The following is a 72089-nucleotide window of genomic DNA, read 5'->3' as shown; positions in this document are numbered from 1 at the left end:
TGGTGGACGGCCATTCACGACGCACAGCACGTCACTGGGAGAGTCATGGGCTGGTGAGGGTGGCCGTGGGCTGGTGAGGGAGGCCGTGGGTCGGCGAGCATGGCCCGTGGGTTGGTGAAGGGTCGTCATGGGCTGGTGAGGGTGGCCGTGGGTCGGCAGGCATGGCCGTGGGTTGGTGAAGGGTCGTCATGGGCTGGTGAGGGTGCCCGTGGGCTGGTGAGGGTGGCCGTGGTTCGGCAGGCATGGCCCGTGGGTTGGTGAAGGGTCGTCATGGGCTGGTGAGGGAGGCCGTGGGTTGGTGAAGGGTCGTCATGGGCTGGTTGAGGGAGGGCATCATAACACGTATCATCAGTCTGGTGTAACATACTGTCTACTCAGCTCTGGTTCCTCAACCTACATTCATATTCAAAACTCAGTCTTGCCCAAAGTGATTTGATAATGAATAATGCCGGTGTCCCCGAACCCCCCTAATATCATCTCCCGATGTTGGTAACGTACGCCAGGAAAGTTATTCGTTGTTAAGAGTACGTTCAAATATGTGTGTATAACGGTAACGTCCAACGGCTTCTAACAGAGATTACTGGTCGTCCGTCGCTCGAGAAGGAGGCGCAGTACATTTCCGAGACCATCATTGGCGTTTATGACATAAGAATGATGAAAATGAGGCTCGTGTGTGTGTGTGTGTGTGTGTGTGTGTGTGTGTGTGTGTGTGTGTGTGTGAGGAGGTTAGTGACTGCTTGCCGGAACGCCGCAGTCTCTCTCTCTCTCTCTCTCTCTCTCTCTCTCTCTCTCTCTCTCTCTCTCTCTCTCTCTCTCTCTCTCTCTCTCTCTCTCTCTCTCTCTCTCTCTATTGTCACGTTCGACTGAGCGAAGTGACCTTTACCGAGGCGCCTGGCTGCCGGCCGGGAGAGTGTGGCTTGTCATCCCTCCTCCTCCTCCTGCAGATGTAGAATGTGGTGGATCGTCGTCCCCTCACTACAACCTCTTGTGTCGTTAGTTACACCACAGCAAAAACATGCGCCGTCTTATTCTAACTCGTCCGTTCTAATCTCCTGGCCAAACACCAGTTGTAGATGTAGGACGGTCATTTGCGAGTATGGTGACGCAAGCTCTCCGGTGTTAAAAGTTAATGCCAACAGAAAAGACCGAGAATATCATAAGAGATAAGATAAGATAAGATAAGATGTCTATATTATCAAATTGCATACATGATAGAGCCAGATTTCCTGGTTAGGTTATCAAACAGGCTTTCGCACCTGTGTAGCGATGGTGCTCGTCCTATTACGCTCTTGGTTGGTCGTGTCTGATGGATTGATTTTGTGTAGGTTATGTGTTGTGGAAAATGTAAAGTTTCCTGCTGTCTGCACGACCCACACACAAGCCCTGTGTCCCAAACTACCGTAAGTTGACCTGACTTGACCTGGTCTGGCTATTCCAGACCTCACCTAACCTCACTTGACTTTGCTGATCCTGTCACCTGAGACAGATCTACTTAACCTCACGCGACCTCAGCTGTCCTAGCTAGCTTTCGTGTATGGTGGCCAAGCGACGCCCGATCTTAGCTTTCTTGGGCTTGGTGACGCTTGCAAAGTCTTGATTTCACTTGATTTAGCTTTCGGTGTCTTAACTTAGCTCAAACCTTACGTAATATTAACTGATTTGGCTGTATCTAACTTCACTTAACCCTCATATACCCTGACCTGACTTCACCTGACCTCACCGGACCCATGTTTGCTTCACCTAACCTTACCTTATCTACCGATATCACTAGCGTTATCTGAGGTAACGGAGGCTCACCTGACCTCACTAAGGTCGGCTTATGTGGTAACTTTCAACTGCAATTATCTATCGTCACTTTGCCTTAATTTAGAAGTAGCCTAGAATCAGTTAATGACTCGATTCTTGATTTGCCTCCAACTAACACAACCTCGCTCTGCCAGGCTGTGCTAATTTCTCTCGATGCTGACCTATTGTGCAAGAGAGATCATTACCCCAAGCCTCCCTCTGTGTGTGTGTGTGTGTGTGTGTGTGTGTGTGTGTGTGTGTGTGTGTGTGTGTGTGTGTGTGTGTGTGAGTGAGTGAGTGAGTGAGTGAGTGAGTGAGTGTGTGTGTGTGTGTGTGTGTGTGTGTGTGTGTGTGTGTGTGTAGAGTTACCGTACATAGCTTTTAGTGCTGTGTGGGCACAAGGATTTAGTGTTGCGAAGCTATACAGCCTAAGTGCTGGGTCATGTGGATGTAAGATACACAAAGGAAGTGAGAGAGAGAGAGAGAGAGAGAGAGAGAGAGAGAGAGAGAGAGAGAGAGAGAGAGAGAGAGAGAGAGAGAATCATAATATATGGTATTAGAGAATGTCTAAGAAAGGTATTGCACATAAAATAAGAAATGGGGAATATGATGAATAAAGAGAAGGATTATATATATATATATATATATATATATATATATATATATATATATATATATATATATATATATATATATATATATATATATATATATATATATTTTTTTTTTTTTTTTTTTTTTTTTTTTTTGCTTTGTCGCTGTCTCCCGAGTTTGCAAGGTAGCGCAAGGAAACAGACGAAAGAAATGGCCCAACCCACCCCCATACACATGCCTTGATTCAATCCACTGACAGCACGTCAACCCCGGTATACCACATCGCTCCAATTCACTCTATTCTTTGCCCTCCTTTCACCCTCCTGCATGTTCAGGCCCCGATCACACAAATCGTTTTCACTCCATCTTTCCACCTCCAATTTGGTCTCCCTCTTCTCCTCGTTCCCTCCACCTCCGACACATATATCCTCTTGGTCAATCTTTCCTCACTCATTCTCTCCATGTGACCAAACCATTTCAAAACACCCTCTTCTGCTCTCTCAACCACGCTCTTTTTATTTCCACACATCTCTCTTACCCTTACGTTACTTACTCGATCAAACCACCTCACACCACACATTGTCCTCAAACATCTCATTTCCAGCACATCCATCCTCCTGCGCACAACTCTATCCATAGCCCACGCCTCGCAACCATACAACATTGTTGGAACCACTATTCCTTCAAACATACCCATTTTTGCTTTCCGAGATAATGTTCTCGACTTCCACACATTCTTCAAGGCTCCCAGAATTTTCGCCCCCTCCCCCACCCTATGATCCACTTCCGCTTCCATGGTTCCATCCGCTGCCAGATCCACTCCCAGATATCTAAAACACTTTACTTCCTCCAGTTTTTCTCCATTCAAACTCACCTCCCAATTGAATTGACCCTCAACCCTACTGTACCTAATAACCTTGCTCTTATTCACATTTACTCTTAACTTTCTTCTTTCACACACTTTACCAAACTCAGTCACCAGCTTCTGCAGTTTCTCACATGAATCAGCCACCAGCGCTGTATCATCAGCGAACAACAACTGACTCACTTCCCAAGCTCTCTCATCCCCAACAGACTTCATACTTGCCCCTCTTTCCAAAACTCTTGCATTCACCTCCCTAACAACCCCATCCATAAACAAATTAAACAACCATGGAGACATCACACACCCCTGCCGCAAACCTACATTCACTGAGAACCAATCACTTTCCTCTCTTCCTACACGTACACATGCCTTACATCCTCGATAAAAACTTTTCACTGCTTCTAACAACTTGCCTCCCACACCATATATTCTTAATACCTTCCACAGAGCATCTCTATCAACTCTATCATATGCCTTCTCCAGATCCATAAATGCTACATACAAATCCATTTGCTTTTCTAAGTATTTCTCACATACATTCTTCAAAACAAACACCTGATCCACACATCCTCTACCACTTCTGAAACCACACTGCTCTTCCCCAATCTGATGCTCTGTACATGCCTTCACCCTCTCAATCAATACCCTCCCATATAATTTGCCAGGAATACTCAACAAACTTATACCTCTGTAATTTGAGCACTCACTCTTATCCCCTTTGCCTTTGTACAATGGCACTATGCACGCATTCCGCCAATCCTCAGGCACCTCACCATGAGTCATACATACATTAAATAACCTTACCAACCAGTCAACAATACAGTCACCCCCTTTTTTAATAAATTCCACTGCAATACCATCCAAACCTGCTGCCTTGCCGGCTTTCATCTTCCGCAAAGCTTTTACTACCTCTTCTCTGTTTACCAACTCATTTTCCCTAACCCTCGCACTTTGCACACCACCTCGACCAAAACACCCTATATCTGCCACTCTATCATCAAACACATTCAACAAACCTTCAAAATACTCACTCCATCTCCTTCTCACATCACCACTACTTGTTATCACCTCCCCATTTGCGCCCTTCACTGAAGTTTCCATTTGCTCCCTTGTCTTACGCACTTTATTTACCTCCTTCCAGAACATCTTTTTATTCTCCCTATATATATATATATATATATATATATATATATATATATATATATATATATATATATATATATATTGTTTATTTTGCGTTGTCGCTGTCTCCCGCGTTAGCGAGGTAGCGCAAGGAAACAGACGAAAGAATGGCCCAACCCGCCCTCATACACATGTATATACATACACGTCCACACACGCAAATATACATACCTATACACCTCAATGTACACATATATATATACACACACAGACATATACATATATACACATGTACATAATTCATACTGTCGGCCTTAATTTGTTCCCATCGCCACCTCCCCACACATGGAATAACAACCCCTTCCCCCCGCATGTGCGCGAGGTAGCGCTAGGAAAAGACAACAAAGGCCCCATTCGTTCACACTAAGTCTCTAGCTGTCATGTATAATGCACCGAAACCACAGCTCCCTTTCTACATTCAGGCTCCACAAAACTTTCCATGGTTTACCCCAGACGCTTCACATGCCCTGGTTCAATCCACTGACAGCACGTCGACCCCGGTATACCATATCGTTCCAATTCACTCTATTCCTTGCACACCTTTCACCCTCTTGCATGTTCAGGTCCCGATCACTCAAAATCTTTTTCACTCCATCTTTCCACCTCCAATTTGGTCTCCCACTTCTCGTTCCCTCCACCTCTGACACATATATCCTCTTTGTCAATCTTTCCTCCCTCATTCTCTCCATGTGACCAAACCATTTCAAAACACCCTCATCTGCTCTCTCAACCACATTCATTCTATTACCACACGTCTCTCTTACCCTTTCATTACTTACTCGATCAAACCACCTCACACCACATATTGTACTCAGACATCTCATTTCCAGCACACCCACCCTCCTCCGCACAACTCTATCTATAGCCCATGCGTCGCAACCATATATCATTGTTGGAACCACTATTACTTCAAACATACCCATTTTTGCTTTCCAAGATAGCGTTCTCGACTTCCACACATTCTTCAAGGCTCCCAGAACTTTCGCCCCCTCCCCCACCCTATGATTCACTTCCGCTTCCATGGTTCCATCCGCTGCCAAATCCACTCCCAGATATCTAAAACACTTCACTTCCTCCAGTTTTTCTCTGTTCAAACTTACCTCCCAGTTGACTTGTCTCTCAACCCTACTGTACCTAATAACCTTGCTCTTATTCACTTTTACTCTCAGCTTTCTTCTTTCACACACTTTACCAAACTCAGTCACCAGCTTCTGCAGTTTCCTACCCGAATCAGCCACCAGCGCTGTATCATCAGCGAACAACAACTGACTCACTTCCCAAGCCCTCTCATCCACAACAGACTTCATACTTGCCCCTCTTTCCAAAACTCTTGCATTCACCTCCCTAACAACCCCATCCATAAACAAATTAAACAACCATGGAGACATCACACACCCCTGCCGCAAACCTACATTCACTGAGAACCAATCACTTTCCTCTCTTCCTACATGTACACATGCCTTACATCCTCGATAAAAACTTTTCACTGCTTCTAACAACGTACCTCCCACACCATATATTCTTGATACCTCCCACAGAGCATCTCTATCAACTCTATCTTATGCCCCTCCAGATCCATAAATGCTACATACAGATCCATTTGCTTTTCTAAGTATTTCTCATATATATTTTTTCAAAGCAAACACCTGATCCACACGTCCTCTACCACTTCTGAAACCACACTGCTATTCCCCAATCTGATGCTCTGTACATACCTTCACCCTCGCAGTCAATACCCTCCCATATAATTTATCAAGAATACTCAACAAACTTATACCTCTGTAATTTGAGCACTCACTCTTATCCCCTTTGCCTTTGTACAATGGCACTATGCACGCATTCCGCCAATCCTCAGGCACCTCACCATGAGTCATACATACATTAAATAACCTTACCAACCAGTCAACAATACAGTCACCCCCTTTTTTAATAAATTCCACTGCAATACCATCCAAACCTGCTGCCTTGCCGGCTTTCATCTTCCGCAAAGCTTTTACTACCTCTTCTCTGTTTACCAAATCATTTTCCCTAACCCTCTCACTTTGCACACCACCTCGACCAAAACACCCTATATCTGCCACTCTATCATCAAACACATTCAACAAATCTTCAAAATACTCACTCCATCTCCTTCTCACATCACCACTACTTGTTATCACCTCCCCATTTGGCCCTTCACTGAAGTTTCCATTTGCTCCCTTGTCTTACGCACTTTATTTACCTCCTTCCAGAACATCTTTTTATTCTCCCTATATATATATATATATATATATATATATATATATATAATATATATATATATATATATATATATATTTAATTTTATTTTGCGTTGTCGCTGTCTCCCGCGTTAGCGAGGTAGCGCAAGGAAACAGACGAAAGAATGGCCCAACCCGCCCTCATACACATGTATATACATACACGTCCACACACGCAAATATACATACCTATACACCTCAATGTACACATATATATACACACACAGACATATACATATATACACATGTACATAATTCATACTGTCTGCCTTAATTTGTTCCCATCGCCACCTCCCCACACATGGAATAACAACCCCTTCCCCCCGCATGTGCGCGAGGTAGCGCTAGGAAAAGACAACAAAGGCCCCATTCGTTCACACTAAGTCTCTAGCTGTCATGTATAATGCACCGAAACCACAGCTCCCTTTCTACATTCAGGCTCCACAAAACTTTCCATGGTTTACCCCAGACGCTTCACATGCCCTGGTTCAATCCATTGACAGCACGTCGACCCCGGTATACCATATCGTTCCAATTCACTCTATTCCTTGCACACCTTTCACCCTCTTGCATGTTCAGGTCCCGATCACTCAAAATCTTTTTCACTCCATCTTTCCACCTCCAATTTGGTCTCCCACTTCTCGTTCCCTCCACCTCTGACACATATATCCTCTTTGTCAATCTTTCCTCCCTCATTCTCTCCATGTGACCAAACCATTTCAAAACACCCTCATCTGCTCTCTCAACCACATTCATTCTATTACCACACATCTCTCTTACCCTTTCATTACTTACTCGATCAAACCACCTCACACCACATATTGTCCTCAGACATCTCATTTCCAGCACACCCACCCTCCTCCGCACAACTCTATCTATAGCCCATGCGTCGCAACCATATATCATTGTTGGAACCACTATTACTTCAAACATACCCATTTTTGCTTTCCAAGATAGCGTTCTCGACTTCCACACATTCTTCAAGGCTCCCAGAACTTTCGCCCCCTCCCCCACCCTATGATTCACTTCCGCTTCCATGGTTCCATCCGCTGCCAAATCCACTCCCAGATATCTAAAACACTTCACTTCTCCAGTTTTTCTCCGTTCAAACTTACCTCCCAGTTGACTTGTCTCTCAACCCTACTGTACCTAATAACCTTGCTCTTATTCACATTTACTCTCAGCTTTCTTCTTTCACACACTTTACCAAACTCAGTCACCAGCTTCTGCAGTTTCCTACCCGAATCAGCCACCAGCGCTGTATCATCAGCGAACAACAACTGACTCACTTCCCAAGCCCTCTCATCCACAACAGACTTCATACTTGCCCCTCTTTCCAAAACTCTTGCATTCACCTCCCTAACAACCCCATCCATAAACAAATTAAACAACCATGGAGACATCACACACCCCTGCCGCAAACCAACATTCACTGAGAACCAATCACTTTCCTCTCTTCCTACACGTACACATGCCTTACATCCTCGATAAAAACTTTTCACTGCTTCTAACAACTTGCCTCCCACACCATATATTCTTGATACCTCCCACAGAGCATCTCTATCAACTCTATCTTATGCCCCTCCAGATCCATAAATGCTACATACAGATCCATTTGCTTTTCTAAGTATTTCTCATATATATTTTTACAAAGCAAACACCTGATCCACACGTCCTCTACCACTTCTGAAACACACTGCTATTCCCCAATCTGATGCTCTGTACATACCTTCACCCTCTCAGTCAATACCCTCCCATATAATTTACCAGGAATACTCAACAAACTTATACCTCTGTAATTTGAGCACTCACTCTTATCCCCTTTGCCTTTGTACAATGGCACTATGCAAGCATTCCGCCAGTCCTCAGGCATCTCACCATGAGTCATACATACATTAAATAGCCTTACCAACCAGTCAACAATACAGTCACCCCCATTTTTTATAAATTCCACTGCAATACCATCCAGACCCGCTGCTTTGCCGGCTTTCATCTTCCGCAAAGCTTTTACTACCTCTTCTCTGTTTACCAAATCATTCTCCCTAACACTCTCACTTTGCACACCACCTCGGCCAAAACACCCCATATCTGCCACTCTATCATCAAACACATCCAACAAACCTTCAAAATACTCACTCCATCTCCTTCTCACATCACCACTACTTGTTATCACCTCCCCATTAGCCCCCTTCACTGATGTTCCCATTTGCTCCCTCTGTCTTACGCTCTTTATTTACCTTCTTCCAAGACTTCTTTTTATTCTCCCCAAAATTTAATGATACTCTCTCACCCCAACTCTCATTTGCCCTGTTTTTCACCTCTTGCACCTTTTTCTTGACCTCCTGCTTCTTTCTTTTATACATCTCCCAGTCATTTGCATTATTTCCCTACAAAAATCGCCCAAATGCCTCTCTCTTCTCTTTCACTAATAATAATAATAATAATATATATATATATATATATATATATATATATATATATATATATATATATATATATATATATATATATTTACTACTTCTGGATGATGACGTGTGAAGACAGACCAAGTTGAAACCCACGGAAGATAATGTTAACAGGAAGAGATCATGAGAGGGACGGAAGGTACTGCATGATGAAAGTAACCCACGGTGAGTGAGGAGCAGGAAGGGTTCACCAGTAGGTCAGGGGGAAAGACGGTGGAGAGGCAGTCGTGGCAGGGACGTGAGCAGAACGTGTTGCAGACGGCGGAAAGAGAAGGTCCAAGGATGAAATGCGGAAATGTGAGAGGGGATTTGAGATGAAGGAAGAGAGAGAGAGAGAGGAGAGAGAGAGAGAGAGAGAGAGAGAGAGAGAGAGAGAGAGAGAGAGGATGATAATAAGGAATGACTCTCCAAAATAACAAATGCTTATCAAGACACAGATGCGGCCAGGATGCTGAAGGATGATGAAAGTGAGCCAGGAGGACTGGAAACTACTGGAGGACTTCTCTGTGGCCAGACTGATGCCTTGTCACAGAACAGTACAGCTGGCCAGGAGGAAGAAGGAAGTGAACAGTTGTTCTGAGTCTGTTTTTGTGTGGTGTGCTGCAGGGTCTGTCAGGAACTTGCTGCTTGCCAGGGAACACTGTGGCCAGGATGACTGTTTAGCTTTATGAATAGGACGGATGATAGTGTACCTTGAGGGGATACTTCGCTAAATTCACTCTGAAGAGTTGTGTACTCCACAACAGATAGTGAGGCTGGGAGGGAAAGGGTTCCGTGTACGTTGACACAAGTAATACCTGCGTCATGATCACTTGATTTCGCCAGTCCTCCCTCAGACACACCTACCATAACCCAAGAGGACCAAAGCCTAGGTACACACATCCCGTAAACGAGAGCTTCCACCTTGTGTACTGAGGTGCTGGCTGGCTGGGGCGAGTCACGCTACCCGTTGCTGTGGGAGGCTTCAGGTCGGCTCAAGATATGGCAGTGGATGCTGTTGACCTCAGCCAGCCACAGCCCCCCAGTGCTGGGAGCTGGGTCACCAACCCCCACCCTACCTGCCGCATTCACCACCTCTACTCATACACATATTACGTTATTCTGCCTTCATGATTAGCAGCAGCTGTCCTGTATTCATTAAAGATTCTGTCCCTAGTGAAAACACAGGACCAAACTGTATTCCTAACGATACAAACTACACTTATCTGGTATAGCGAGACACAGACTGTGTGTGTGTGTGTGTGTGTGTGTGTGTGTGTGTGTGTGTGTGTGTGAGTACCACACAAAGATGTGAGTGGCAGGTGGAGATTAGAGAGTAGCATATGCGACGACTTCCCTCCCTCATCCCACGTCACCTCCACACTGGACTCAATCGGCCGAATAGTAGGACTATCAGAAAACCCAGGCAATGTGTCGTATAGAACAATGATCTGGATCACGACGGCTCAGACTCTCATATGGTGGAGAGAGAGAGAGAGAGAGAGAGAGAGAGAGAGAGAGAGAGAGAGAGAGAGAGTTTGAGAGGAGTGTCTTGGTTTTAGTCATAATTTAGCGATGGATTTGCCGAAAGGAAAATGAAATAAGAACACGAGAGGAAAGTTTGCCTGGGAGCGCTGATGACATATCTCGTTGTGCAAGTCGGTACCGAAGAAACAAAATGCAAACTCACTCGTAAAAAGATGGAGTGGCCCGGAAGAGATGAGAGGTGACATGAAATAAAAGTGGATGTCTTCATCAGTCTTTTTCAGACATCTCTGCAACACCTCCTTGAGTTATCAAACATCCTGGTTCACTGAACGATCCTCAGTTACGTTCCCAGAGTCTCAATCAATAAAAAAAAAAGATGGCGACCCGTTAAAGGTGATGAGACTTGCCCCTCTGGATCACATGATTCAGACAAAGACATTCTCCCATGTCACAGTTGCGTGTGATCAACTCACAGCTGTAACCATGTCACTGGTAAACCCTGACACGGCGAAGCTTAAACCCTAGAGCATTATTCTTAAGACACGAAACACGACACTTCGTGAAGAACGTTTGTTCTACGAAGTTCCCATATGTGTACGACCAAGAGGGTCCCTCTACCTTCAGTTCTTGTTCAGACATCGCTTAGGGAGGGAGAGTCACACTGTACTCCTATGTATTGTAATTGAATGAGGGATAGATAATCTAGGAATACTAAATGTCTTACAAATGTCTTACAGTTAAGCTCTCCATCTGTCTGTATGAAGCCAATGGTCTGGAGAATGTCTGTTTCTGATATTGAGTCCTTATGATGTATAGTTCTTAGCATGTTGATAGAAATAATAAATCTTTTGTAGGCGTTATTTACATTAATGTTTTTATAGATATCGTAATTTGGTAAATGAAAGCTTAAAGTTCATGTACAGTTTTTGTTTTCTATAAACTGCAATTAGAACTATTTCCCTCGCCCCCCCCCCCCCCCCCCCCCCGCGTCGGCTTCGTTGAACACAAGGACAGTGAGATTATTGTAACACATGACGTTAATGTCATCGAGTTGAGGTGACGTGTAGCGGTGTCTGATTTCTATTTGTAATGACTATTTGTATGTTACGGAGCGAGATTTTTGCACTTAGCGTATGCCAGGTGGCTGTGTGTGTGTGTGTGTGTGTGTGTGTGTGTGTGTGTGTGTGTGTGTGTGTGTGTGTGTAATTCAGTCAACTTTCAACTTGCACCTAACTGTCGATACTCAGTAGTCTCAATCCTCTATTTTCCTCTTCTCGTGTTCAACTGTTTCAACTCTACACAAAGGAATCAAATGGAATTCAAACGGCAACAGACCAGTGGGTTCTTTCGGAGAGGTTTGTGATAGTGAAACATATCTGAAATTCGCAGATTAGTGAAGTAAAAGCCAGATGGTATACAGATAATTAAAAGAGAATAACCTGCAAACTGTCATTGTTACTAAGGAGGCGCAAATGACGTAAGTCGTGAACTTGAAGCGAAGTAGTTATGAAATCTGTTCCCAAGCGTATCTATAGCACTGTTTTCAACCGCTCATTCTGGTTAAGACGTTTTTCTACGAGATTGTATCCATTATTGCGAGTAAGATCAGACGTATCAAGTCTTACGTAACTTGATAAATCAAGATTATCAAAGCCCTTGATCATTTTGAATACTTGTATTAGATCGCTTCTTAACCTTCTCTTTTCTAAGCTAAATAGATTCATGTCATTTAGTCTGTTCTTGTAGGATTTGTTTCCCAGTCTGGGATTAATCTTTGTAGCTCAACGCTATACTTGCTCCATTCAGTCTATGTCTTCTTTTTAGGTAAGGTGACCAAAACTGAACAGACTGAACACAACATTCAAGATGTTAACTAACAGTAAAGAGTAAGGGTGATTTACCTGGATTTAAAGTCGAGGCCTTATCAGTGAATTGAAGAGTTTTATTCTCTTTCTTTTCATTGCTTCTGTGCACTGCTTACTGGATTTTAGGTCACTAGAAGTTATTACACCTAAGTCTATTTCCTCACTTACCTTTTGTAGTTCATGAGAAATCATGCTGTAGTTTGCCTTTATGTTTTTGGTACCGATATGTAAAACTTTGCATTTATCGATTTCAAAACTCATTGGCCACCTGTGAACCCAGTCCATCAGTTTCTCTCTGTTAGTTTGAAGCTGAAGACGTTCAAGTTCATTTCCAGATTCATTTCCCAGCTTTACATCATCAGCGGATTTTGATATCTTGCAGCGTAGCTCATTATCAATATCAATAATATTTCTAAGAAAGAGAACCGGTCCCAAGACTGATCCTTGTGGCACTCCACTTCTTGCGTCTAACCAATCTGAGGCTTTACTGTTTACTTCCAGTCAACCAATTTCTTATCCATTGAAGTACAACACAACACTATTATGTAACTTAGATTTTGCTAGCATCCTTTGATGTGGGACCTTATTGAAAGCTTTTAGAAAATCTAAATAGATGATATCAACAGCTTTACTTTCGTCGTACTTGTTGATAATATAATGAAATAAATCAAGCTGATTTTTTAGACATAAGCAGAGAATTGTATATCAAGTTGTGGTTCCCTTAATTCCTGACAATTCCCTCTTGAATGATGGTTTCCATAAGTTTGCCAGCTACAGACGTTAGGTTAATAGGACGATTATTTCCGGACAGTGACTTATTACCTTTTATTGAGTATCGGTGATATATTGACAAACTTCCATTCATCTGGAACTCTTCCCGTAACAAGTGACTTATTGAAAATGCCAGTCAAGGGTTTAACTATCTCATTTTTCGCCTTTTTCATTGTTCTCGGATAAACCTTATCAGGGCCTGCCGTTTTATATACTTTCATTACGTTTATAACTGAAAGCATTTCTTCTTTTATGTCAATTTGTTGAAGAACGTTCCCCTCTCTTGTCAATGAAACTGGATTCGGGACATGGGTTGTGTTTTCGATCGTAAATACAGATGCAAAAAAGTCATTTGATATTTCTGCCATGCTTCGTTGTCTCGAACCAATTCACGGTTTTCAGTAATTAATGAACCTATTGACTGGGCAATGACTCTCTTGCTTCCAACTTAACTGTGGAACTTCTTAGGGTTTCTTTTGCCATCTTCTGGAGTATACGCTTCATATCAACGTTTACTTTGTCGTATGACTGTCTCACTTTACGCAAACTTACATACCTTACTGTATCATATTGGTTACTGAATTCTCTGAGTTTTGTATGTGCTACTTTCTTAGCCAAAAGGCATTTTTTAATTCAACCTTCCACCACCTTAGCTTCGTTTGCGAAACAGACCGTCTACTACGCACTGGCACATATGTTCCCTCTACTGCTTTGAAGGTTTTACATCAGCTTTTCTAACCTACGTTCATGTCATTTCCAATGACCGTATCATCCCATGTTTGCCTGATAAGAGCAATGTGCAGATCATGAAAATCTGCACGTTCAAAATCGGGCATTTTTTCGTGACTCTCAAGTGGACCAACATTACATTTAGTGTTGAAAGTGACCTCAAGAGTAATTTGTTGGTGATCACTTGTTCCAAACTTTTCTCCACCTTCGGTATGATGAACGAGATCCTCATTTGAAGTTAGAACTGAATCTTAACATATTCTCGTCGTCAGTAGGTTTCTTCACTAGCTGCATTACGTCATTATCAAGCACAATTCAGGTGTAGTCCACGCCCGGAGCCAATGGAAAGGGGATTCTCCCCATTTAGATACCTGTATGTTAAAATTTCCTACTATGATAGAATCTTCTTTCAAAGTATCTGTTAACTAATCATAAAATCTTTCGTCCACCTCTGGTGTCTATGCAGAAGCCGATAAACTAGTTTCATTGCTCTTTTCTGACGTAATTTATATTTAATTTCTACAAAAATGAACTCGACGTTCTTATCGGCTACAAGATTTTTTTTTCTACTGCGGTTTGAATGAGTAACAAAGAGCAAGACAACGCTCTCGCCTCCTTCAACCCTCCTGAAGTAGGCGATCAACCCGTGTAGTGACTTCACCACACCACAGGGCGCCACCTCCACACTGTAGCTTCTGTCTTTCCTCAGTGTCTTCCTGTACTGCTCCAGCTCCCTGACCTTTCTATGATGCACTTCCTCGTTCACCTCTCCCAGTTTTCAGACTCTGTTCCCCTGTGAATGTCTCCCACTCTCTCAAGTCATATCTAGTCACGCCTCACAGGACTCCCTACACCCGTCTTCAGTCAAGATTAAGCTCAAAAGTTCCTTAAACATCTAGCTCGTATCACTATTTCTCGCTATGTGTTGATCTCTTTCTTTTCCCCTCTTTCACACTCGAACCTTTAACATCTTTTCCTTCTCGTGTGTAGAGTGGATTATGGTCGTTCATCTCTTCTGACCCGATTAAACTGGTCCGTTTTTTAATCGTTCCCCCTGTCCTCTTTGTCTTCATCTACTACAGTTTCGTTATGCATCAGATGACCTTTCTTGCATCTTCCTCGCTTCTGCACGCCTTTTTCTTTTCTTTGCAGATCGATATGGCGACGGGCAAGACAGGCCCCAGCCGTGGGACATATCGCGTGAAAAGATAACAGAACGTGAGATAAAAAGAAAATGAAGACATTGATCAGGTCTTCTCATGTGTCTGTAGACTTGACTCGTGGAACGGTTGAGGAGGAGGGAAGAAGGAAGGGAATTCCACAGCGTTGGCGTTCGAGGAGAGGAGGAGGGAGGGTGGTGGGTATCATAACAGTTAGTCCTCGTCTGGTCGGTATCCACACAGAAACTATGGGAAGCAGCGGATAGACACGTGCCATGGGTCCAAGGCTTGACGGAGGGACACACATAAACAGGAGCATTGGCCGAACTGATGCTAACTGCATAGCAGGAAAACAGCAGCAACACCACAACGGAGGAGGAGATAGTTGGAGAGAGGTGACAGATGGGGAGTTTTTATTCCACTCTGGGTAATAGTGAGGTGGACGAAGCACCATCACCCCACATATGTGAGCAGTACTCCATACTGGGGTTAATAAACTCCTTGTATGTACGAAACACCTGGTAATGAGGAAGATTACCTGCGATATATTATGTATACAGCATCTCCAGGTGACGCTGCTCACACAAGTGTAATCATCACTTGTGGATCCGAATGCAGATGTGGTCCTCTTAGGTGTATTCCCACAGGTGTAGCCCCACAGCATGTGGTTAGCAGGCTGGATTCACATGGTGGTTTGACAAACCATAATTATAAGACTCTCTCCCTCTCAGCTAAACTTAGATTCAGGAGAGTGTGCAGCAGTCACGGCTGCTGTCCTCAGAATGAATATATTTTTATGATATGGTGAAGTTGTTTACGTCTTCAGTAAGCTCTCTCTCTCTCTCTCTCTCTCTCTCTCTCTCTCTCTCTCTCTCTCTCTCTCTCTCTCTCTCTCTCTCTCACACCAGTACCTCCGTAGCGCAGAGGTCAGTGTTGCGACTCGTCACTAACGGGTCCAGGTGTGAATCCTGGACAGGACAGCCGAATCACAGCCACCCCTGCTGTTCTTATCCATCCCCTGGCATAACCTTAGGCTTATCCATCCCCTGGCATAACCTTAGGCTGTGTGTCATTTTGTGTATACAGAAACTTAGCGACACGGTGTATAAGTAAGGTTAAGAAACGGGGCAATACGACCGTAAAACTCACTCCGCGTAGCACACAGTGATCTCAAGTAGTCATCACACACACACACACACACACACACACACACACACACACACCATCTATAAAGTCTTTAAGCATCTGCAGTGACATTAGACAACATCATCGTATTCCTTATCTCAATCCCACAGGTATTCAATACCATTCACTCATTCGGCTCACATGTGCACCACTTCATTATAAAAAGTTCTTAAGAAGGTTAAGAGTCTCCCAGGCATTCACTAGAGCAGGGCTATTCAATTACTTCAGGAGTAGGGGCCGGATAATGAAACTCAAGCCGATGGAAGGGCTAAACATTTATTTCAACTTCATTTTTTTCTCTAAACATTTCATTCAGCTAATTTTTACAATTGATCACGTTTCATTCAGCTGATTAATACAGTTGGTCACGAAAAAATCTACTTATGTAAAATTTCGTAAGCAAATAGATAAATGATTCAATCTATTTCAATTCTTCTGAGTTTGTCAAAGAGCCAATGAAAAACCACTCAAGGGCTGGATTTCGCCCGCAGGCCACTGATCATATCACCTCCTTCGTATTGTCTCCTTCCCCCACACATCATCCCACTCTCTCCTGACCTCCGAACTTATACCATTGTGTCTTGTACCTTCAGCTATCTCCTTTCTACCTCTTGCAAACCTCGTCATTTGTCACAGTATCCCAATTTTCGTTGTCCTCCACTCTATGGTTATTTCCCTAGTTCCAGAATAGCTTGCTATCCTTCCTTAGATTTTACTTCATGTTCTGACAAGATTCTCACGTGCATTATTCATATTTTTACATTTCTATCCTCGGGACTTTACAAACTGCTTTACCTTCATGACAATTTGAGAATATTCAGCTTCTTCAAACCCCTTCGCTTTTTCATCAACCTGCTTCATTAGATCTTCATATCACCATCCTGTGCCTTTTCCACACTCCCCTGTCCTATCCTTGAGTGATGCATTTCTTGGTAACCATTTCAAGTTCACACTATACAGCCTTCACAGATAAACCTCTCAGCTTCCCACCTAACACCTCACGAAAAGTTAGGATTTCCACTTCCTCCTTAACTTTCCTACTTGTATCCTTTTCCGATTTCATTTAACATTTCTGGTCCTAGATCTTGTGAAGACTGACCTGCAAACTGTCACATGACCTGACAAGCCCCTTTCAACCCTCTCCTAGGTAGCGCACACTGTTCACTCGACACCACATACCTGTACCACGTACCTGCTGTTGCCATCTCTATCATACATAGTTCATTGTGTTACCATATTCGTGTTCAAAATAACTCTACACGTCACATTTTCCTGTCCACAAGCGTAAAGGCTAGTATCCAGACATCCCATCTTTCGCTCGCAGTCAAACTCTATATGAATTATAGGTAACCTTAAACTTGATCAAACGTACAGCAATACTAGCACCTTCTATGCATCATATAAGATAGTCTTTAAGAATCCAAGACGAATGATGGAAACAGCAGGTCACAATTATGGTCCAAAAGCCGCTGGCTGGAGGTAGGAAAGCCTCGCTCTCACAGAGATTCATCAGGCCGGAGACGACGCTCCCCGCCTACCACCTCCTTAATCACACCTCTGGCCTTCTGCCCGAAAAGAACCTCACTTCCAACAAGGTAGCATCTAGTAGTTGTAAGGCCGGATGTCAGAAATTCACCCTTCCCTGCGACCACACCTGCAATGTCATGATTTTCTATCACCATTTAGATATCTTTCTCAAGTGTGACCGCACTTTGCCTGCACGCGTTTCAAACGTAACACATAGAAAGAGGTTTTATATATATATATATATATATATATATATATATATATATATATATATATATATATATATATATATGTGTGTGTGTGTGTGTGTGTGTGTGTTTGAAGGAATAGTGGTTCCAACAATGTTATATGGTTGCGAGGCATGGGCTATACATAGAGTTGTGTGGAGGAGGGGGGATGTGCTGAAAATGAGATGTTTGAGGACAATATGTGGTGTGAGGTGGTTTGATCGAGTATGTAAGGAAAGGGTAAGAGAGATGTGTGGTAATAAAAAGAGTGTGGTTGAGAGAGCACAAGAGGATGTATTAAAATGGTTTAGTCAAATGGAGAGAATGAGTAAGGAGAGATTGACAAAGAGGATATATGGGTCAGAGGTGGAGGGAACAAGGAGAAGTGAGGACACCAAATTGGAGGTGGAAGGATGGAGTGAAAAATATTTTGAGCGATCGGGGCCTGAGCGTGCAGGAAGATGAAAGGCATGCTAGGACTAGAGTGAATTGGAACGATGTGGTATACCGCGGTCGACGTGCTGTCAGTGGATTGAACCAGGGCATATGAAGCGTCTGGGGTAAACCATGGAAAGTTTTGTTGGGCCTGGATGTGGAAAGGGAGCTGTGGTTTCGGTGCATTATACATGACAGCTAGAGACTGAGTGTGAACGAATCTGGCCTTTGTTGTCTTTTCCTAGCGCTACCTCGCGCGCATTCGTGGGGGAGGGGGGTGTCATTTCATATGTGGCGGGATGGCGACGGGAATGAATAAAGGCAGCAAGTATGAATTATGTACATGTGTATATATGTATATGTCTGTGTAAGTATATACATGTATACGTTGAAATGTATCGGTATGGTGTTAGCATTATCATTACATTTTTTATCAATCAACTGGTACTCCTGGGGACTGTATCGAAAGCCACATGAGACCTTTATTGTAGAATGTAAAACCTGATGGTTGATATGTCACCCATCATCTTCCTCACCATCATAACAAACCATGGATGCGCATGGCTGTAAATCAGTATCTTTATTTCTTTTGGAAAGTCTGAATTACCAAGCGAGTCAGTTTTTGTGAATGTGGCTGTAATGTACCCACGTAAATTTTCTCCCCCGGAGATTGTGTGTGGCTGAAGGGAACTGCTCACTGGGGAACTGCTCAGTGGATAACAGGAAGGCCGACTCGAGCGTGAGGTGTTCAGGGTGGGTTGGCTGAAATGTGTGGTGGACGGAAGGTAGTGGTGGGGTAGGAGTTCAGGGTGAGGAAGGGTGTATGTATATCGGTGGGACATATGGTGGACGGAGGTCGGGAGTCATGAAGTACATGGGAGACAAAACTGTGAAGCAGAAGGCTCCTCCCCACCCACCACTATAGATGGGGACAAGATTATAAGGCAGAATGTTCCTCTCCACCCACCACTATAGATGGAGTCAAAATAGTAAAGTCTGTTTTAAATCTCCTAATTTTATTCATACGGGTTATTCCTGAGTGAGGGAGCTGGTAATGTTTACCTTCCTCTTTAATAAGGATTGGTGGCCAGAAATGATCAACGTATGTTAAATGTAGTTTGACTGGCGCTTCGTTAAATGCAAATGTATTGTGTATTCAGTTTTATAGTTCAGATCTCTGACTCTAATACCTAACATTGCTACTATTAGACCTAACACTGCTGTTGTAAGACCTAATATTGTTGCTATGAAACATAACATTATTGTTGTAAGACCAGACATGGCTGCTGTAAGACCTAACATTGCCGTTGTAACACCTCACATTCGGTTTTATATCTTCCATGTAATACTCTGTGTACTGTAGCTCATAACTGATTAACACCCTTTGGTCTTTTTCTTCTTGTGTTGCTAATAATGGCTAACTTAACATTTTGGCACTCATGTTTGATATTCTTTCATTAACGAAACTCATTACTCTCTAAATGTCTACGCGGAGGCTACTTATGCCATGTCTCTGACTACTGCATCAGTTTGTCTAAATTTGGATGAGTGGACAGATAGACTTCCTTCGTTCGGACTTCATTTCCTGTTCTCGTGTCGCTGGCAGATTATATACACACCTTAGAGGAGAGTTCTGTCTATCTCCAGATGATTGATGTAGATGATAAGAAATGTGGGTCGTAGAATTGAACCTTGTGGTACTCCTCTTGATGTAACTGACCCAGTTCGTAACTGTCCTGTTTACCATCACTTGTTGGTACTGGATGGGTGGTGCTGTGGTCATGGTGTCGTAGGAAGAAAGTTGGTTGCGGTGTTGTGGACAGGAACATGAGGATGAGGGAGGAAGAGTGTTGTGGTAAGGTGTTGTGGAAAGGAAGTTAGGAGTGAGGGAACGGAAGGATGTAGTCGTGAGTGTCGAGGGCGAAGGAGCGTAACATTGGCTGGCTGAGACGTGTAAGGTGGCTGGCTGGCAACGGTCACGACACCATCCTGACCCTCACCATCTGGGAAGGAATGACGTCGGCTTCCGCTTTTGATAGGTCGGAGGAGGAAGTGAGGGTGGGACTGAGGTGAGGTGGGGGGGAGGAAGTGAGGAAGTGGAATAGGAGGTAGGAGGGACAAGACGAGGTCAAGGAGAACAGAAGAGAGTGTGAGGAAATAGGAAACAGAAGAGAAGGGAATGTGAGAGTTGGTGCTAGACGATAGGGAGAGGAAGGTGGGGAGAGACAAAAGATGAGGATGGAGTGAGGAAAGGCACGGCAGAATAGTGGGGGAGGAGAGAGTATACTGACCAACATACAGACCCAGAGGACCAACCTACTGGAAACCAGGACTATAACATTCCTCGTCCACAGACATAATCATCCACAGAACCTGGGCTTGAATACACAAAACATTTTATTATATGACATCTAATCCTTTGGTGGCATATATCGCATGACACACCTTACTCGTTGGTGACAGCAAGGGGTCAACGCGACGTTACTCACACACACACACACACACACACACACACACACACACACACTGGGTGAGACCACGATGGTTCCTAGGATCACCACAAATGTAGTTATTGAGAGACAGTTCCCCCGACACTCTCTTGATGACAGAGCACTTGCGAGTGACGTATGCACTGATGGGTGACGCCAGCAGCAGGGATGAGTGTCGTCCAGAGACTTTGCAGGAGGTGCCAGACGTGCGTTGGGCAGCAGAGCAATAGAGAGAGAGAGACAGTGGGCAAGGGCGGTAGTTAGGCACGGAATCTATTGAACTTCTTTCGTGACTAAACTTTTTTATTTTCCTCTGATAACATGATCTTTACATGTAGTTACATGTAGCAAGGGTATTTTGTTGATACAGACAGTGAACATTGGTGCTCAACTAATCACAGATGGAATCAGGTATGATAATCGATCATTGATGCGTGTGGTACTTACCTAAGAACGAAGACCAAGCGAAATTTTGCTGGAGTCATTTTATCAAGGCGACCTCAAGCGTCCGTCTTCTCTTAACTTGGCGAACCGTAGAGCTTGAGTCTTGGTCCTCCTCCTCCTCCTCCTCCTCCTCCTCCTCTCTCTCTCTCTCTCTCTCTCTCTCTCTCTCTCTCTCTCTCTCTCTCTCTCTCTCTCTCTCTCTCTCTCTCTCTCTCCTCAGTCATATATGTCTCACAGTCGGTGAGTTACGGGGGGAAATAAGTTTCAGTCATCACAGCAGTTCCCAGCCTCAGCTCTACATTGCCAGCATCAGTCCGCCTTAAAGAGTGACCTTGTGAGAATAACTTTAGCTAACGTTTGCTTGGTCTTCATTCTCAGGCAAGTGTCAGATGCACAAATGGTTCATCTTCCCGCTCAGCAGCCCCTGCGTTGTATGATTACTGCGCTACCATTAGCGACCCAGGCATAGCCGGTTGTGATGTCTCTTTTTTTGTTTTTTGTTTTTTTCGCTGCATTCCTAAACTCTGGACTCTTTACCATCTCATAATTTCCGTAATATATGCGGCCTGCCGCCGCCTTTTAAAATGCAGGGGTCCTTCAAAACTCCTAAGTATTTCTTCTTTTCTCTCTCTCTTCTCTCTGCATTGCTCATCTTTTTTGAACTGTTTACATTTCATATAAGATCTGAAACTCCATGAATACTGTCGTCTGTGGCCGTAGCCTAGCTGATACATGCTTTACACCCAGCAGTGACAACCAACCTCCCTCCATACACCAACCAGCCGCTACCTCCTCCTTCCTCTGGACCTTGACCCGCGTTAGTTAGACTCGTCCACCACACACTCAGCCGAGACCAGTAATTCCTCATCACCTGGAGCGAAAGGTTACTCATCATTTCTGACAAGATAAGCGATTCTCACCTTCCGCTTGCTGTGAATATCGTTCATATTGTACTGCTTTCCTAATTCATCGTAACATTTTACATCATCGATTCTGGGATCATCGATGTTCCTTTTCCCGGATGTTTTGTATATCATCCTCCCCAGAAACTCGCCTTCCAAGAGCTTGTCGTCACACGGGATACATCGTCCACCACCGAGATAAAGCGATGCTAAAGGTCTGTTTACCTCCTGTGGACTCCAGGCCAGACGCCCTTCGCCTGAGGCCGAATCCAGACGTGACGTGCGCCTCTCTAAGGCACGTCGGACCTTCATGGCTCGGGATCACGCTAGTCTCCCTCACCTCCGCTGTTAACCCTAGGGTCGCTGTCCTCTGCTGACCCTATGGCCAGTGTCCGATGCTGACCCATGGCCAGTGTCTGCTGCTGACCCCATAATCAATGTCCTCCGCTGACCTCATGGTCAGTACGTGTGGTTGACCCCGTGATCAATGTCCGCTGCTTATCTTCACGGTCGTTGTTGCATTCAAGTCCCAGCCATCGGTGAAGGTCAAGCCTCTGACTACCTCATACCGCCTTCCTCCTCCGTGGCGCGACCCACGCCATGCCTCCCTCCCGCTATCTTACTGTTGGTGCTTCCTCCGTTCTTCCTTGCCCAGATACTCTTACACACACACACACACACACACACACACACACATACACACACACACACACTCACACAAGATCATTAGTAATACATCCCGCTATGAACAACAAGAGACATTCTAATACGAGTATTATGATTAGTCAAAATCTCTCATCAGATTGTTTTGGTTAGATTCATTCAAGTGACAGATCTTTACCAATTCGTAATCGAACTAGGGGTAGTGGAGGGTATTCAGCAAGGCTTCGTTTGGCTTAGATACGGAAGTTTAGGTAAGGAGTACGACAGCAAATACCGGAATGATCAATTCGATCTCTTGAAGTTCAAGAATCCAATACTCCGTCGTCGTCTGTCTCTCGTGCCAGGTTGTGCCTCTGCGTATCTCCGTCTGTGCACGAGGGTCTAGCTGTCTGGCTAAGGCTAACCACCTGAGCAGGTCTTGGAGGCGATACCTGTAAGATCGAAATGCATATCCGATGGGCAGACTTGACTAAGGTCAACCTAACAAAATGAATGGGATCCTACTGGCTTTGCGATCCTCACGTTGACTGTTGATGAAGGAGGATCATAGGAAGATCTGCTCAACATTCCTCGCGGGCTGCGTTGACCGGCGGAACCCTGTGTAACAGACAATGTTAAGATCACGGCTCGTTGTACCATGGCTGAATATCTTGATGGGTCTTGTACAGTGCTACAAACCTTTCCTCCGCCCAAGAACATTTATGAACGTAGCTTGATACCGGAAGAACAGCAGCAGCAGCAGCGCGTAGTCTGGGGCTGGAAGAACAGAAGCGCGAAGTCTGGAGTCTGGTGCTGGAGGAGCACCAGATGATCCAGACAATGTGTTCTGAACGATCAGTCAGAGAGACAGATGACTAACTAAGAAGAAAGGAATGTATTTTTCCTGGACTTGCATAACTATTTTATAAACAATAAAGTTCAAGAAGATAGACATACCGATGTTTGTTTCTTTATTACTTTGTTGTTTAACTGATGTACAGCCGGCATTACCTTAATGCTAAGCAAAGAAAAAACTTTCACTTGTTACGTTAAGCTTACATAAACATGGGTCAACATAACGAGAAAATATGCTTGAATTACTGTGATAAATCCATTCATTGTTCATAGCCTATAATCATCCAACACAGTTTCCGACATGGTAATGCTAGGCTCACTATATCCCCCTTATCTCTCAGCCTCTTGTTAACGAACATCTGCATTTTCCTTTTCATTTCTTTCCATTGTGGCCGACGCTGCACGAGCATAAATGGTGGTGAGGTGAAGCCATATCGGCTGAAGAAGGTTGAATGATATACTTTATCAATAAAAGAAAAGTAAGAACAGAGGAGACTGATTTACGGTCCTCAGGTGGCTGTGGACCTAACCATTAAAAGTGGGAAGGTCACAAGGATAAGGAAAGGCGAGATATGGGAAAAAAAAAATCCCACATCTTCACCATGAAAGATAAGAAGTAGTTATGAATAAGGCCACTCTTCATGCGGCAAGTCTCCACATAGACTCTAATGGAAGAAGCAGCTAATAATGAGCCACAGACCCGGGTCTCAGAGGCTGAAACACACGCACACAGCTCACGGAAGCAGTGGCGGAAATGATCGACGTAGAACGGAGAGAGTAGACTAGAGTCACGGCCAAGAGAAAGGAATAGTTGAATAGAGTGATAAACAGGAGAGTCGGTTATGATCCTGGTTTTTGACTCTGCTCTTGCTGAAAAGAGGCACGAAAAATGATCTATCTCAGATACGCGAGCTGTACCCCACGCTTACGCGAATCATACCCCACCCCCCCTCCCCCATATGAATTAGCTACTCAGAAGAAATGCAATAGCTTCTCTGATTTTAGGAGGCAGATTTTGCAATCTTCATTACGTTTGCTTTCCAGGAAAGAGAGTGGAGGAAATGGTTGTAAGCAATAACTTCAAGTTACTGCAGGGCTGAAGTATGTTTTCGGATTTCACAATAGGAAACAAGTGAGGTTAGAGAGAAATACGGGCAGAAATCTAACCAACTTACTGCTTCCCCATTTGTAGATGCTGCATTAACCCAAAGGATGAGCAGAAATAGAAATAGTGCGAGAAAAAGCGAGAATCAGGGTGAGGAAGAAGAGAAGGAAAGTGAGGTGAAGAACGAAGAGTGGAAACACTGACGTAAAGGTGAACAGGGCTAGAGGTTGAAGGAAAATAATTTCTGGAGAGAAGAAAGAGTTTAGGCAATTGGAGAGAACCCAGTGGGACACAGCTGTTGATAGGATGAGAGGGAAAAGTTGTCGACTCCAGCGATGGAGCCGCTAGAATGGAAGGTATGCACTAGAGAACAGAGAGATGCCGAAAAAAGTTGGAGACGTTTGGTGAGAAAAGACACGCTTAACTTTGTCACATGCTTTCCAGATGTCGAGAGCCATGGGGAAAAAAGATTCACCAAAATCTCTCTCAGAAGAGGACGACATGCAGGTCACATAAGAGCAGAGATCACCACTAAAAATTGCACCTTGAAAACCGTATTGTTGATCTAAATGGAGGGAATAAACGTCTAAGTGTTTATGAAACTGCGATTTAAAGAGTGTATCTTACGGTTTGGTGATGGTAGAAATGAGAGCGATAAGGGCTGAGACAGTCTCCACTCTTGGGAATAAGTTGGATTGAGACTTGCTTCCAGTGAGGAAGGAATGTAATCGCTTATAGACAAGCAAGCACCGGAGCTCATGTAATTCAGAGACACATTCCTTTAAGACGTAAAATAGTATGTCATCAGGGATACACGCCTCTCTCATTTATAGCTGAGAGAGAAATCGAAGGATCATCTATATGGGAAATATATTGGAGTGCATTTAGTATGGTAGGAAGAGGTGGAGAGGGGAAGGATAAGATGTGGAATCATCCAAAGTAGAGCTTAACGTAATGAAAAAAAGCTCCAAAAAGAGTTGTGTAAGCTGAAGAGTTAGCGAAAGACTAGGCTGTTTGTTGTTGTTGATGGTAGTCGTGCCGCAGCACGACACGGGCCCTTGCCTGTAGTCGGCCCGTTCGAAAACTGGGCAGGCCGCAAAAGAGAGACAATTACAGACGTTTTTCGATATGATTTTGATCTTAAACAAAAAAAAAAATTGTAAGTTGAAGAAGTAAAGTCAATGCTTAGTACTAATCGTGTGTGACTCTGCATATAAGAGCTCTGCATTGGTTTTGATCAAATGAATGAAGACAAAATGAGGATCAGGCGGTGAGAATTATATAAGCTGATACGCTTGGTACGTAGTGTCCCTGATTCTACAAATAAGAGCAATCAAGTCAACTAAAGGAGGGAAAGGGACATGCGATTTCATCCTAGCCAAGATAACCTACGCTATACAATCAGCACAGCTTGAAGCATCCCAGCCGGCGAAAAAGTACTGGTCTCAAGGAAAATCGGTGTCACAGTTGCACAAGGACGACAACTGAGCCTTCCCACAGTGTCAAAGTTAGTATTTCGTGAGGACATAAGATTGGACGGATCCAGTACAAAAGGAATAGGATAAGATTGTGAGTGGAAACCCTAAGGTAGCAAAAAATCTATCGTGGGAGATTTCTGGGAGAAAACGGAGAGAGAAAAAGGTGTGTGTACTGTAGGAGTGATCATGACGAGCAGGAAGTCGTGTTCCGCATCAGATTAATTCTTTAGAATATTGATTATCAAAATTGACTCCACTGGGAAAATTCTGAGCAGAGTGTAACGAATCCCATGTGTGAAAGTGAAGAAATTAACTCCTGGTGGTAGGAAGTTCTGTATTCGAAGAGTTCTTCATAGCAGGAGGAACTATGTGCACGGAATATATAAGAAAATATTTCGGGGTTGAGGAATTTTCAACTAGACGCCATCCAACCTGGTTGCTGAGATCCAAGGTTTTGTACGGCAGGAGGGTGCAAGCTGTGCGCTTCGAGCAAAAACGGTGTTAAAGATCATGGAGATTCGATAATGAAGAGAAGCAGCAGCCTTGAACAGTCGGATCTCGGTGAAAATTTCAGGTAAGGAACTAGGCAAATGGTGTTCGACACTTGAGAGGTTGGATTTGAGAACATAGATATTGCAGAAGTGGATATAGAAAGATCCAGGCATGGGAACAGTGTCAGGAGAGGTGAGGTGGATTTTGGTCGTTTGATGGTAGTCACGGGGACCCCAGAATACAAGTTCTCCTTGATGTCGCTATTCCAATTCAGCTCCAGATAAATATTAATGTGTGACTTTCATGCGGCTGATAACGATTAGGAAATTCAAAATTTTAGAGTATGGACTCGTGTGTTCATCGTGTTATCACTTATTCTGTGTGAGATGGACAGAAAGATCGTGCCTCTGTGATGAATATCAGCAACTTAGATGAAGGTGTGGCAGAAAGGAAATACTACATCCTGGGCTATGCCAGGGAACACGACAACCACAGCAGTGCAACGCTGTGTCGAACCCCTTCCTATACCTAGGCCGGGGGGTAGTACTATGTCCACGTTCAGAGGCTGGCATCCTACCACCTTCTGTATAGGTCCAAACATACGCCACGCATTGACGACACGTCCCTCAGTTGTTTATGACTCAATAAAGTAGCTTCTCACTTGGAAAGTGGCGGGAAAATTGTCAGACTTACGGTCCATCTTCGAAGCAGCTGATTGTCGGGTGGAAATGCGTCTGGTCTTTGTATATGCGACTTGAACGATTGGTAGGGATTTCATACTCATGGGATCACTACATCAGAACAATTGAGATCTGTTTAGACAGACGTAACGGTAACGTATGGTCTCTGTCTATGCAAGTAGACATACTCTTGACTTTATGAAAATGAATTCCATCTCCGTTTTCTATTTCAGGAACGAGAGTCAAATAGGATCACAAATATCTCCAGCAAGTTAGACGCCATAGAGTCAGTTCGTAGTATTGTGACTGGTGCAGATATTCAGAATGGTAATGGACACATATCACACATCATAGGAGATGACACTGAACCATTCCGGTTGAGTCGTGAGGGCCAGGTGGTGTGGAGAGTCAGTGACCACCACTGGAGCTATGATAGGCTAGGGAGTGAAGGTGGGTGGCGAGGCTCCTGGTGCCGCTCAGATCGTAAATGAATGAATCTTGTGGTCTTGTGTTCAGGGTCATGCACTGTCGGGAGGAGAGGCCGGGTCATGGCTAAGTAGTAGTTCATGGCAGTTGTGTTACATTTTGTGGTAAGTTGTGTTGTATGCTGTGTTATGTAAGTAGTGATGTATGCTGTGTTATGTAAGTAGTGATGTATGCTGTGTTAGTTCAGTAGTGTTGGATGTGTGATATGTAAGCAGTGTTGTTTACTGTGCTAGTTAAGTAGTGTCGTAAGACGTGGTGGGTCATTAGTGTTGCATCTTCTTGCACTTAAGTAATACTGAATGTTATTAGGTGTTTCTATCATATACGAAGTTACTTCATTTCCACTGTTAAGACCCTCAGTTAAGACCTATGCTCTCTCTCTCTCTCTCTCTCTCTCTCTCTCTCTCTCTCTCTCTCTCTCTCTCTCTCTCTCTCTCTCTCTCTCTCTCTCTCTCTCAGACGCTAGAGAAGACCACCAAAGTACCCATCATCTTTATGGTTAACCTACTGTCGGAGCCGACCACTGAAGCATCACACACACCAGACCCTCCAATTTAGTTATTCTCTGCCTGCATTACTGTTGTTTACACAAACCAGCTGATGAGGGAGACACCTGGTGTCGGGGCGTCGCAACTGACGGTTCGACCGACCGACCGACCGACTGGTTGGTTGGCGGCAGCGGTAGTGAAAGTGACCGAGGTGACCATTACATTACTACTGCTATACTTTCCCTTAGATGCACTTTCCCTTACCACCACTACCGTTGCCAGTTTCCCGCTGGGAGGGAAGGACGATGGGAGGGGAATGAATGGAAAAGATTTTGGAAGGGAAGGAAGACTGAGAAAGACAAAGGAAGGGGTTAGATTGGAGGGAATGAGACAGATAGGCAAAGACGATAAGAGGAAAAGCGGTCAAGCCTCTAAAACTGTTTGGAATAAAGTTTGAGCGGGTCATATCTGTTTACAATTAGGAATGATAAAGAAAATGTCAGAAACAAATGTGTAGCCTACCCTAACCCGCCCTAGCTTGAGTTATACCTAACCTAACCCACCCCACCGTTTCCCCTGTCCCCCCTTTGCCTAACCTTACCTACAACCACCACCCCTGCCCCACCTCGCTAAGCCAAGCCTAACCTAACCTTACCGACCCTTACCTAACATAGCCTTAATGTTTCAATTTACAGATATGATCTAGGTCATAACTGTACTCGCTGTAAGCACGTACTACTTTTATAGTACAGACTTCTGGTGTTCTTTTGAAATATGACCGTAATCACCATACTCAGTCACTCTTCATGCGAGAGAAAAAAAAAGTCAAATGTGTCCTTTTTGTATATGTTTGAATCTTTGTGATGAAGCGGGAGGATATGTCTAGGAGGAGGTGTTCGTGGTGTGGCCATCTCGGCCGAGCTTGCCGACACCCGGTAGTGATATAAACATTATATCCACCATACATACTTCCACATACATACTGACTTCATCATTCACTCAGTTTATTTTTCAAACACTCAGCCTATTATAGACATTTCTTCTCTTGGGCGAAGATCTGAATAAATTCATTTCCTTGAGTAGTATGGGTACGATGACCTAGCCTCTGACCTCATCTATAGTGGTCAGGTCAAAGGTCACACATGCATGCTCAAGGGACGCACCAATTTCTACATAGTTCGAAATCTTCGTGTTCAAGTGACCCTCAGCGTCATTTGCGGATTCTTGCTTTCGATTTATTTTGTCTGTCTATGCCTGTCTGGTAATTTATTTATCAATATATTATCTATGAAGTATTTCATGTTACGAATTGATCATAAGCAAGAGTTTTATCGTTCGTTGTCAAGGGAAATTGAATCAAATTGAATATATATATATATATACATATATATATATATATATATATATATATATATATATATATATATATATATATATATATATATATGAGAAATACTTAGAAAAACAAATGGATTTGTACGTAGCATTTATGGATCTAGAGAAGGCATATGTTAGAGTTGATAGAGATGCTCTGTGGAAGGTATTAAGAGTATATGGCGTAAAAGGTAAGTTGCTAGAAGCAGTGAAAAGTTTTTATCGAGGATGTAAGGCATGTGTACCAGTAGGAGTACGAGTAGGAAGAGAGGAAAGTGATTGGTTCTCAGTGAATGTCGGTTTGCGGCTGGGGTGCGTGATGTCTCCATGTTATTTGATTTGTTTATGGACGGGGTTGTTAGGGAGGTGAATGCAGAGTTTTGGAGAGAGGGGCAAGTATGCAGTCTGTTGTGGATGAGAGGCTTGGGAAGTGAGTCAGTTGTTGTTCCCTGATGATACAGCGCTGGTGGATGATTCGGGTGAGAAACTGCGGAAGCTCGAGACTGAGTTTGTCAAAGTGTGTGAAAGAAGAAAACTGAGAGTAAATGTAAATAAGAGCAAGGTTATTTGGTACAGTAGGGTTGAGGGACAAGTCAGTTCGGAGGTAAGTTTGAATGGAGAAAAACCGGAGGAAGTGAAGTGTTTTAGGTATGTGGGAGCGGATTTGGCAGCGGATGGAACAATGGAAGCGGAAATGAGTCACAATGTGGGGAAGGGGGCGAAGGTTCTGGGAGCGTTGAAGAATGTGTGGAAGGCGAGAACATTATCTCGGAAAGCAGAAATGGGTATGTTTGAAGGAATAGTGGTTCCAATGTTATATGGTTGCGAGGCGTGGGCTATAGATAGAGTTGTGCGGAGGAGGGTGAATATGTTGGAAATGAGATGTTTGAGGACAATATGTGGTGTGAGGTTGTTTGATTAAGTAATGAAAGGGTAAGAGAGATGTGTGGTAATAAAAAGAGTGTGGTTGAGAGAGCAGAAGAGGGTGTATTGAAATGGTTTGGTCACATGGAGAGAAGGAGTGAGGAAAGATTGACAAAGAGGATATATGTGTCGGAGGTAGAGGGAAAGAGAAGTAAGAGACCAAATTGGAGGTGGAAAGATGGAGAGAAAAAGATTTTGAGTGATCGGGGCCTGAACATGCAGGAGGGTGAAAGGCGTGCAAGGAATAGAATGAATTGGAACGATGCGGTATACCGGGGTCGACGTGCTGTGAATGGATTGAACCAGGGCAAGTGAAGCGTCTGGGGTAAACCATGGAAAGTTCTGTGGGGCCTGGATGTGGAAAGGGAGCTGTGGTTTCGGTGCATTATACATGACAGCTAGAGACTGAGTGTGAACGAATATGGCCTTTGTTGTCTTTTCCTAGCGCTACCTCACGAGCGTGCGTGGGGAGGGGGTTATCATTTCATATGTGGCGGGGTGGTGACGGGAATAAATAAAGGCAGCAAGTATGAATTATGTACAGGTGTATATATGTATATGTCTGTGTATGTATATATATGTATACGTTGAAATGTATAGGTATGCATATGTGCGTGTGTGGACGTGTATATATATACATGTGAATGTGGTTGGGTTGGGCCATTCTTTCGTCTTTTTCCTTGCGCTACCTCACTAACGTGGGAGACAGCGACAAAGTACGATAATAGAAATAAAAAAGATATATATATATATATATATATATATATATATATATATATATATATATATATATATATATATATATATATATCCCTGGGGATAGGGGAGAAAGAATACTTCCCACGTATTCCCTGTGTGTCGTAGAAGGCGACTAAAAGGGGAGGGAGCGGGGGGCTGGAAATCCTCCCCTCTTTTTTTTTTTTTTTTTCCAAAAGAAGGAACAGAGAAGGGGGCCAGGTGAGGATATTCCCTCAAAGGCCCAGTTCTCTGTTCTTAACGCTACCTCGCTAACGCGGGAAATGGCGAATAGTTTGAAAGAAAAAGAAATATATATATATATATATATATATATATATATATATATATATATATATATATATATATATATATATATATCCCTATAAGTCCACATGGAAAATGAAACATGATAAGTTCCAAAGTGCAAGTGTACTTTCGTGTAATAATCGCATCATCAAGGAAGATACAAGAAAGAAATATAAGTGAGTTGATATATAACGAAGAGACTTAGCTAGGACGCCATTTGGCAAACACATGATTGTCCAAGACAGACAGCGAGCGTATCATAAACTTATTATGTGGACAAGAAGGGGAATTGTTTACAAATTTTATCAACAATAAGCTATCCAATTTGTTTAGACCTTCACTAATATTAAGGTTATAATTCTTTGTGTATTTGATAACAGAAGATTCAGTGATATGTGGAAGGCGAGAACGTTATCTCGGAGATCAAGAATGGGTATGTTTGAAGGAAGAGTGGTACCAACAATGTTTTATGGTTGCGAGGCGTTGTGCGGAGGAGGGTGGATGTGTTGGAAATGTGATGTTTGAGGAGAAAATGTGGTGTGAGGTGGTTTGATCGAGTAAGTAATGAAAGGGTAAGAAAGAAATGTGGTAATAAAAAGAGTGTGATTGAGAGCAGAAGAGGGTGTATTGAAATGGTTTGGTCACATGGAGAGAATGAGTGAGGAAAGATTGACAAAGAGGATGTATGTGTCAGAGGTGGAGGGAACGAGAAGTGGGAGACCAAATTGGAGGTGGAAGGATGGAGTGAAAAAGATTTTGAGCGATCGGGGCCTGAACATACAGGAGGGTGAAAGGCGTGCAAGGAATTGAGGTAATTGGAACGATGTGGTATACCGGGGTCGACGTGCTGTCAATGGATCGAACCAGAGCATATGAAGCGTCTGGGGTTAACTATGGAAAGTTTTGTGGGGCCTGGATGTGGAAAGGGAGCTGTGGATTCGGTGCATTACAAATGACAGCTAGGGACTGAGTGTGAATGAATGTGGCTACCTCGCACGCGCGCGAGGGGAGGGGGGTGCCATTTCATGTGTGGCGGGGTGGCGATGGAAATGGATGAAGGCAGCAAGTATGAATATGTACATGAGTATATATATATATGTATCTGTACGTATATGTATGTATACGTTGAAATGTACAGTATGTATATGTGCGTTTATGGGAGTGTATGTATATACATGTGTATGTGGGTGGGTTGGGCCATTCTTTCGTCTGTTTCCTTGCGCTACCTCGCAAAAAAAAAAAAGAAAAAAAAAAAAAAAAAAAAAAATATATATATATATATATATATATATATATATATATATATATATATATATATATATATATATATATATATATATATATATATATATATATTCGGCATTTTTGACAGTAAAGTACACATGCCAAACGGCAATTTCAGCAGACGTGTCTGCCCGAACCAGCTCATCATACTCTGGCCTATCCGAACGGTCTGACCTACTCTACCTACTTTTACTCGGCACCTCTTTAGAGTGAGTACCGATCATGGGCACTTTGCTAACATAAGGATATATATATATATATATATATATATATATATATATATATATATATATATATATATATATATATATATATATATATATATACATACAGTTTGCTTGTGTGTATTTCATATGTTATCCTACACCATGTATGTATTTTCCGACCATCTATACAGGGGAAGTTCAACCGTTGTGGTGGGTGTAAGGTGGGTAATCCGTCGAGAACTCGAATATGACTCGTGTGTTTCCTAAGTTACGACGCTAACCACTACGCTACCTCTCAACACAGCTTGGTCTGTAATAGGCTGTGCGACGTGCTGGTGACGTTATAACCCAGGAGTAATCAAATCTCACAAACATGCTAGGAAAAAAATTCTGCTGACATTTGGATGCTAACCTCGACCCGTAACAGCCATGATAATTTCTCAGAGGAGTCTATTTATATATTTCCCTTGACCGACTTGGTTCTTTTTTCTTTTTTCCTTTTTTTTTTTTTTTACTTAATCAGTATCTATTTCTTTTCTTGAAAGTCGCATTTTCAGCGCGTAATATTCCAGTTGATTTTGAGCGATCGAGGCCTGAACATGCAGGAGGGTGAGAGGCGTGCAAGGAATAGAGTGAATTGAAACGATGTGGTATAACGGGATCAACGTGCTGTGAGTGTGTGTGTGTGTGTGTGTGTGTGTATGGGTCGTTCTTAGTCTGTTTCCTGGCGCTACCTCGCTGACGCGGGAACGGCGATTAAGTATTATAAGATAATAATGATAAATAGATAAATGAATATATATATATATATATATATATATATATATATTTTTTTTTTTTTTTTTTTTTTTTTTTTTTTTGCTGTCTCCCGCGTTTGCATTCACCTCCCTAACAACCCCATCCATAAACAAATTAAACAACCATGTAGACATCACACACCCCTGCCGCAAGCCTACATTCACTGAGAACCAATCACTTTCCTCTCTTCCTACACGTACACATGCCTTACATCCTCGATAAAAACTTTTCACTGCTTCTAACAACTTGCCTCCCACACCATATATTCTTAATACCTTCCACAGAGCCTCTCTATCAGCTCTATCATATGCCTTCTCTAGATCCATAAATGCTACATACAAATCCATTTGCTTTTCTAAGTATTTCTCACATACATTCTTCAAAGCAAACACCTGATCCACACATCCTCTACCACTTCTGAAACCACACTGCTCTTCCCCAATCTGATGCTCTGTACATGCCTTCACCCTCTCAATCAATACCCTCCCATATAATTTACCAGGAATACTCAACAAACTTATACCTCTGTAATTTGAGCACTCACTCTTATCCCCTTTGCCTTTGTACAATGGCACTATGCACGCATTCCGCCAATCCTCAGGCACCTCACAATGAGCTATACATACATTAAATAACCTTACCAACCAGTCAATAATTCAGTCACCCCCTTTTTTAATAAATTCCACTGCAATACCATCCAAACCTGCTGCCTTGCCGGCTTTCATCTTCCGCAAAGTTTTTACTACCTCGTCTCTGTTTACCAAATCATTTTCCCTAACCCTCTCACTTTGCACACCACCTCGACCAAAACACCCTATATCTGCCACTCTACCATCAAACACATTCAACAAACCTTCAAAATACTCACTCCATCTTCTCACATCACCACTACTTGTTATCACCTCCCCATTTGCGCCCTTCACTGAAGTTCCCATTTGCTCCCTTGTCTTACGCACTTTATTTACCTCCTTCCAGAACATCTTTTTATTCTCTCTAAAATTTAATGATACTCTCTCACCTCAACTCTCATTTGCCCTCTTTTTCACCTCTTGCACCTTTCTCTTGACCTCCTGTCTCTTTCTTTTATACGCCTCCCACTCAATTGCATTTTTTCCCTGCAAAAATCGTCCAAATGCCTCTCTCTTCTATATATATATATATATATATATATATATATATATATATATATATATATATATATATATATATATATATATCTTCTTTCTTTCTTTTAAACTATTCGCCATTTCCCGCGTTAGCGAGGTAGCGCTAAGAACAGAGGACTGGGCCTTTTTTGGAATATCCTCAACTGGCCCCCTCTGTTCCTTCTTTTGGAAAATTTAAAAAAAAAAAAAACGAGAGGGGAGGATTTCCAGCCCCCCGCTCCCTCCCCTTTTAGTCGCCTTCTACGACACACAGGGAATACGTGGGAAGTATTCTTAATCCCCTATCCCCAGGGATAATATATATATATATATATATATATATATATATATATATATATATATATATATATATACATATTCCACTGAGTCCACGGGGAAAATGAAATACGGTAAGTCAAAGTTCAAGAGATGGGGGCCTAAGATTATAATAAAAGTCTTACATTACATTAGATATTACAACAGAACTTCATCTCCGTACTGTGCAAGTAAGTTTCACACACACACACACACACACACACACAATGAAACCCAGCCCGCCTTAGTTACCCGGCCGTGCAGAACACCTGTTACTTCATCCAGACCATAACGCCATGCTATGTAATTCTGCTTCGTTACGGTAGCTTGAGTCACTTCCAATCGCTTGTTATGCCACCTAACTGAACTGCCCATGACACTGAACAGCCTGGTTATGTAGCCCCCCACCCTTCCCTCTTTCTGCAGTATTGCCACCTACGTGAGAGATCTCACTTCTGACGATCATGTACCTTTTGCTTGGTTCAGTTACTCCTTGTAGATATATTTCCCTCTTCTGTCCCCCCCCCCCCCTCCCACTTTGACCATTTTCTTCTTTAATCTCTATGAGAACTTTCCACTTCTCAATGGCCCTTTTACCCCATTCAGTTGTTTGCTATGGGTGTGTTAGCAGCTCTGGATATGTGAGAGTTTCGTCCACATTTGAGTAATTGTGGAGAATATCAATCCCAGCAGCACGACGGTACGACCACTGGGTATGACAGACTATCCCTTGGCTCTGAGACCAAGAGCTGCCTCATCACAAGCATAGGCTGTACCGTCGTCTGCAGCGGCTGGATCACCGTTTTCTAAGGTCGTACCATCGAACTCAAGGGTCGTATCGTCGTGCTCAAGACTTGTCATTCTCAAGGGTCGTGACGTAGCGCTTAATCAAGAGGTTGGGAGAGTGTCTTACTCAGCTCCCACAGCTAGGATGTGTAGAAATAACAATTCTCTCGCCACTACCGCGAGGGGTGACTAGCTTTCCTGGCGTCAGCTGTTGTGTTTTGTGTTGTGGTTTGTTAATGTCAACGATGTATAAGGCGTGAACCGGGCAGCCAGCCAGGCACCCGGTGAAAGCCATTTATCCCTGTGTTTGTGAATATTACCAAATAACATTCTCATGGCGAGATGAGTCATTATTGTGTTGAAATGAGGACGCGCGGATGGTGGGGTTGTGAAGTGTTTGCTGCAAGCATGATTAACGGATGTGAAGAAATTCCTCTTCCATGTGAACTGTGTTCGCACTTGCTCACTTCTCGGGCATACATTGCTGCAATATGGCGCCGACAATAAACATACAAATATACAAGAGTCAAACGCCTTGAAACAGGACTTGGAAGTGGTACTGAACTGCACTGCTCAAGGGTACCACATTAGTGCTATGATGGGGTGCATTGGCTTCTTGTCCTTGAACTGAGACCTGAGACTGTATGCACACGCTTGATTCAAGCTGTACCAAGCTGGTCCAAGACATTAGTAGCTGTTGGCCGGCCAGACAGACTGTACATCGACGTGGCGTGACGCAAGACCTTTTGTCTGTATTAGGGATTGTATGCTGAGGAATCATTTGAATTGATTAACGAATAGAAATACAGATTAGTATATGTAAAAGTTAAATCATAAGGCTTAGGGTGGTCAGGAGCAATCAAGGCAGGGTCCGGAGAAGCATAAACACGTGAAATCTTAGGAAAGTTTTCTTTTTTCAAACGATATTTGCAAAATGATAAGTATGGAGATGTGTTCGTTAGTATGTCATTAGTTGTAATTCAATTTGTTAACGTGATATATCATAGTTAAGTTGTCTATACTTTCTTGATAGAGATGATGATGGAAGACAGTGAAAGTCTGTGGCCATTCATTCTAGTCCCGTGTGCTGAGCCTGTATGATTTTATTTCGTAGATAACTCTTCCCACATTACCAGCCTCGTTTAACCGCTGCCATTTTCTCCCTTAATGAGAGCACTTAGTTCCATACGTCTGTGGGCTTGTTTATGTTCAGACGTAGCGGTTGCGATGTTTGGCGGACAGACACCTCTTGACGAAATGAAGTACGATATGCTGGAGAGACGATTTCATACGCGATTACGAATAGTTAATTCTCTTTCTCGCATAATTCATATATAGATACTGACTGATTTGCTCCACACTGCACACCCCCAGAGTAATGTTTGCATATCTATATTTTCACATAGTTAATCCTGATCTCATAATAAACCTGAAAGATTTCCTATTTGGTCTTTGTATGATGAGATAACCTACGGTGAGGTAGGCAAGAAAGAGTTCCCTTTCCCGCAGGCATGAGACCGAAAGTGTCCGGATGTTCCACTCATACTCGCTGGCAACAACCCGCTAGACGGATATGAAAAAACTGGTCTTTGTTCACTATCAAGACAGTCACACAAAAAATCCGAACAATGCACGAGCTGCCATGGTTCACATACGCAACGTATCCACACTAAAGCAACTAGGCTTGTAATACAAGAAAATTAATTTATTTGACTTTTATCTCCCAGGAATAGCTAACTTCTGCCTCATTTCACTTCTTGACCTTTTGACCCGTCCAGAGGAGTCTGATTTGCAAACACGTTCTTTATTTTATTTTTAGCAAGCGTCCCCACTTTCACTTTCCCGTCGTCTGGCCAGACTCTTGCCAGACGCTCGACCAACGCGCCACTCGCAACACAGTTACCAACTACGCCTATAACCTTACCTTCCTGCTAGTTGTTTCCTTAGATGATGATCGAAGAAGCTTGATCACAACGCTCGCTATAAATAGCTCAGGCGGTTGCCATTATGTCTAACCTCTTTCGTCATCGATTAACTAACGTATCAATTCATCACTTGATCACACAATTAACTGCTTACGTTGCAGACTGTTTCTCAAACATGACAACCTTAACTGGATTATGTTTTAAAAAGTAGTTCTCTGTTACCAGACTCCTTAAAACAACCGAATCACTTTCACTTTTGGAACTACCACAGAACTTTTCTCATCCCAAGCCCCCTGAACACGGCGACCCTTGAAAACGACGGGACGATCCTTGCGTCCGACAGTACTACCTCTGAACACGACGGGACGATCCTTGCGTCCGACAGTACTACCTCTGAACACGACGGGACGATCCTTGCGCCCGACAGTACTACCTCTGAACACGACGGTACGATCCTTGCGTCCGACAGTACTACCTCTGAACACGACGGGACGATCCTTGCGTCCGACAGTACTACCTCTGAACACGACGGTACGATCCTTGCGCCCGACAGTACTACCTCTGAACACGACGGGACGATCCTTGCGTCCGACAGTACTACCTCTGAACACGACGGTACGATCCTTGCGCATGACAATACATCCCTTAAAGTAATTATGGCGTGACCTTTGATCTGCCTTTGTCGAGCTGATTCTATCATTCTTCTAAGCTATTTCAGGCTGTAGCCGGTGCTTGCTCTCCCACACATGCTCCTTCAGAAGACAGTCGAGTATCACTGGCCACTGGTCGCAGTTCACCAATAGTTATGTAATCATATAATATGTGATTATGAAGTTTTGCTTCATAGATTGATTTCTTTTTTTTTTTCCTAGCAATGGACATATATATTTTTGTGTCCTTCACAACCTTTTTCACGACCAAGACACTACGCCACCATTCCCGCCTTACAACCAGTACAAAACAGTATCTTGACCACCCGACAATCATTTCCTAACGCCATCTCTACTTGCCAACCACAAGACAGTGTCATCATCCCTACACCACAACCACTGCATAGCACCATCTTCCCCACCTTACAACCCTACAACCGCTCAGAACACCATCTTCCACACTCCACACACCAAAAATTATTTAGTGACGGTAATTAGTACATCAAAACCATGAAGAAAAACTTATATGTCTAGTAATATAAAAGTTGCAGTTTGTTGTCTTTAACATTTTAAAGTAATAGCTTAAACAATGGAGCCGTCTGCTACATTAGCAGTGATATGAACCTCGGTGATTTCGGGTTTATTATTCCTCCTGACACCATGCTAAGACAAGGTATCTGAACAAGACATCTTGGGGATTGACCTTATTTAAGTACGCGTGAAAACTGTATTTGCTGGCAGGCTTTGAGATCTGAGTATGATGTTCATACACCGACATGCATTATCATATTAGGGTTAGGATTACCAATCACTGACTTGCACCTGTGTACAAGCGCTAAACAATGGTATTGCAATATAAGAGAGAGGCTGTAAGTTACGTCAATGTAGATGCAATCGATGAGGTTGTTGTAATTATGGCAACAGTGGTGGTGTGTCGCTTGAAGCTGAAAGCAGCTTTAAAAGCACCTGGCAACACTGGAAGCAATCGCAGGAGAAGCAAAGAAATAGCTGTTTTATCAAACACTACATCATGAGCAGTGAAAAGAAGTGCGACATCGATAGAAAACTACATAGGAACAGCAGTGGTTCAGTGAGTCGTTACAGCAGAAATAGAAAGCAGGAGAAACAGCATCAGTCACACAGCACTGACGCACGCGGTGCAGTAGGAGTCATAGCAGTAAAAGTAGTTGTTTCATTTATACGCAGGGCAGATTCTAGGGTCACTTTCACCTCTCCGACCTGGCTGGCTGTCTGCCTAGTCCTGAACGCGAGTGCTGCCGTGTTCACGCGTCGGCACGGTCTGCCACACTGGTTCCCAAGCGGTGGTGTGGGTTGTACGTCTTACTGGTGCTACATGGGAGCCGTGGTGTTGTCAGTTTAAAAGCTCCAGTCGTGAATGAAATGAAACACGAAGACATCTTTGATGATGGAAATGCTGGACATTATATTACATTCATGTTTCTTTTACGTAATATCTTCAACATAGGATTTGCTCGTACGCAAATTGGATTTGGAAACAATTTAGTTTTACACAAGGAAAGTAGCTGGGAACTACAATCTGTTCTCTTATCAAGAATCTTTTCAATATAATCAATTTGTATATTTAGCATAAGCGTCTATGTTTACTATGACGTACCGGTCGGCACACACTGTCCTGGAGACGTCACAGTCGACACTCATGGCCACTGTGATGCATGTGTGACGCCGTGGTTGATATTCACGGCCACCGTAGCGTTCTGTTACGTCACGATCGAGATTCTCCGTTGTTGTGACGTCACGGGCGACACTCTTACTTGTTGTGAAGTCAGGGTCAGTACTTGGTTGTTGTGACTTCAGGGTCGGCGGTACTTGCTTGTCGTTAGGCCACAGGAGACAATTGGTTGTTGTGACGTCACGGGTCTCTTTTAGTCGCCATGACGTCACGGTGGACACTGATGAGTCAACATCAAGTCATCTTAGCGCATCACTATCACCGCCCCACTCACCATACACAGGAACCACCATCACATCACCACAGCGACCACCATCACCATCACCACAGCGACCACCATCACCATACACAGGAACCACCATCACCATCACCACAGCGACCACCATCACCATCACCACGGCGACCACCATCACCATCACCACGGCGACCACCATCACCATCACCACGGCGACCACCATCACCATCACCACGGCGACCACCATCACCATCACCACGGCGACCACCATCACCATCACCACGGCGACCACCATCACCATCATCACAGCGACCACCATCACCATCACCACGGCGACCACCATCACCATCACCACGGCGACCACCATCACCATCACCACAGCGACCACCATCACCATCACCACAGCGACCACCATCACCATACACAGGAACCACCATCACCATCACCACAGCGACCACCATCACCATCACCACAGCGACCACCATCACCATCATCACAGCGACCACCATCACCATCACCACAGCGACCACCATCACCATCACCACGGCGACCACCATCACCATCACCACGGCGAACCACCATCACATCACGGCGACCACCATCACCATCACCACGGCGACCACCATCACCATCACCACGGCGACCACCATCACCATCACCACAGGCGACCACCATCACCATCATCCACGGCGACCACCATCAACCATCACCACGGCGACCACCATCACCATCATCACAGCGACCACCATCACCATCACCACGGCGACCACCATCACCATCACCACAGCGACCACCATCACCATCACCACAGGAACCACCATCACCATCACCACAGGCGACCACCATCACCATCACCACAGCGACCACCATCACCATCATCACAGCGACCACCATCACCATCACCACAGGAACCACCATCACCATCACCACAGCGACCACCATCACCATCACCACAGGAACCACCATCACCATCATCACAGGAACCACCATCACCATCACCACAGCGACCACCATCACCATCACCACAGGAACCACCATCACCATCACCACAGAACCACCATCAACATCACAAAGAGACCACCAATCACCATCACCACAGAGAACCACCATCACCATCACCACAGCGACCACCATCACATCACCACAGAACCACCATCACCATCACCACAGCGACCACCATCACCACACCACAGAACCACCATCACCATCGACCACAGCGACCACCATCACCATCACCACAGGAACCACCATCACCATCACCACAGCGACCACCATCACCATCACCACAGGAACCACCATCACCATCACCACAGCGACCACCATCACCATCACCACAGAACCCCATCACCATCATCACAGGAACCACCATCACCATCACCACAGCGACCACCATCACCATCACCACAGCGACCACCATCACCATCATCACAGCGACCACCATCACCATCATCACAGCGACCACCATCACCATCACCACAGGAACCACCATCACCATCACCACAGCGACCACCATCACCATCACCACAGGAACCACCATCACCATCACCACAGCGACCACCATCACCATCACCACAGGAACCACCATCACCATCACCACAGCGACCACCATCACCATCACCACAGGAACCACCATCACCATCACCACAGCGACCACCATCACCATCACCACAGCGACCACCATCACCATCACCACAGGAACCACCATCACCATCACCACAGCGACCACCATCACCATCACCACAGCGACCACCATCACCATCACCACAGCGACCACCATCACCATCACCACAGCGACCACCATCACTATCATCACAGCGACCACCATCACCATCTCACAGAACCACCATCACCATCACCACAGCCGACCACCACACCATCACCACAGGAACCACCATCACCATCACCACAGCGACCACCATCACCATCCCACAGAACCACCATCACCATCACCACAGCGCACACCATCACCATCACCACAGCGACCACCACACCATCTCCACAGGAACCACCATCCACCATCACCACAGCGACACCACACATCACATCACTCACGCGACCACCATCACCATCACCACAGGAACCACCACCACCAATCACCACTAGCGACCACCATCACCATCACCACGAACCACCATCACCATCACCAACAGCGACCACCATCACATCACCACAGCGACCACCATCACATCACCACAGGAACCACCATACACACCACAGCGACCACCATCACCATCACCACAGATAACCACCATCACACATCATCACAGCGACCACCATCCCATCACCAACAAGGAAAAGCCACCATCACCATCACCACAGGAACCACCATCACCATCGTCACCAACCACTACCACAACAACCATCAGTATGATCGTTAGTGCCACCATCCCCTCACCACCATTACCATCACTAGTGCCACCCGTCCTATCCGTCTGCCAGAACCCATCACTTACCAACCACCTCTCTACCACCATCGTTACAACCACCTCTCTACCACCATCGTTACAACCACCTCTCTACCACCATCGTTACAACCACCTCTCTACCACCATCGTTACAACCACCTCTCTACCACCATCAGTACAACCACCTCTCTACCACCATCATTACAACCACCTCTCTACCACCATCGTTACAACCACCTCTCTACCACCATCGTTACAACCACCTCTCTACCACCATCGTTACAACCACCTCTCTACCACCATCGTTACAACCACCTCTCTACCACCATCGTTACAACCACCTCTCTACCAACATCGTTACAACCACCTCTCTACCACCATCGTTACAACCACCTCTCTACCACCATCGTTACAACCACCTCTCTACCACCATCGTTACAACCACCTCTCTACCAACATCGTTACAACCACCTCTCTACCAACATCGTTACAACCACCTCTCTACCACCATCGTTACAACCACCTCTCTACCAACATCGTTACAACCACCTCTCTACCACCATCGTTACAACCACCTCTCTACCAACATCGTTACAACCACCTCTCTACCACCATCGTTACAACCACCTCTCTACCAACATCGTTACAACCACCTCTCTACCAACATCGTTACAACCACCTCTCTACCAACATCGTTACAACCACCTCTCTACCACCATCGTTACAACCACCTCTCTACCACCATCGTTTCAACCACCTCTCTACCAACATCGTTACAACCACCTCTCTACCAACATCGTTACAACCACCTCTCTACCACCATCGTAACAACCACCTCTCTACCACCATCGTTACAACCACCTCTCTACCACCATCGTTACAACCACCTCTCTACCAACATCGTTACAACCACCACTCTACCAACATCGTTACAACCACCTCTCTACCACCATCGTTACAACCGCCTCTCTACCACCATCGTTACAACCACCTCTCTACCACCATCGTAACAACCACCTCTCTACCAATATCGTTACAACCACCTCTCTACCACCATCGTTACAACCACCTGTCTACCACCATCGTTACAACCACCTCTCTACCAACATCGTTACAATCACCTCTCTACCACCATCGTTACAACCGCCTCTCTACCACCATCGTTACAACCACCTCTCTACCACCATCGTTACAACCACCTCTCTACCAACATCGTTACAACCACCTCTCTACCACCATCGTTACAACCACCTCTCTACCACCATCGTTACAACCACCTCTCTCTACCAACATCGTTACAACCACCTCTCTACCAACATCGTTACAGCCACCTCTCTACCACCATCGTTACAACCGCCTCTCTACCACCATCGTTACAACCACCTCTCTACGAACATCGTTACAACCACCTCTCTACCACCATCGTTACAACCGCCTCTCTACCACCATCGTTACAACCACCTCTCTACCAACATCGTTACAACCACCTCTCTACCACCATCGTTACAACCACCTCTCTACCAACATCGTTACAACCACCTCTCTACCAATATCGTTACAACCACCTCTCTACCAACATCGTTACAACCACCTCTCTACCAACATCGTTACAACCACCTCTCTACCACCATCGTTACAACCACCTCTCTACCACCATCGTTACAACCACCTCTCTACCACCATCGTTACAACCACCATAGCGAAAATCGACACCCTCCACTACCATTGCCATCGTCACTACCATCCCTAACAACCTACAACAACCATCATCACAACCAGTACCCCCCCCCCACACACACAACCACAATCCTGCTGTTACAGTTAGTGCAATCACCACCATCACCATCATTACTCCTATTTTCTTTTTCTTTCGTACCATCATCACTATCATCTCGCCATTTACCGTCACCATCATTAGCGCCATCACCACCACGACCATTATTATTAACCCCATCACCATCACCAACATCTCTATACGGTCATCACCATCACCACCACTCTCTCCCTCACTACCACCGCCCTCACCATGAAAATCACCACCATCATCATCATCATCTCCAACACCATCATACCAACCTACACCGAAGCCATGAACTTACCCCCAACACCATTCTCTTCACCACCACCCTCTCTCTCTCTCTCTCTCTCTCTCTCTCTCTCTCTCTCTCTCTCTCTCTCTCTCTCTCTCTCCCTCCTCCGTCAGCAGTGACACCTCATCACCACCACCCCAGCTCCACACCCCTCCGTCCATCCTCCCCACCGCCAGGCAGGTCTGGCTGGGCCGGGGTCGCTGACCAGTGTTGCTGGTGCAGCAGCTCGAGCCAGCGGGTACATGAGAGAGAGAGAGAGAGAGAAAAAAAAAAAGATCATACCGAATAATCTGATCAACTTTCATCAATATTGCCGTTGTTCTTCTCTCTCTTATAGAAGACTTTCAATGATTATTTTCCCCCCCATTCGTGAGCAGCTTTCTCCAGGGTCACTACCATCTTGTGAGGGTCAGGAGCAAGATGGATCACTGGCATTGTTTCTGTCGTGAGGCGGTGATTGTACCGTCCAGTCACTCCCATGACCTGTGTGATCACTGCCCATGGTAATGTGAAGGAGATTATCAATGTTGATAGCACAACTCCGGCCAGGTGTGAGGTACAAGAGTCATGTGTGAGGTAAACGAGACAAGTGTGAGGTACAAGGGTTAGGTGTGAGGTACAAGGGTTAGGTGTGAGGTACAAGTGTTAGGTGTGAGATACAAGGGTTAGGTGTGAGGTACAAGGGTTAGGTGTGAGGTACAAGGGTTAGGTGTGAGATACAAGGGTTAGGTGTGAGGTACAAGGGTTAGGTGCGAGATACAAGGGTTAGGTGTGAGGTACAAGGGTTAGGTGTGAGGTACAAGGGTTAGGTGTGAGATACAAGGGTTAGGTGTGAGGTACAAGGGTTAGGTGTGAGATACAAGGGTTAGGTGTGAGGTACAAGGGTTAGGTGCGAGATACAAGGGTTAGGTGTGAGGTACAAGGGTTAGGTGTGAGATACAAGGGTTAGGTGTGAGGTACAATGGTTAGGTGTGCGTAGTGTGAGTACAGGTTAGGTGCGAGATACAAGGGTTAGGTGTGAGGGAAGGTTGTTGGACAAGGGTTAGGTGTGAGTACAAGGGTAGGTGAAAGGGTTAGGTGTGAGGTACAAGGGTTAGGTGCGAGATACAAGGGTTAGGTTGTGAGGTACAAGGGTTAGGTGTGAGCAAGGGTTGGGAGTACAAGGGTTAGGTGTGAGGATACAAGGGTTAGGTGTGTCAGGAGGTGGGTACAAGGGTTAGTGTGGGTACAAGGGTAGGTAGGTACAAGTTGGTGTGAGTACAGGTTAGGTGAGGTACAAGGGTAGGTGTGAGTACAAGGTCAGTGTGTGGGTACAGGTTATGCGAGATACAGGGTAGGTGTGAGGTACAAGGGTTAGGTGTGAGGTACAAGGTAGGTTGAGGTACAAGTTAGGTGTGAGTACAAGGGTTAGTGTAGGTCAAGGTTAGGTAGTAAGGTGGTGTTAGTTGAGTACAGGGTAGTGTGAGGACAAGGTATGGTAGGTGTGAGATACATAGGCCAGATGTGAGGTGCGAGAGACGGGTATGTGTGACGTATGAGATCAGGTGTGAGATACAGGGGTTAAGTTTGAGGTACAAGGGTCAGGTGTGAGGTACAAGGGTTAGATGTGAGGTACAAGGTTAGGTGTGAGGTACACGGGTCAGGTATGAGGTACAAGGATCAGATGTGAGGTACAAGGGTTAGGTGTGAGGTACAAGGGTCAGGTGTAAGGTACAAGGGTTAGGTGTGAGGTACAAGGGATGGGTGTAAGGTACACGGGTCAGGTGTGAGGTACAAGGATCAGGTGTGAGGTACAAGGGTTAAGTGTGAGGTACAAGGGTAAGGTGTGAGATGCAAGGATCAGGTGTGAGGTACATGGTCAGGTATGAGGTACAAAGATCAGGTGTGAGGTACAAGGGTTAGGTATGAGGTGCAAGGGTTAGGTGTGAGGTATAAGGAATAGGTGTGAAGTGCTAGGTCAGGTATGAGGTACACTGGTCAGTTGTGAGGCACAAGGATCAGGTGTGAGATATCAAAGTCAGGTGAAGAGTACCAGGGTTAGGTGTGAGATGCCAGGATCAGGTGTGGGGTACCAGAGTAAGGTGTGAGGTACAAGGGTCAGGTTAAAGGTACAGGGTCAGGTGTTAGGTGCCAGAGTTAGGTGTGCAGTATCAAGATCAGGTGTGAGGTACAAGGGTTGGATGTGAAGTGATAGGATCAGGTATGAAGTAGAAGGATCAGGTGTGAGGTATCAAAGTCAGGTGTAAAGTACCAGGGTCAGGTGTGAGGTACCAGGATCAGGTGTGGGGTACCAGAATTAGATGTGAGGTACAAAGGTCAGGTCTGAGATACCAGGTCAGGTGTAAGATACCAGGGAAAGGTGTCAGGTACCAGGGTCATGTAGGATCAGGTGTCAGGTACTAGGGTTAAGTGTGAGGGTATCAAGGTCAGATGTTGGATACCATGGCACCAGGTTTAAGTGTAAAATACCAGGGTCAGGTGTTTGGTAACATGGTCAGGTATGAGGGTCAAGTATAAAGTACTGAGGTCCAGTGAAAGTTACCAGAGTCAGGTGTAAGGCACCAGGGTGAGGTGTCAGGCACCAGGGTCAGGTGTCAGGCACCAGGGTCAGGTACCAAGGTAAAGTATGAAGTACTAGGGTCAGGTGAGAGTTACCAGAGTTAGGTGTGAGGGGTACCAGGGTCAGGTGTAAGGTACCAGAATTAGGCTGAGGTATTAGGGTCACCTGTGAATTACCAAGATCAGCTGTGAGATACCGAGGTCAGGTATGAGGTACCAGGGACGGATATCAGGCACCATGGTCGGGTATCATGTTTGTTGTCGGGTGGATGGAACAGCAGTCCCTCGCCTGGCAAACACCTGCAGAGCATAACACGTTGATGTACGGTATTGTGACTCAGGGTACGAGGCTCTGCTCTCTGTGTGTGTGTGTGTGTGTGTGTGTGTGTGTGTGTGTGTGTGTGTGTGTGAGCCCACAGAAGGGGATCCTCGAGTGAGAGAAATGGAAAAAGAAAAAGAAAAAGTCGAAGAATCTATCACGAATTGGAGAGATTGTTTTCCAGCTGGCCATAGTTGTTAATGAAATACATGAAATGGTGAAGAGATCCAGAGCTTGGCGGTAGATGTAAGGAAACAAACATCATAACGAACCATTCTCGAGGTGATAACGGACGTAGAATGAATTTGCAACACAGTTTGCCGGGTACTGTGTGAAGTGTAGCTAGTGATGGAAGCAGGTAAACACCCGCGTCTCGGGAGAGGAAACAGAAGGAATATCTACCTATCTATCTATCTATCTATCTATCTAGAGAGAGAGAGAGAGAGAAAGAGAGAGAGAGAGAGAGAGAGAGAGAGAGAGAGAGAGAGAGAGAGAGAGAGAGAGAGAGAGAGAGAGAGAGAGAGAGAGAGAGAGAGAACCAGTAGCTCGGCAGAATGAAAACAGATCGAAATTTAAGGTTGTATTATAAAAGTTCATAAAGCAGTATTACTTTAGCCTTAACTCTGTCGAGTAAGTACATGAGAGTAGCAGTTCTCCTAATGAGAAAAAATTGATCCTTTGCTTCACAGGGAAATCTTCCAGAATAATTAAGACAAAACACGAGATGAAAATGAAACAAGACGAAGTAGATTCAAAGAAAAGTGAAATGATTTACGAGTATCAGCATTACAGTAAATTGGATTTTTTCTTTTTTCTTTCATTCTTTTTGAAGAAATAAGTGTAATGATAAGAAAATGAAAAAGTGAAGCAGACAAGACAGAATCCTAAAAAATATCAGTGATAGTTAAGAGGGAGAAGTTGATATATAAACGATAATAGTACTGGACGGAGCAGAGATGAAGCTAGACATGAGAAATATAGTGAGAGAAGAGAGACGAAGGATGGGAGTTTGGCGAGCAGAACCCGTCAAAACCTCTTAGAATATCATCGACTTCGACGAAGGATTTCTCGAAAGCTCTTAAAGATAATAGATGACCAGGCAATGACTAGTTACAGGATAGTATAACACAGGTGGATCTCGTTTTACGAAAACATATGATGATCAGAGAGACGACTCAGACTCCAGATACTCAGCGAATCTATGCAAGTTGAACAGTGGCAGTCGAAGTCAACTGTTAGGATTAGACCGGTTGCATTTCATTGGGATGGGTTCTACAGTTCATTTTCCATGTAGGAGAGACAGAAATGTCAGGTTAAGGCGGAACAGTTCGAACACTAAGCAGCATTTAGCCAGAGGAAAACGCCTTGAAAACATAGGCATGGTTGCCGTATGGTATGCTGACATTAACTGTCTGGACAAAGCTATTCTGTTGCTCTGCTGGAATAGATAACATAGGAAGGGACACATGAGCAGTTTGGTGTGCATCTCCTCTCCATTTGTGCTTTTGTAAAAATTCCTTCCTACTCTTTCCATTCCTCATGCCCTTTCCATTCTTCTCCTTTCCTCTTTCCTAATATTTCCTATTTGTCCTCTCTCTCTCTCTCTCTCTCTCTCTCTCTCTCTCTCTCTCTCTCTCTCTCTCTCTCTCTCTCTCTCTCCACATTTGTCACATCCCCCCCCCCATGGCCCCTTCTACCGCCAACTGCCCTCTCCTCCTGTTACCTCTCCCCTTTAACCACTCCATCCACAAGAGTCAGAGGCGCGATGTCTCGAGAGAGTGAAAGTGAAAGAGAACCTAGTGGTGGCCACCGGCAGCCATAGAACCCCAGAAATAAGAGTTGGCAATACAGCCACAGGACGTGTATCGGCGCTGGAGGTGGCGCTTACAAAGGGCCACTGTGCGTGAGGAGGTGAAGGCTGGGGGCTGGGTAGTTAACATGGGAAGGTCTGATTTAGAGGATGTGTCTGAAGGACTAAGTTGAAGGTAGGATGATCTGACAGGGGCTGCCTTGAAGGGAGCAGGCCTGAGGTGGTCTTGTTGGAAGGGGGGCTGAATGTTATAAGGGAGAGTCGCCTTGAGGATATCTGGCTGGAAGGGATGATGGGTCTGAGGAAATAATTGAAGAGGCGTTTGCCTGAGGGAATGTGGGATGAGCTGAGGTAGCAAGGGGTAGCATACTAAGAGGGAGGGTGAGGGGAGCAACGGAGTAAGCGTTTGCTATGGGTTGAGGAGTCATTTGAGTGCTTTCTTCAGACATTGTTCCTGGAAGCGGATTGGATTAGTCATTCTTGGACCTCCTCTTGAATCTGCCCCTTCCTTTTCCTACCACACTACGTCACTAAAACACATGGCATCAATCAGAGAGTTTCCCACCACATTCTACTCTTCTCTATCTTCTTCCTGAAAAGATTGTTTGTAGGATTTGATTTCTAAAGAAAAACATAAAAATAGCTGGGTAGTCACGCAGGGATCCTGGTTGTTGGATGTTCAGTATATTCGCACATGGAAATTTCACAGCCATGGTAAAATCATTTACAAATTTCAATGGTACTTTCTCTTATGTATATATATATATATATATATATATATATATATATATATATATATATATATATATATATATATATATATATATATATATATTTTCAATGCTTCTAACAACTTGCGTCCCACACCATATATTCTTGATATCTTCCACAGAACATCTCTATCAACTCTGTCATATAACTTCTCCAGATCCAAAAATGCTACATACAAATCCATTTGCTTTTCTAAATATTTCTCACATACATTCTTCAAAGCAAACACCTGATCCAAACATCCTTTACCACTTATGAAACCACACAGCTCTTCCCCAATCTAATGCTCTGTACATGCCTTCACCCTCTCAATCAATACCCTCCCATATGATTTCCCAGGAATACTCAACAAACTTATACCTCTGTAATTTGAGCACTCACTTTTATCCCCTTTACCTTTGTACATTGGGACTATGCAAGCATTCCGCCAATCCTCAAGCACCTCACCATGAGTCATACATACATTAAATATCCTTACCAACCAGTTAACAATACAGTCACCCCCTTTTTTAATAAATTCCACTGCAATACCATCCAAACCCGCTGCCTTACCGGCTTTCATCTTCCACAAAGCTTTTACTACCTCTTCTCTGTTTACCAAATCATTCTCCCTAACCCTCTCACTTTGCACACCACCTCCACCAAAACGCCCTATATCTGCCACTCTATCATCAGACACACTCAACAAACCCTCAAAGTACTCACTTCATCTCCTTACATCACCACTACTTGTTATCACCTTCCCATTAGCCCCCTTCACTGATGTTCCCATTTGTTCCTTTGTTTCACGCACTTTATTTACCTCCTTCCAAAACATCCTTTTATTTTCCCTAAAATTTAATGATACTCTCTCACCCCAACCCTCATTTGCCCTCTTTTTCACCTCTTGCACCTTTCTCTTGACCTCCTGCCTCTTTCTTTTATACATCTCCCAGTCATCTGCATTATTTCCCTGCATATATCGTCCAAATGCCTCTCTTTTCTCTTTCACTAATATTTTACTTCTTCATCCCACCACTCACTACCCTCTCTAATCTGCCCACCTCCCACGCTTCTCATGCCACAAGCGTCTTTTGCGCAAGCCATCACTGCTTCCCAAAATACATTCCATTCCTCCCCCAGTCCCCTTACGTCTCCATGGTTGTTTATGAATGAAATTTGCTTATGGATGGGTTGTTAGGGAGGTGAATGCAAGAGTTTTAGAAAGAGGGGCAAATATGCAGTCTGTTGTGGATGAGAGAGCTTGGGAAGTGAGTCAATTGTTGTTCGCTGATGATACAGCGCTGGTGGCTGATTCGGGTGAGAAACTGCAGAAGCTGGTGACTGAGTTTGGTAAAGTGTGTGAAAGAAGAAAGCTGAGAGTAAATGTGAATAAGAGCAAGGTTATTAGGTAGAGTAGGGTTGAGGGACAAGTTAATTGGGAGGTAAGTTTGAATGGAGAAAAACATGGGAACTGAAGTGTTTTAGATATCTGGGAGTGGATTTGGCAGCGGATGGAACCATGGAAGCGAAAGTGAATCATAGGGTGGGGGAGGGGGCGAAAGTTCTGGGAATGTTTGAAGAAATAGTGGTTCCAACAATGTTATACGGTTGCGAGGCGTGGGCTATAGATAGAGTTGTGCGGAGGAGGGTGAATGTGTTAGAAATGAGATGTTTGAGGACAATATGCAGTGTGAGGTGGTTTGATCGAGTAAGTAACGTAAGGGTAAGAGAGATGTGTGGTGATAAATAGTGTGGTTGACTGAGCAGAAGAGGGTGTTTTGAAATGGTTTGGTCACGTGGAGAGAATGAGTGAGGAAAGATTGACAAAGAGGATATATGTGTCAGAGGTAGAGGGAACGAGGAGAAGTGGGAGACTAATTTGGAGGTGGAAAGATGAAGTGGAAAAGATTTTGAGTGATCGGGGCCTGAACATGCAGGAGGGTGAAAGGCGTGCAAGGAAAGTGATTGGTTCTCAGTGAATGTAGGTTTGCGGCAGGGGTGTGTGATGTCGCCATGGTTGTTTAATTTGTTTATGGATGGGGTTGTTAGGGAGGTGAATGCAAGAGTTTTGGAAAGAGGGGCAAGTATGAAGTCTGTTGGGGATGAGAGAGCTTGGGAAGTGAGTCAGTTATTGCTCGCTGATGATACAGCGCTGGTGGCTGATTCATGTGAGAAACTGCAGAAGCTGGTGACTGAGTTTGGTAAAGTGTGTGAAAGAAGAAAGTTAAGAGTAAATGTGAATAAGAGCAAGGTTATTAGGTACAGTAGGGTTGAGGGTCAAGTCAATTGGGAGGTAAGTTTGAATGGAGAAAAACTGGAGGAAGTAAAGTGTTGTAGATATCTGGGAGTGGATCTGGCAGCGGATGGAACCATGGAAGCGGAAGTGGATATATATATATATATATATATATATATATATATATATATATATATATATATATATATATATATATATATCATTTATCAAACTTAGTCGCAGTTTCCCTCGTTAGCGAGGTAGCGCAAGGGAACACAAAAGAATGGCCCAACCCACCCACATACACATGTATATACATAAACGCCCACACACGCATATATAAATACCTATACATTTTAACGTATACATACATATACATACACAGACATGTACATATTCATACTTGCTGCCTTCATCCATTCCCAATATACATATATATATATATATATATATATATATATATATATATATATATATATATATATATATATATATATATATATATTTTTTTTTTTTTTTTTATTATACTTTGTCGCTGTCTCCCGCGTTTGCGAGGTAGCGCAAAGAAACAGACGAAAGAAATGGCCCAACCCCCCCCCCCCATACACATGTATATACATACGTCCACACACGCAAATATACATACCTACACAGCTTTCCATGGTTTACCCCAGACGCTTCACATGCCTTGATTCAATCCACTGACAGCACGTCAACCCCGGTATACCACATCGCTCCAATTCACCCTATTCCTTGCCCTCCTTTCACCCTCCTGCATGTTCAGGCCCCGATCACACAAAATCTTTTTCACTCCATCTTTCCACCTCCAATTTGGTCTCCCTCTTCTCCTCGTTCCCTCCACCTCCGACACATATATCCTCTTGGTCAATCTTTCCTCACTCATTCTCTCCATGTGCCCAAACCACTTCAAAACACCCTCATATATATATATATATATATATATATATATATATATATATATATATATATATATATATATATATATATATATATATATATATATATATATATATGTATACATATATATATATACATATATATATATATATATATATATATATATATATATATATATATATATATATATATATATATATATATATATATATATATATATCTGGGAGTGGATCTGTCAGCGGATGGAACCATGGAAGCGGAAGTGGATCATAGGGTGGGGGAGGGGGCGAAAATTTTGGGAGCCTTGAAAAATGTGTGGAAGTCGAGAACATTATCTCGGAAAGCAAAAATGGGTATGTTTGAGGGAATAGTGGTTCCAACAATGTTGTATGGTTGCGAGGCGTGGGCTATGGATAGAGATGTGCGCAGGAGGATGGATGTGCTGGAAATGAGATGTTTGAGGACAATGTGTGGTGTGAGGTGGTTTGATCGAGTAAGTAACGTAAGGGTAAGAGAGATGTGTGGAAATAAAAAGAGCGTGGTTGAGAGAGCAGAAGAGGGTGTTTTGAAATGGTTTGGGCACATGGAGAGAATGAGTGAGGAGAGATTGACCAAGAGGATATATGTGTCGGAGGTGGAGGGAACGAGGAGAAGAGGGAGACCAAATTGGAGGTGGAAAGATGGAGTGAAAAAGATTTTGTGTGATCGGGGCCTGAACATGCAGGAGGGTGAAAGGAGGGCAAGAAATAGAGTGAATTGGAGTCATGTGGTATACAGGGGTTGACGTGCTGTCAGTGGATTGAAGCAAGGCATGTGAAGCGTCTGGGGTAAACCATGGAAAGCTGTGTAGGTATGTATATTTGCGTGTGTGGACGTGTGTATGTACATGTGTATGGGGGGGGGGGGTTGGGCCATTTCTTTCGTCTGTTTCCTTGCGCTACCTCGCAAACGCGGGAGACAGCGACAAAGTATAAAAAAAAAAAAAAAAAAAAAAATATATATATATATATAAACAACCATATACATCACGCGACACTGCCACAAGCCGACATTCACTGGTGACCAATCACTTTCTTCTCTTCCTACTCCCACACATGCCTTACATCCTCAATAAAAGCTTTTCGCTGCTTCTAGCAACTTACCTCCCACACCATATACTCTTAATACCTTCCACAGAGCATCTCTATCAGTTCTGCCATATATCTTCTCCAGATCCATAAATACTACATACAAATCCATCTGCTTTTCTAAGTATTTCTCACATACATTCTTCAAAGCAAATACCTGATCCACTTCTGAAACCACACTGCTCCTTCCCAATCTGATGCTCTTTACATGCCTTGGACCTTCTCAATCAATACCCTTCCATATAATTTCTCAGGAATACTCAACAAACTTATACCTCTATAATTTGAACACTCATCTTTATCCCCTTTGCCTTTGTACAACGGCACTATACATGCATTCCGCCAATCCCCAGGCACTTGACAATGAACTATACATATATTGAATATCCTCACCAACCAGTCAACAACACAGTCACCCCCTTTTTTGATAAATTCCACAGCAATACCATCTAAACCCGCCGCCTTGCCGGCTTTCATCTTCCGCAAAGCTTTCACTACCTCTTCTCTGTTTACCAAATCATTCTCCCTGACCTTCTCACTTTGCACACCACCCCGACCAAAACACCCTATATCTGCCACTCTATCATCAAACACATTCAACAAACCTTGAAAATACTCACTCCATCACCCGCTCACTTCACCACTACTTGTTATTACCTCCCCATTTGCCCCCTTCACCGATGTTCCCATTTGTTCTCTTGTCTTACACACTTTATTTACCTCCTTCCAAAACATCTTTTTATTCTCCCCAAAATTTGATGACACTCTCTCACCCCAACTCTCAGTTGCCCTCTTTTTCACCTCTTGCACCTTTCTCTTGACCTCTTGCCTCTTTCTTTTATACATCTCCCAGTCGTTTGCCCTATTTCCCTACAAAAATCGTCCAAATGCCTCTCTGGGGATGTTAGGGAGGTGAATGCAAAAGTTTTGGAAAAAGGGGCAAGTATGCAGTCGGTTGGGAATGAGAGAGCTTGGAAAGTGAGTCAGTTGTTGTTCGCTGATGATACAGCGCTGGTGGCTTATTTGTGTGAGAAAATGAAGAAGTTGGTGGCTGAGTTTGGTAAAGTGTGTGAGAGAAGGTTATTAGGTTCAGTAGGGTTGAGGGACAAGTAAATTGGGAGGTAAGTTGGAATGGAGAAAAACTGGAGGAAGTGAAGTGTTTTAGATATCTGGGTGTGGATTTGGCATCGGAGTGAACCATGGAAGCGGAAGTGAGTCACAGGGTGGGAGAGGGGGCAAAGGTTATCTCGGAAAGCAAAAATGGGTATGTTTGAAGGAATAGCGGATCCAACAATGTTATATGGTTGTGAGGCATGGGCGATAGATAGGGTTGTGTGGAGGAGGGTGGATGTGTTGGAAATAAGATGTTTGAGGACAATATGTGGTGTGAGGTGGTTTGATCTAGTAAGTAATGAAAGGGTAAGAGAGATGTGTGGTAATAAAAAGAGTGTGGTTGAGAGAACAGAAGGGGGTGTTTTGAAATGGTTTGGTCAAATGGAGAGAATGAGTGAGGAAAGATTGACAAAGAGGATTTATGTGTGAGAGGTGGAGGGAACGAGGAGAAGTGGGAGACCAAATTGGAGCTGGAAGGATGTTCCTGGTGTCAATGGGAAGTTTGGTTCAACTTTATAAAATAATTTCTTTGCTATCTTAAGGGATTTATCAATGAAAGATCTAGGGTACTTTAAATTAGATCCAATAGATCGCCCAGGAGGGTAAAAGGCGTGCAAGGAATAGAGTGAATTGGAACGATGTGGTATACCGGGGTCGATGTGGTCAATGGATTGAATCAGGGCATGTGAAGCGTCCGGGTTAAACCATGGAAAGCTCTGTGGGGCCTGGATGTGAAAAGGGAGCTGTGGTTTCGGTGCATTATACAAGACAGCTAGAGACTGAGTGTGAACGAATGTGGCCTGTGTTGTCTTTTCCTAGTGCTACCTTGCGTGCGTGCGGGGGGAGGGGGTTGTCATTTCATGTGCGGCGGGGTGGCGACGGGAATGAATAAAGGCAGCAAGTATGAATTATGTACATGTGTATATATGTATATGTCTGTGTATGTATATATATGTATACATTGAAATGTATAGGTATGTATATGTGCGTGTGTGGACGTGTATGTATATACATGTGTATGTGGGTGGGTTGGGCCATTCTTTCGTCTGTTTCCTTGCGCTACCTCGCTAACACGGGAGACAACAACAAAGTATAATAAATATATATATATATATATATATATATATATATATATATATATATATATATATATATATATATATATATATATATATATATATATATATATATATATATAAACGCCCATCCACGCACATATACATACCTATGTATGTATATGTGTATACACACATATACATGTACATATACATATGTATGTATATACACATATACATACACATACACAGACATATACATTCCTATGAGTCCACGGGAAAACGAAACACGATAAGTTCCCAAGTGCACTTTCGTGTAATAATCACATCATCAGGGAAGATACAAGAAATATAAGTAAGTTGATATACAACGAAGAGACTTAGCTAGAGCGCCATCTGTCCAAAACAGACAACGAGTATATCATAAACTTATCATGTGGACAAGAAGGGGAATTGTTTACAAATTTAACAACAATATAGCTATCCACTTTGTATAGACCTTCACTAATATTAAGGTTATACTTCTTTGTGTATTTAGTTATAGAAGATTCAATGATATTTCTTGTGGTACTGGAGTTAATAACTGAGATGGCATTACTCCAGTCAATGCAATGATCATAGTTTTTTACGTGATTAAACAAGGCATTTGATTCTTGTCCTGTTCTTATACTATATCTAAGTCTAACAGAAAGATCCTTACCAGTCTGCCCAACATACAACATTTCACAATTTCTACATGGCACTTTATAGATGCATCCGGGAGAATGTTCTGGTGAGTTCCTGATTAAGATTTTCTTTTTAGTATTATTGTTGCTGAAGGCAACATTTGCTTTAAAGGATTTAAGCAACATGGGAAGTAAAGTAATATCATTATCAAAAGGGGAGAACTAAAAGATTCTTGGTGTCAATGGGAGATTTGGTTCAACTTTATAAAATAATTTCTTTGCTACCTTAAGGGATTTATCAATGAAAGATCTAGGGAACTTTAAATTAGATCCAATAGAAAGTATCTTCTCAAACTCATCATCAATACACATACACGTTTACATATTCACACTTCCTTGCCTTCATCCATTCCTGGCGCTACCTCGCCCCACAGGAAACAAACATCGCTATCCCTGCTTCAGCGCCAGGAAAACTGACAAAAAAGGCCATATTCGTTCACACTCAGTCTTTAGCTGTCATGTGTAATGCACCGTAACCACACCTCCCTTTCCACGCCCAGGCTCCACATACCTTTCCATGGTTTAACCCAAACGTTTCACATGCCTTGGTTCAGTTTATTGACAGCACGCGACCCCATTACACCACATCGTTCCAATTCACTCATTTCCTTGCACGCCTCTCATTTTACAGCATGTTCAGGCCTCGATCGCCCAAAATCTTTTTCGCGCTATCCTCCCATCTTCAATTTGGTCTCCCGCTTCTCCTCGCTCCCTCCACTTCTGACACATATATCCTCTTTGTCAATCTTTCCTCACTCATTCTCTCCATATGTCCAAACCATTTCAACACACCCTCTTCTGCTCTCTCAACCACACTTTTTTTTCTCACACATCTCTCTTACCCTTTCATTACTTACCCGATCAAACCATTCCATACCACATATCGTCCTCAAACATTTCATTTTCAACACATCCATCCTCCTCCGTACAATCCTATCTATAGCCCGTGCCTCGCAAACATTCAATATTGTTAGAACTACTATTCCTTCAAACATACCCATTTTTACTCTCCGAGATAACGTTCTCTCCTTCCATACATTCTTCAACGCTCCCAGATTCTTCGCCCTCTCAACCACCCTGTGACTCACATCCGCTTCCATGGTTCCATTCGCTGCTAGGTCCACTGCCAGATATCTAGAACACTTTACTTCCTCCAACTTTTCTCTTTTCAAACTTACATCTCAATTAACTTGTCCCTCAACCTTGCTGAACCGTACCGTCATGCATTCCCAACCCGCCCAGAGTCGAGCGCATATGGTGGAATCCTGGTAGCATATCTAAAAACTGATGTTTTGATGTATGAACATGGATAGATGCCAAAGTATATAGAAGCGTGCGTATAGAGGAACAAACATAGAACCCAAGTACTGTATATATATATATATATATATATATATATATATATATATATATATATATATATATATATATATATATGAAACAGGAGTTGTGGGAGTATGTGATAGAATGTAAGAAAGTAAATTCTCGATTAATATGGGTAAAACTGAAAGTTGATGGAGAGAGATGGGTGATTATTGGTGCATATGCACCTGGGCATGAGAAGAAGGATCATGAGAGGCAAGTGATTTGGGAGCAGCTGAATGAGTGTGTTAGTGGCTTTGATGCACAAGACCGGGTTATAGTGATGGGTGATTTGAATGCAAAGGTGAGTAATGTGGCAGTTGAGGGAATAATTGGTATACATGGGGTGTTCAATGTTGTAAATGGAAATGGTGAAGAACTTGTAGATTTATGTGCTGAAAAAGACTGGTGATTGGGAATACCTGGTTTAAAAAGCGAGATATACATAATTATACGTATGTAAGTAGGAGAGATGGCCAGAGAGCGTTATTGGATTACGTGTTAATTGACAGGCGCGCGAAAGAGAGACTTTTGGATGTTAATGTGCTGAGAGGTGCAACTGGAGGGATGTCTGATCATTATCTTGTGGAGGCGAAGGTGAAGATTTGTAGGGGTTTTCAGAAAAGAAGAGAGAATGTTGGGGTGAAGAGAGTGGTGAGAGTAAGTGAGCTTGGGAAGGAGACTTGTGTGAGGAGGTACCAGGAGAGACTGAGTACAGAATGGAAAAAGGTGAGAACAAAGGAGGTAAGGGGACTGGGGGAAGATTGGGATGTATTTAGGGAAGCAGTGATGGCTTGCGCAAAAGATGCTTGTGGCATGAGAAGCGTGGGAGGTGGGTTGATTAGAAAGGGTAGTGAGTGGTGGGATGAAGAAGTAAGATTATTAGTGAAAGAGAAGAGAGAGGCATTTGGACAATTCTTGAAGGGAAAAAATGCAAATGAGTGGGAGATGTATAAAAGAAAGAGGCAGGAGGTCAAGAGAAAGGTGCGAGAGGTGAAAAAAAGGGCAAATGAGAGTTGGGGTGAGAGAGTATCATTAAATTTTAGGGAGAATAAAAAAATGTTCTGGAAGGAGGTAAATAAAGTGCGTAAGACAAGGGAGCAAATGGGAACTTCAGTGAAGGGGGCTAATGGGGAGGTGATAACAAGTAGTGGTGATGTGAGAAGGAGATGGAGTGAGTATTTTGAAGGTTTGTTGAATGTGTTTGATGATAGAATGGCAGATATAGGGTGTTTTGGTCGAGGTGGTGTGCAAAGTGAGAGGGTTAGGGAAAATGATTTGGTAAACAGAGAAGAGGTAGTAAAAGCTTTGCGGAAGATGAAAGCCGGCAAGGCAGTAGGTTTGGATGGTATTGCAGTGGAATTTATTAAAAAAGGGGGTGACTGTATTGTTGACTGGTTGGTAAGGTTATTTAATGTATGTATGATTCATGGTGAGGTGCCTGAGGATTGGCGGGATGCTTGCATAGTGCCATTGTACAAAGGCAAAGGGGTTAAGAGTGAATGCTCAAATTACAGAGGTATAAGTTTGTTGAGCAGTCCTGGGAAATTATATGGGAGGGTATTGATTGAGAGGGTGAAGCCATGTACAGAGCATCAGATTGGGGAAGAGCAGTGTGGTTTCAGAAGTGGTAGAGGATGTGTGGATCAGGTGTTTGCTTTGAAGAATGTATGTGAGAAATACTTAGAAAAGCAAATGGATTTGTATGTAGCATTTATGGATTTGGAGAAGGCATATGACAGAGTTGATAGAGATGCTCTGTGGAAGGTACTAAGAATATATGGTGTGGGAGGCTGGTTGTTAGAAGAAGTGAAAAGTTTTTATCGAGGATGTAAGGCATGTGTACGTGTAGGAAGAGAGGAAAGTGATTGGTTCTCAGTGAATGTAGGTTTGCGGCAGGGGTGTGTGATGTCTCCATGGTTGTTTAATTTGTTTAAAAGAAAGAAAGTTAAGAGTAAATGTGAATAAGACCAAGGTTATTAGGTACAGTAGGGTTGTGGGTCAAGTCAATTGGGAGGTAAGTTTGAATGGAGAAAAACTGGAGGAAGTGAAGTGTTTTAGATATCTGGGAGTGGATCTGGCAGCGGATGGAACCATGGAAGCGGAAGTGAATCATAGGGTGGGGGAGGGGGCGAAAATCCTGGGAGACTTGAAGAATGTTTGGAAGTCGAGAACATTATCTCGGAAAGCAAAAATGGGTATGTTTGAAGGAATAGTGGTTCCAACAATGTTGTATGGTTGCGAGGCGTGGGCTATGGATAGTGATGTGCGCAGGAGGGTGGATGTGCTGGAAATGAGATGTTTGAGGACAATATGTGGTGTGAGGTGGTTTGATCGAGTAAGTAATGTAAGGGTAAGAGAGATGTGTGGAAATAAAAAGAGCGTGGTTGAGAGAGCAGAAGAGGGTGTTTTGAAATGATTTGGGCACATGGAGAGAATGAGTGAGGAAAGACTGACCAAGAGGATATATGTGTCGGAGGTGGAGGGAACGAGGAGAAGTGGGAGACGAAATTGGAGGTGGAAAGATGGAGTGAAAAAGATTTTGAGTGATCGGGGCCTGAACATGCAGGAGGGTGAAAGGCGAGCAAGGAATAGAGTGAATTGGATCGATGTGGTATACCGGGGTCGACGTGCCGTCAGCGGATTGAATCAGGGCATGTGAAGCGTCTGGGGTAAACCATTGAAAGTTGTGTGGGGCCTGGATGTGGAAAGGGAGCTGTGGTTTTGGGCATTATTGCATGACAGCTAGAGACTGAGTGTGAACGAATGGGGCCTTTATTGTCTTTTCCTAGCGCTACCTCGCACACATGAGGTGGGAGGGGGATGTTATTCCATGTGTGGCGAGATGGCGATGGGAATAAATAAAGGCACACAGTATGAATTATGTACATGTGTATATATGTATATGTCTGTGTGTGTATATATATGTGCACATTGAGATGCATAGGTATGTGTATTTGCGTGTGTGGACGTGTATATATATATATATATATATATATATATATATATATATATATATATATATATATATATATATATATATATATATATATATATACATATATATATATATATATATATATATATATATATATATTATTTTTTTATTATACTTTGTCGCTGTCTCCCGCGTTTGCGAGGTAGCGCAAGGAAACAGACGAAAGAAATGGCCCAACCCACCCCCATACACATGTATATACATACGTCCACACACGCAAATATACACACCTACACAGCTTTCCATGGTTTACCCCAGACGCTTCACATGCCTTGATTCAATCCACTGACAGCACGTCAACCCCGGTATACCACATCGCTCCAATTCACTCTATTCCTTGCCCTCCTTTCACCCTCCTGCATGTTCAGGCCCCGATCACACAAAATCCTTTTCACTCCATCTTTCCACCTCCAATTTGGTCTCCCTCTTCTCCTCGTTCCCTCCACCTCCGACACATATCCTCTTGGTCAATCTTTCCTTACTCATTCTCTCCATGTGCCCAAACCACTTCAAAACACCCTCTTCTGCTCTCTCAACCACGCTCTTTTTATTTCCACACATCTCTCTTACCCTTACGTTACTCACTCGATCAAACCACCTCGCACCACACATTGTCCTCAAACATCTCATTTCCAGCACATCCATCCTCCTGCGCACTACTCTATCCATAGCCCACGCCTCGCAACCATACAACATTGTTGGAACCACTATTCCTTCAAACATACCCATTTTTGCTTTCCGAGATAATGTTCTCGACTTCCACACATTCTTCAAGGCCCCCAGAATTTTCGCCCCCTCCCCCACCCTATGATCCACTTCCGCTTCCATGGTTCCATCCGCTGCCAGATCCACTCCCAGATATCTAAAACACTTCACTTCCTCCAGTTTTTCTCCATTCAAACTCACCTCCCAATTGACTTGACCCTCAACCCTACTGTACCTAATAACCTTGCTCTTATTCACATTTACTCTTAACTTTCTTCTTTCACACACTTTACCAAACTCAGTCACCAGCTTCTGCAGTTTCTCACATGAATCAGCCACCAGCGCTGTATCATCAGCGAACAACAACTGACTCACTTCCCAAGCTCTCTCATCCCCAACAGACTTCATACTTGCCCCTCTTTCCAAAAACTCTTGCATTTACCTCCCTAACAACCCCATCCATAAACAAATTAAACAACCATGGAGACATCACACACCCCTGCCGCAAACCTACATTCACTGAGAGCCAATCACTTTCCTCTCTTCCTACACGTACACATGCCTTACATCCTCGATAAAAACTTTTCACTGCTTCTAACAACTTTCCTCCCACACCATATATTCTTAATACCTTCCACAGAGCATCTCTATCAACTCTATAATATGCCTTCTCCAGATCCATAAATGCTACATACAAATCCATTTGCTTTTCTAAGTATTTCTCACATACATTCTTCAAAGCAAACACCTGATCCACACATCCTCTACCACTTCTGAAACCACACTGCTCTTCCCCAATCTGATGCTCTGTACATGCCTTCACCCTCTCAATCAATACCCTCCCATATACTTTACCAGGAATACTCAACAAACTTATACCTCTGTAATTTGAAAACTCACTCTTATCCCCTTTGCCTTTGTACAATGGCACTATGCACGCATTCCGCCAATCCTCAGGCACCTCACCATGAGTCATACATACATTAAATAACCTTACCAACCAGTCAATAATACAGTCACCCCCTTTTTTAATAAATTCCACTGCAATACCATCCAAACCTGCTGCCTTGCCGGCTTTCATCTTCCGCAAAGCTTTCACTACCTCTTCTCTGTTTACCAAATCATTTTCCCTAACCCTCTCACTTTGCACACCACCTCGACCAAAACATCCTATATCTGCCACTCTATCATCAAACACATTCAACAAACCTTCAAAATACTCACTCCATCTCCTTCTCACATCACCACTACTTGTTATCACCTCCCCATTTGCGCCCTTCACTGAAGTTCCCATTTGCTCCCTTGTCTTACGCACTTTATTTACCTCCTTCCAGAACATCTTTTTATTCTCCCTAAAATTTAATGATACTCTCTCACCCCAACTCTCATTTGCCCTTTTTTTCACCTCTTGCACCTTTCTCTTGACCTCCTGTCTCTTTCTTTTATACATCTCCCACTCAATTGCATTTTTTCCCTGCAAAAATCGTCCAAATGCCTCTCTCTTCTCTTTCACTAATACTCTTACTTCTTCATCCCACCACTCACTACCCTTTCTAATCAACCCACCTCCCACTCTTCTCATGCCACAAGCATCTTTTGCGCAATCCATCACTGATTCCCTAAATACATCCCATTCCTCCCCAACTCCCCTTACTTCCATTGTTCTCACCTTTTTCCATTCTGTACTCAGTCTCTCCTGGTACTTCCTCACACAGGTCTCCTTCCCAAGCTCACTTACTCTCACCACCCTCTTCACCCCAACATTCACTCTTCTTTTCTGAAAACCCATACAAATCTTCACCTTTGCCTCCACAAGATAATGATCAGACATCCCTCCAGTTGCACCTCTCAGCACATTAACCTCCAAAAGTCTCTCTTTCGCACGCCTGTCAATTAACACGTAATCCAAATATATATATATATATATATATATATATATATATATATATATATATATATATATATATATATATATATATATATATATATAAGCTAACACATCAAGAAGTAAACGTGTATATAAACCAACTTACAGAAAACAAGCGTGTCTATAAACAAGCATATAGAGGTACAAACGTTTATATATGCCACCGTAAATAAGCAAACGTAACTAGAAGCAAACGTATGCAGGGACAAAGGTGTCTAGAAACGAGCGTATATGAAAACAAACGTCTATAGCAACAAAGAGTGAATGAGTACTATAGGTATTAGGTTGCCATCCAACGACATAGACTCCGTTGCGGTAGGCTGTGATCTAATCGGCTAAAGTTGCTCAACAGCTGTAAGGCTTCGGAGGACCTTCATCGCGAAGACATTTGAACCCAAGAAGCCTTTCAGGTCCTCCTCATGAAATAGCTGGGCAAGGGTCCCTTCCCTCTTCCTGCTAATAATCTCTCTCTCTCTCTCTCTCTCTCTCTCTCTCTCTCTCTCTCTCTCTCTCTCTCTCTCTCTCTCTCTCTCTCTCTCTCCCAACTTAAGTGGTGGACAGCCACCGACCACAGAGGTAAATTACCAGCATTACCCGCCTACATATGGGTTGGGGGGGGGGGGGGGATGGGTTTAATGAAGGTTGTACAATGAATCAGCGCTTCATTGGCTACCAAGTTACACTCCTTTGATTCACGTAGCCGTATTTTCTGTGTCTCACCCACATGTGGACTACTGGCTTTTCAGTCCACAAACGTACAAATTCTCCATCTCATACATAATACTTGACATAGCACGACCCGTTTCCGGCAATGAGTGCTACGCACAAGCCCTACCTTTTGGCAAAATATCGTCGTTCTCTCTCTCTCTCTCTCTCTCTCTCTCTCTCTCTCTCTCTCTCTCTCTCTCTCTCTCTCTCTCTCTCTCTCTCTCTCGCTGAGCTTGTGGTCGACATGTCGCTATCGTATTGTTTGTATTATGTAAGGTCTGTACGTAATGTTGTGGTGGAGCCGGAAGTGGGTTTACCCGTAGGTCCCGTGCGCCAGTTACGTCAATTAACTCTGTAACTGCACCTTGTCCACTGTTGTCAGTAATGTCGTTTACCCTATCCAAGAAAAGCATCAGTCAGGCCACTGTACAGCCATGTCGTTTGTACCATCCTGACCTAATCAATATGTCATTAGTATTGATTGAATAGAGGCGTAGGGAATCCCAGTTGCCGAAGAGAGTGTAGATAGAAAAGCTACGTAATAACTATTGTTTGTCCACCTGGTTCATGGAGAATGTTGAAACAGAGAGCTTTGGTGTCGGTGTCTTACATGGGTTGTACCATCTCCATATACTTACAAGTTGACAGTATAATTATTAGCTTTATAGTAGCTTCGGTTTGTTGTGCTTGGTCGTACAGATACGAATGTCGGTGTTGTCGAATCGTTCATGGTAAGCTTTCCCGTGGCCATTAATGACGACTATTATTTGTGATAGGCTACTTATATTATGTAGTCCGTACGATTCGTTCTCTGATTACTAGAGAAGTTAAATCCTGGCATATCTGGAACTGTAACTCTAAACGCATACCTCTCGAGGGGAACAAATTTTGTATATGAAGAAAGGAATATTCTTCCGTAACCTAGCTGACTCTGTCTGACCTACCTAAACTAACGTACCGTACGGTGACGCAACACACATTAATCGTAACCCAACCTAAAAAAAAATCATTCAATCTAACCTAAGGTAATTCAATCTAACCTAAGGTAATTCATCCTTACCTAACCTAAATCATAATCTCGATTACACTTTATGGGGAAAACTCCTTTGAACTAAATAGTTCCCATTTCCTTTTTATTATTGAGTTCCTTACGGAGCAGTGTTACCAGATGCAAGTATCTGTTGGAGCTACACTCCAGTGAACATCGTTAACTGGAACACCACATACGTTCGTCCAGGAAATCGTGAATACGTAAATGCTCATGGATATGCTACTACCAAGTCAGTGGAGAGAGATTACATTGTTCTTTAGCACTATGTTGATAAATTGAACCTATATTGCTTTTTAAGGTTCAGGTCAGAGGATGGGTCATCATACCCAATGTGGTGCAGTCGTGCTTAAGAGTCAGGTAAAAGAGCCAGGCAATCACACTTAAGGGTCATGGTTAAGGCATTAACCAGTTAATCGTATACTTTTGATGTTCGGTTCAACCCTCGTGACGTTTGTGGCTACATTAATGAAGATGACAAGTCTAAACCCTCTGGCGTCTGTGGTTGTATTAATGAAGATAACAAGGTTAATCTTTTTAAATTCAGTGGCTATAGTTGTGTAGATAACAAGTCCAACTTTTCTGACGTCTGTGGCTATCTTACTGATGACAGCAAGTCCAAGCCCTCCGACTCCTGTGGCTATATTGTTAATGCTAAAAAGTCCAAATCTTCTGTGACTGTGAATGGAGATAAGTCCATATCTTCTGACATCTGTGACTATAGAAATCGAGATAACATCTCCAAACTCTCTGATGTATTTGGCTGTAGTAATAAAGATAACATCTCCAAACCCTCCGATGTTTGTGGCTGTAGTAATAAAGATAACATCTCCAAACCCTTTTATGCTTTCTTGAAATGTTGTTACATCTATACAGCCGTAATCTCGACCTCTGACTGCAATAATTCTACAAATACTGTAATCATTCTCTTTTACATTTAGATGATCACATGAACAGGATTATATAGACATAGATGTTAGTTTCTGGATTTTTGAAAATTAACCTGTGAGAACGTATTGCTTATCTCAGTGCCACATTCTGATATCCTGTTGTGTAGTGGGTACGACGACGCACCAGGAGAGCGGTCTCCTTCCCCGGGGGCCTCACACCCCACCTACCGCTTCTCAGTCCCTCCGGAGCTAACAGTCTCTGCTGCCCTACGGCCCTCTGCTGCACTCCAGAGGTGGAGGGAGCCGTCCACTGCCTGCAACGAGACATACAGACGAAGCACACTGATACTGACGTGAGACCGTTAGCAAGTCAGTCTAAACATAAGACCGCTGACGCACTGTGTTGTGCAGACGACCCACTGACTCCAACAGAAGGCGGAGGTGTGGAAAGGCCTCACTTGACAGCCAGGTGCCACGATTTTTCGGCTTCAATCCCTTTGCTATGTTTTTATTCAGTTCTCTGCCCGCCAAAAACGTCTGCAGACGGAAAAGAGAGATAAGTTTATCTGTGGCACTTGTGATTAAGACAAAACGTAATGGAAAAGGTGGTAAGAAATGGTGATTACGTTATTCATGATATTCATGGTATAGCGTTTGCTCAGTCTATAAACACAAATTACGTAATTCCCGTGTGACGCTGAGCAGGTCTTTATGGAGCGCCAGTGTTGATGGCCAACGGTACAGTTAACGGAGAACGGGAGGCGGGGCCGCAGGAGCACTCCTTATTCTGACCACCTCTCGACCTCTTCTCCAGCCAACTGTTTGATCATGTTAAACAAACGAGAGACTCGTCCACACTTTGCTCTGCCACACTCCAGCGATATCGCTATCAGTCCCCATTTCGACAAGAGATGATGAGAAAACAGTTAAAACAGTAAAACCACAATGAGAGAGAAGAGGTATACAGGAAAATAAGATTTAAAAGAATAAGAAGATAAACAGCCTTACTGAGCATAGGGGTCAACACAGCCATTCAGTTGTAGACCGAAATGTCAGGGTGGAAAAGCCGATGTATGATACTGTACGCCATTACCACAAGCAAGCAACGTTCATTTCCCCCATGACACTCGTGAATGACACCTCCAACTGCAGTTATTGAAAAACCCGTCAAGTTGTTCCTTTGAATTCCCGTAGTACGACACATTTTCTTTCACATCTCAAGTCACAGGATAACTCTATGCAAATGATGAGTCTAATCCATTCAACTTCTGACGTTGGATAAACTCTTCTGTACCCAAACGTGACCATAAGAGACCACACATATGATCCAGAACAAGAATCGAAGTAAACATAGAAGAAAACTAGAGGACGACACTTGTCGTCCTCGGCTTCGACAGACCCACCAGGTATTTGTTGAAGTTATGATCATCCTTCAGGTAGACTCCTGAAGGTCGCTGACGGTGAGCAATCACTCATGGACATCAAGGGTTGTGGACAACGACACCTGGACATCATGGGAGGTGAAGAACGCTTCTAGACATCATGGGTTGTGAGAAACGTCTCCAAGACATCATGGGTTGTGGGGTACGGCTCGTAAACGTCCTTGGTTGTGAGGGGCGACTTCTAAATGTCATGGATCATGATGGGTAACTTCTGGACGTCACTGATTATGAAGGACGTTTGTTAGACGTCTTGTGGCGTGGAGCACAACTCCCCAGAGTCATGTCTTGTGAGTGACAGTTGCTAGATGTCATGAGTTGTAAAGGACGACTCCTCAACAACGTGGATTGTGAGATACGACACTTGAATGTCCTGGATTATGGAAGCCTGAACTCAGAATTCGTAGGTTATGAGAAATGATATCCAGACTTCATGATCTGTGGGAAACAGCACAAACATCATGGAATGTGAGAAGCTACAACCACACACCGTGGGTTGTGAGGCGTTGTCAAGACGTCATGGGTCATGGAAGTGGCACGCAACGTCGAAAGTTGTTGGGAGCGAAAGCCATACGTCATGGATTGCATGGGGTTACGTCCAAACACCATGGGATCTAAGGATGGTTCCTAGACGTTATGGACTGTGGGAAGTGATACTCAGAGCTGTGAACTGTGAGGAGGACAACACTTAGAGTGTAAGTTATGGAGGCAACGTGCGGATACGGACGTCGCGTCATGATGTTTTGGGAAGAGTTGACGCTGGCCGGGGGCGTCGAGAACTGTGACAAATGGTAGCCAGACATTATCATCTGAGGAGATGAAGCACTCAGGTGTCGTGATCTGTAGGAGCGAGGAGGGAAGATCAGGCGTCGTGAACTGTAGGAGTGGGGTGGGAAAATTAGGCGCTCAGAATTGTCGGGAAATGAAATTTAGATGTTGTGAGTTGTGACGGCAACACCTAGACGTTGTAGGTTGTGGGTAACAACATCTAGATTCCGTGAGATATGTTCCGACACCCGGACGTCCCCGCCTTCCTCTGACGATGGTTCATCCTCATTAACCAGCGTCCAGCGATCGTAGACAAATCAGTCTGTTACGTTACCGTATAGTGAAAACAGCGGTAAGATCTGTGGTCCTCAGTGCCCCAGTGTGGTGCTATGAACACTAGAAGGACGTAGGAGTATTTCCTCTACATCTTTATCGAGTACGTCTTCCCGTCTGTGCTTGTGAGTCGTTTCCTTATCGACAAGGACAGTGATCCGGCCGTTGCAGGACAAGGGGCGTGGGGCAGGGCCGTGTCTTGCACAAACCTGGCAGATCTAACTTTAATGATACTGTCTTGCTTATCTGTTCGTGAATGAGTATAAGCCATGTTGTTGTATTTCCTCTCGATCTTTTTACGAGAAGAAAGTTTCTTTTCGTAACGCGAGGCAAAATACAGTGATATTCTAAAGGGATTTGGAACATTGCCCGACACCTATGACGAGTTGGATGATCTTATAACACCTGCAGACATTCCCAGGTTACTGACTCATCCAACTCACAGCCTCGGCAATGAGTCAGTTGCCTACATTGGTCTCGCCCTTGTGACGTTAGCGTTAACGTGACTCGACCAATAGCGCCACGTTTGGTCAGTGACACGTCAGAATTCAAGAGGGCCAATCACAAAGCAGTTTTCGTTTGTTCTGGGAAGTAAGAAATGACCGTGCTCGGCCGTGGCTTGAGCCTGAGTCCTCATGAATTGTGAGGGCAGTGTTATCACCGTAGAAAACTCATACAGCGACTGACTAAAACTTGATCGCAACACAAAGGAAGATGAAATACAGTAGAAATTATCACTACGAAATTTTTCATCAACAAATTGAATATTTCATTCACATTAGATGTGTGTATGTACAAAGGATTTTATTTAAAGTCGCGGGAAAATCATATCATAGTACAGATGCAAAATTGCTAACAGTTTAACTTAAGAATACGGAAGGAGAACTGTATTAATATCTCGTGACTGCAAAGTGTGTGTGTGTGTGTGTGTGGGGGGGGGGGGGGTTAGTCAAACACAGGTGCGCACATTTCGTAACAATTCACTCGGCACAAATGTTTCTGTTCAATGAAATACTATCTAAAGCATCTGCTCAGTGGCACAGAGGACAAAAAAACAAAATGTTCATTACATAATCAACGAACACCTGAGTTTTGTGTTGATTCTTGTATCTTGAAAGGGTCTGAAACGTCGTGAGACAGGTGGGTTATGAGAAGGGCTGTGTGGGTGTCGACATCTTAGACGAATGACAGGTCGAACCAGTTTCTGACCTTTTGTTCGTGGCTTTATTAAGAAGTCAGACCGTTACTATCCCCTGATGAGGGTGATATAATGCCTAATCCTCTCATTTCCCTTGCCCTGTTGTATTTTTCAATCGGCTGGTGATGAGAGATGAGGTTGATCAAGTAAGGTAAACGAGAGAAAGAGACGTTTTCAGAATGGGATTTCTGAGTCGACCATCTGCGGCAGGATCAACTTTTGATGCACTCACATAGAATGGTTATGATGCTAAAGAAATAAACAGATCTTTATCATCGGCTGATTCCCATGATCATATCTCGGATTAAGCGATGTTTAAATGGCGATCAACGTCGATTAATATGGAGTTCGGACCATCGACTCTGATCCATGACGACATTATGCTCTGGCTCGTTAATATCACTTAATGCAGGTGTTGTTTCACATCAATTAACTTGGCGATAATATTTCGCATTTACATCGTTAATGATGTATGAAGATGATATATTCAAATTAATTTCGTAACATGAGTGAACCATCACGAATATAATCATCAATGTCTTGGGCTCGTGTCGAACTTGATAGTTTTCAGGTGACCTTCACCTCGATATAAGGTAATCTTTTAAGATGGAATGACATTGGTTTTCTAGA

The sequence above is a fragment of the Panulirus ornatus genome, chromosome 10 (genome assembly GCF_036320965.1).
Source record: "Panulirus ornatus isolate Po-2019 chromosome 10, ASM3632096v1, whole genome shotgun sequence".
In the NCBI taxonomy this organism is placed as follows: Eukaryota; Metazoa; Arthropoda; class Malacostraca; order Decapoda; family Palinuridae; genus Panulirus; species Panulirus ornatus.
The sequence above is the reverse complement of the archived record's forward strand: the minus strand, read 5'-3'. Positions refer to the sequence as shown.